Source organism: Lissotriton helveticus, chromosome 1_2, assembly GCF_964261635.1.
Source record: "Lissotriton helveticus chromosome 1_2, aLisHel1.1, whole genome shotgun sequence".
NCBI classification, from domain to species: Eukaryota; Metazoa; Chordata; class Amphibia; order Caudata; family Salamandridae; genus Lissotriton; species Lissotriton helveticus.
In genome coordinates, this window is record NC_136058.1 from 403,339,603 (window position 1) to 403,411,691 (window position 72,089).

General features: G+C 46.9%; 1 protein-coding gene across 1 annotated transcript; it reads left to right on the forward strand.

The window, feature by feature from the left end:
• The first annotated feature begins 13,298 nt into the window (after positions 1-13,298).
• Positions 13,299-38,110, forward strand: LOC144807964 (uncharacterized). The gene is made up of 2 exons (XM_078673552.1): positions 13,299-13,403; positions 35,802-38,110. Exon 2 carries the CDS (start codon positions 36,039-36,041, stop codon positions 37,005-37,007), a length of 969 nt encoding a protein of 322 aa, XP_078529678.1. The 5' UTR covers positions 13,299-13,403; positions 35,802-36,038; the 3' UTR covers positions 37,008-38,110.
• Positions 38,111-72,089: the final 33,979 nt, after the last annotated feature.

Genomic DNA, 72,089 nt, shown 5'->3' on the forward strand with positions numbered 1-72,089 from the left:
CCCTAACATGTGGGGTACACCTAGACCTCGAAGTATTACAGATGTTTCAAGTAATATGCTGACAGATTACCTAGCTTCCTTGATGTCTGCCCTACACTCTTGTCGTTCACAGGTTGCCGCCGCATTTCCAGACAATACCGAGGTGGCACCGCATGAAATCGTTCCCGGATGCATGGTTCTTGTCCGGAATTTTGATCGTTCAAGTCCGCTGGAGCCCCGCTGGAAGGAGCCCAAGCAAGTCCTCCTGGCCACCCGTACTGCCGTCAAGCTGGAAGGCAGGAAGGGCTGGGTCCACCTGTCTCATGTGAAAAAATTTTTATGGACTAAAGACTGTTTCCAAGAACATTTCCGAGGATTTTAAAAACTGCCAAAGTACTATTCTCAAGGACTGTCCCGCAAAAGACAATGATACAGATTCCTCCCTGTTAGAGAAAACTCCGCAGCAGGAGTACAAGCTAAAATTAAGGTCTAGTAAAATAAGTCAGCCAGTTTGATTGTCTAAGTCCTCCCCTAGGTGAAACGGTTAGACCGGTTTCTGACATGTATATAATAGACCCCCACAGAGAGAGAGTTAGTGAGAACTCTAAAAGTTGCACTATTATTTTATGTTTTCTGCTATATCTCAGCCTTATGATTACCTGCACAAGTTATGCATTTTATTTGTGTTTTCCAGTTTCTAATGTAAATAAGTCTTCTAATACTACAGTAGAGCATACGTTTAGTGATCTGCCTCCTCATGAACTCTCATATCGTCTTGCTATGCGTAATAATTCCTTTATCCGCATGTTACATTATTCACACCAGACCAGCAATGCCACTAATTGTTGGGTGTGTGGTCGACTCCCCCCTTTCCAGACACCGAAGGGAGTTCTGCCACTCTTTCCTTATCCATTTTCACATAATGGTTCTTGTGGAGCATGGTCCACGTTAACGTCATCCTCAAATGATATGTCCCTACTTAACAGTACATGTTTTCCAGACAAGCAAGGTCTTCCCCACAGAACAGGGTTAGATCTAGAAAATGAAGTTTATAATTTGGGTAATTATTCTTCGAATTTTATGGTCCTGAATGTTCAGTCTGATGCTACTCCAGACTTACCTGCTATGTCAGTATTACCAGTAAAAGGTGAATTATGTGTCCGAAATAATGGTTCCGTACATGTAGGCCATAGTGATTGTACGACTATTGTCAAGTATAGTGACAGTGGGAACTCTATTTTCAAAGCTTCACGTCATTCCTATTTTGTTTGTGGTCAGACCGCATATGTTCGTTTGCCCCTCGATTGGGAGGGAACCTGTTACATTGCCTTCCTACTGCCACCAGTTTTCCTAGCCCCACCTGACTATCATAGGAACTCCCACCTAGTACATACTAGACACAAGAGAGACCTCCCGATTGTCGATTATACTGAAACTGCTCTAGAACAATACATAGATATCAATAAAGGTGTCTTCCCCTATTTAGGTACTGTCGTGAATAGTAAACTGATACGTAGATTAACGAGAACACTTGAAGCAGTAGTGATTGAGACTACTTCTGCTCTAGGTAACTTAACCGAAGAGCAATCCTTTATGAGAATTGTCGTGCTCCAGAATCGTCTCGTCCTTGACGTCATACTGGCCGATAGGGGCGGGGCATGTAGAGTCATCGGATCTAGTTGCTGCATTTTCATTCCTAATAACGCACCGTCTGTTTATTCAGCTATTACCAGACTCCATAAAATTGCCCATCTGTTACACCAAAATCCAGGCACCTGGACATGGTCCGGTTGGTTCTGGAATATAATTTCCGCCTGGGGATGGAAAGTATTGTCATTTCTAGGTATTGCAGTAGCGATCATATTCAGTTGCTGCCTCTGTTTACAATGTGGCCCTGCGATTTGCGGCATTTGTGCTACCTCTTGTATTCCTAGTCCCAAGTCCCGTTCTAAATCCAGTTCCAAGAAAATTCGAGACGAGCAAATGATACTGTATGAAATGATAGATGGTATCATGAATATTGATGTTTCCTGATGGAAACGTAGTGACAAGGAGGGAATGTGGAAAAGTAAATTTTGCCATGTTCTGTGTCCCTACGTGTCCCCCATCTTATGTTATGTGTGCATGATTAATATGCATATGTATTCCCCATGTGTGAGTAAAGACGCAATTACAGTTGTGTCCATCTCTAGTATGCTAGTTTCCAGTTCTCGTGAAAACTACGAGTATTAGGCCTATGTAAAGTTGCGTTGCCACGTTTCTCAGTGTGCACGTGATTTCATTGAAAAGTCCCCGTTTCTAGGCCTCAAAAGGGCCCGGACACCAGATTCAGCTCCTGTCTCCTGAACCCTCGCTGAGGAGCGATACAGCCCCCACCTGTATCCTCGACCCTTCACTTACTTCCTGCCTCGCAGTGCCCGGCTCAGCCTGGCCCTGCCTACGAGTCTGCCAAGAGTATGTTATGATTCTAGTTATCAGTCCAGCCCTCCTTCTCTGCATTCCTAAGCTACTGAATCGCATCAATAGTTTCCGTCATTGTCTAGCCTTTACGTCTCCATGTAGGAGAAATACTGTATTAATGGTCATTTATTATTCCTCAACACGCACTACATGTAGAATAATGCATGCTCCAGTCTTAGAGTCTGTTAGCCTCTCCCCTCCTGACTCTTAGTTTATATCAACATGTCCTCTAAACATTAGATACTAGATAGGGTTTAGGTACATGTCGCCCTGACTCTCCAGACTTCAGTCTCTACTCCTAGCGCAGAGTTCATAGCCCCCAGCTTCTCCTAGTAACACGTCATTGTCAGTTTGCGCGCACCATCAGGTTAGAGGTCCCGGCTCCTTAGGTAGCCCCCTCCATGTTTCCGCCCCATTTATGACATATTCTGTTACGTCTACATCACATGTCCATGTATACGCCTCCTGTTACACCCACTTTCACCCTTATCTTTCGCGACTGCTATTGACCACACCCACTGCTCCGCCTACTGTATTCACTGTAATGCAATTGTTTTAGTATATATATGTTGTATATTGTTATTAAAGTTAGCGCGCTCATTCCCTGTCCCCCCTGCAGGGCCCTGCCATCCTGTTCCCGTGCAGGTTGTCCTGTTCCTGTCCTTTATGCTGTATTAAACCTGCAAACTCCTACTACCTCGAATCTTGACTCTTATTTATTGAGCTATCTGTTATTGCTATGTCCAGTCAAACCTAGATCCGGTATTATTTATTTATATACCACACACCCCCGATGCACACGCTAACCAGGCACTCTCACCAGTGCCTGCGGTGCACCATGACACGCACTTGACTCCCATAATCTACTTCACCCCCAGCAATCCGGGTTCCGGTCCAATCACTCAACTGAAACCGCCTTAATCGAACTGACCGATACCATCAAATCTCTACAAGATCAAAGGAAGAAGGCTATCCTAATCCTCCTTGACCTCACGGCAGCTTTCGATACCATATCCCACTCCATCCTCATCAATAGACTTATTGATATTGGCATCACCAGTTCAGCTTTATCATGGATCAGATCCTTCCTCAGCAACAGGTCCCAAACTGTCACTCTAGGCTCTTTTCAATCCAATGAGAAAAAGGTGTCGTCCGGTGTTCCCCAGGGTTCCATCCTAAGCCCCCTCCTCTTTAACATTTATCTTATCCCTCTACTTACTTTGATCGAATCATTCGGTATAACCGTAACGTCCTATGCTGATGATACTCAGCTGATCATCCCCATAGACGACAACTCCAACAAAACAGAGCTCAATCTCAAACACTGCCTAACGGCAGTCTTCCAATGGATGAAAGCTAACCATCTCCGCTGCAACTCAAACAAAACTGAGATCCTCCCCATTGGAAAGAATGCCTCGTTCTGCCCTGCCCGGTGGTGGCCTGACAACTCTGTAGCCCCCCCTAAGACGGTCACCTCGGCCAGAAATCTCGGGGTCATTTTTGATTCTGACCTCTCATTCAACCATCACGTCACGTCCGTAGCAGGTAAATGCTTCGGCATAATTAAATCCTTGAGAAAGTTCTTTGACTTTCTCCCCCTTGACTCTAGAAAGACAGTTACAGTGGCCCTCATACTCTCTCGAGTGGACTACTGTAACGGTCTTCTGGCAGGGACGAAAAAGTCCACTCTCTCGAAACTTCAAAGTGTTTTACACACTGCTGCCCGTCTTGTTCTAAAACTCCCACGCAAATCATCAATCTCCACAGCCCTCAAGACCCTGCATTGGCTCCCTTGGCACAAGAGAATACTTTTTAAGATCCTCATTGTTGCCTTTCGAGCCTTCAACAATACAGGTCCCGCTTACCTTACCAGACGTTTCCCTCACTATAATCCAAGTCGTTCCCTTCGATCCTCACAAGAAAACCTTATGACCGCCACCAAGTTCAATCTGAAGTCTAAAGGCGGTAAAACCCTTAGCACCCTGGCCATCAAAGCCTGGAATAGCATGCCAAGACATCTCAGACTTCAGACTCTTGAAAAACCTTTCAGGAAACTCCTCAAAACTTGGATTTTTAATCTCCCCGACATCCTGACGAAAGCTGCTATCTAGCTCCCCCCTCCCAGCACTCTGTGATTTGGGCGCAATGGATTCACAGCGCCATGATGCTCCTTCCGGAGCGAACGCCGCGCTTTATAAATACCCCTCCAAATACTCCAAATACTCCAAATACCCTGCACGTCTGAGTCTCACTTCTCCGATACACATGCTGACCAGGCGCTCTACTCCATCCCCTGTAGTGCACCGCGATATGCACCCAACGTGTTCAAGACTCGCTTCACCTTCGATGCACATGTTGACCAGGCGCTCTTCACCAACACCTCCTGTGCTCCACGACATGCACCCAGCGCGTTCGAATCTGGTTTCTCTGTGTGTCAAAAATCACAGAGCACACCTTCCGAGGGTCTCAAGCTGGCACAACACACACCTACCGCGTTGCTTGAAACTTCTCTGGAAACTTTTATATTCCTGTGTTTCCAAAGAGGGAGCCAGCTCACCTCGGGCCCTTGGGGTAACAATACACACCACAAAACACAGTCTTCTTCAAGCAGGGGAACCCAGCGCACAAAGCACAGTCCCAACAGCCTCTTCCTTGGTTAAAACAGCAAACTGCAGACCAGCCTCAGATCACAAAGCAGGGGTTCGTCCTTCCAGCAGTCTCTTCAGTTGTTCCCTCCTTAGCAGAGGTTCCTTTTGACCACAAAATGGGTCCAAGCCTTTTCAGTCTCAATCCATTTATATTCCAGCGTTCAGGGGTCTGAGCTCTCATAGTTATACCCATAAATGTCTTTGAAGTTCGTTGCGCTCAGGGGTCCCTGACCCCTGCCTAAATCAGTTCTGGGTGTCTCCCTCCCAGTGTCACCTTTCTCCCTTTGATACTGGGGGTCTGGATCCTTAATCACTCAGCAAGAGATGAGTCAATTGTTTTATAGCAGCAACCCAGGCCTTTTCACTTCCTGGGCTTCTCCTCCCCCTACTCCCCAGATGCAGGGCAGCTGGTGCCATATCAACCCCTCCCTGGGTCAAGACCTCTCCCAGCTCCTCTCACCTCTCAGATCCGGACAGTCAATCCACATTCAGCAGAGACACACAGAAATGCTTAAAGCACAAAACTCAGCCACTTTCTAAAGGAGTGGCTTCTGAACACACAGTGACAAAACCACTTTCATAGAAAGATGTGTTATGACACTGTAAGTTCGTACATACTAAACTTCACCTCTCCATTTTAAACCTATGGGAAACTAGGCTAACAATCACAATACCCAGCCTTCCCCATTCTGTCCTATGGGCAGGATGGCCTTTCACCAGTGAAAAATGAAATGGAGTGTTTTTCCCTGTCACGACATAGCACACACCTCAGTATATGTCCTTACTTTTACTTACACTGCACCCTGCCCCGGGGTTACCCAGACCTACCACAGGGGTGCCCACTGTGTACTCAAAAGGGAACATGCAAACTTAGCAAACTGTTCGCAGGCCCTACACTGCTGGCCTGAGTTCCCTTCTCCGCGGACCTTTGCATTAGTAGCCCTGGCACACACAGTGCGCATCACTAGGGACTTTACTAGTAAGGGAAACATACCAATCATGGCCAACCAATTACCATTACACTTTACACAGGGAACACTTGTACTTTGACACTGATCAGCATAAATTGGCAACTCTATGCAGAAAAAAAACATTTCGCTAAACTACTGTAAAATTTCAGGTACCATTTCTTTGCAGCTGCAGCATCAGTTAGTAACGTGTTAATGCCTGCTACTATTTCCCAAACTATTCATAATGGGAAATCAGTGTAACCAGTTTCAGTAAGATTATGGGTAGGCTGTCCAGAATTCGGTTAAAACCGAGTCTAACTGACAGTACCCAACAGGATGAAAATCAGCTGACCCGGTTGAAACCGAGTGTCACTGATTTTTTCACATTTGTTGCACTGCTTGGCCACTTGAGGGAGCCAAAGCAGTACAAAACATTAAAACTCCCTGCAATACATTTCAGAGACATCAGGAGTCCGTGCTTAATGGCTACTACGGAGGAGATAATATCAACCAGTCAAGTAAGGACTTTGCTATTTGACTCAGGGTAATAGGCGGGTCTTGTTGCACGTGGCAGTTTGAGGAAGAATAACATTTTTGGCTGCTTGTAAGCAATGGTACCCCCGCAGTAATGAATCCTCGGACTTGACCTCAGTGATTCCCGGGGGCCAGGGACCGCATCAGCGGGTGCCGGAGTGGTTCCTCATTCGGCAGCCCGCAGAGTACACCCCACTGTGCAGCTTAACTAGCTGAGCCTCAATCGTGCCCAGCTGGCATTACTGTAAGCTGGGAGTCTGAGCCAATGTTGCGATGGCCAGCCTCCAGGCAGGCCCGTATCGGTCGGAATTGCCACTCTCATTGCCCGCACTACTGCAAAGATAAGATAAGTGCCTAGCCTGGAGTAATGTATCATTCCTAAATTCCTGCTACTAATAAAAAAAAATGTGTGTTTAGAGTTAGCGCACCACGCGGTCATGATGTCAGCATATTCATTCTGAGCTTAAAGTTAAAAGCTGCACTGTCTGCTCACTGTACTAATTTTCAGTGTTTCTCAGTCACACTAATCTTGTTTTAAGGCCCAGGTCCAACATCAACTTTACTTGCAGTGCGCCACCGAGCCAGAGCGTTATGGAGTCAGAGTCTTGCTCTGTGACACAGGCAGGTAGCGGCATAGCTCGGGGTAATTATTTTTATTTGACTGTATGCTGCTCAACCAATCCATTCCAGGCTGTCTGGTGAGTGTTCAGTTTAAGTGGGGACAGAGGCGCAACTCGAGCCACATTTTGGGGGCGGGGCGGGCTGAATTATAAGCAATAGTCAGCGTGGAGCTGCAGGGGCTCTTAGAAAGGATGAAACAACTACAATGCCTCATTAATATGCGAATGGTCATTTAAACACATGTGAAGGGCTTGGTGCGGCTGTGTGTGTGCCCGAGACAGCTTGTCTCAGCCCGGGCTGACACACGACGGGGGAGGGAGGGCCGGGGGGTTTGGGCTGAAGCCCTTGAAGTCCAATGGGCGTTGCGCGCGTGACTGGGGAAGGAAGACCTCCCATCACTGAAAACTGTTCTCCATGACTATGGAAGTGCCTTCCCAGTGTGTTCTGGTAGTTTGAGTGTTTACCATTTATTGCAGTATTATCCTTCTACCTGTGTATGGTACCCTTTTGTTACTTGCACACATCACTTTTCTCTTGTAACACACTGTTTTGCTACCTCTCACATTTTGTTTGCTTTTGATACTTGCACAAGTGCCACCATTGCCTATGTAACGTTTGTTCTTGTGCCTCTGTGTCTAGCATATATTGCAGTATTTTACCTCTAATGGTACTTTGTTTTCTCTTGTAACCTGCACACTTGTCACTCTTTCCTCCTGTATTGCACTGATGGAGCAAGGTGAAGAACAAGATTTTGTTCAAACTTGTGAAGTTAATCTCCCATAACAGTAATTAAAGTAATAAGCATGTGGTGAGATTACTAATCAATTTAGTTTAAGAATACATTCATCAATACACGCGGGATAAAGTAATGTGCTTTATGTTGCAAACGCAAAGAAAAAAATAATAAACTAACCTTGCTATTGTCTTTGTCAGTATTAAATGCGGCTATTTAACTAATGGCATGTGCTTACTTTTTGTGCTTATGTTATGTCTTTTCTGTGATAAAAGCTCATGGGGTTCGTGCAGTTCCTAAAGGAAAAGTAATTATAATGCTGCCTGATTGTGCTTTTGCTAGGTAATATAATTACCAGGATTAATTAGTAAAGGGGGTGGGTAACAGAATGGGTCTCAATTCTTTAATTAATTGATGTCTTGTGTTTGTTTAATAATAGTTTCCTAAGTGAGGCCTAAAGGTGGTTCAGAAAACATAGCTGACAGAGCTGCAGACGCAAAAGCTTGTCCAGAGTGAAGCCTTGCACATGCGTAGCTATGAAGATTTTTACTGCACTGTCATCGTTAATTGAAAAGCAGTTCTTTGGTTGAGTTGAACGTGCTCATGAAGAAAAGGCTCAAGGACAGGAACTTAAAGAGTCTGCCCAGGCTAAGAAGTAAATGTTCGAAACTCGAGGAAAAGTAACTTTCTTGAGGAAGCTGAAAGATGTGGAAATGAAAGACAATAGCGCTTATGTAAAGCCTGGACTTGGTCAAGAAATGGAGATGACCTAATACATTTTATCATGGACTGACACAGGACAGCCAATGAAAAGCTTGGATTTGCTTAAAAGAATGTAAAATGTAGAAAGTTTAGCTAGAAAGAAAGGTATAAAACCTGACATTATGAGCAGGAAGGTGTTTCTCGCTTTCCGATTCCTGAATGACGTGACATGCTGTTGGACTTTTGGCGCACTTAAGGACAGCAGACTTTAAATGATTTATCTTTTCTAGGAGAAATGAGAAAATACACAGGGAAATAGATTTAGGGAATGGAAACTGTTATTTTGCTAATAATTTGTGTTTCTGAGCTTGCTTTGAAAATGTCAGTTTATTAATTCATTTCCTCATTAAAATGCTGCTTTCTTATTTGCTTTAAAAACAAAGATTCTAAAACGCAAATGTATTTTTCTTTATGAAAAATAAAGTTAATAAAATTAGATTTGAAGAGACAAGCTGGTCTTGTTTATTCATGGTCTAGTTTCCATCAGTTGATCCAATCGCCTTAGTGGCCTGATTAATAAATGATAAATGTTTAAACCATGGTGAAAATAGATAAACTGCAGTTGTATATAATTATGTAAATAATATGAGAGTAGTTTTAATTAATCAGACCACCTGATTCAGTTGCTCAAAAATTGTCGCATTGGTGTTATGGGCCTTTACTTGTGTTTCATGATAAATGGTGAGTATTGAGGTGATAGGTAGTGTTTTTGAGACAGTTTTTCAATCGGAGCGCTGGATCAGCACGGTTTGCTACCTCATGTATTTTGTTTGCTCACAATTGTCACTTTTACTTCATGTAACTTATCGTCTGCTTTTGTAATTTTTGTTCATTTGTAATTTTCTGCTCCTATTGTGAAGCGCTCTGACAACTTCGGGTAAAGTCTGCGCTATATAAAAACGCATAAATAAAATAAAATAAATAAAGAACCTTTTCATTTCATTTCATGTTACCCTCCCACTGGACTGGATTACAGGAGGCATGTTTTCTTTCATGGGTATTATTGTCGGAATATTACCAGTTCTGGGTAACAGGAAGTATCTGCTTTTGATTAGGGTGTCCTCTGTGCTCTTGTATGGATTCTGTTATGCAAGGATGTGCACTCAGATTGTATTGATTGCAGTTATCACTTGCTCTGATCATCAATTGCTTGTTTAGAGAGATATTTGGCTTTGAGAAGGTTATAAGATGGACTTCTGTAAATTCAGAAGGAAGCCTAAGTCTTGAAGGAGTTGGATCGTCCATGACAGATGGAGTGACACCATCTCCGGCGACTGACCTAAAATCAATATGTCGTCGAGGTAAATAATGAGGCGAACGCCCCTCTCCCTCAACCTCTGCACGATGGGCTTCATCAGCTTGGTGAAACACCATGGGGCGGATGACAGTCCAAAGGGCATGGCGGAAAACTCGAACCACCGGTCGCGCCACTGAAACTGTAGGAATCGCCTGTGTGGAGAATACACGGCCACTGCCAGGTAGGCGTCTTTTAAGTCCAGGCGCACCATCCAATCTTGCGCCAATAGGATGTCGCGCAGGAGGTGTATACCCTCCATTTTGAAATGTCGATACACAACCCAGCCATTGAACTCTCTGAGATTCAACACCAGCCGATACCCTTGGTCCTTTTTGGGAACCACAAAGACGGTGCTTACGAAGCCTAGATCGTGTAGGGTGGATCCACTATCGCCCCCTTCTGGAGCAAGGAGCATATCTCTGCGTCGATGAAACTCTGCTCTGTTTGGGAAAAATAAAGGGGAGCCGGCCTCTGCCGCTGTACTGGGGAGGCATAGAACTCTATGTGAAAACCTTGTACTGTTTGTAACACCCAAGGATCGTTCGTGAGCAGTCGCCACCTGTGGAGAAAAAGAGACAGTCTGCCTCCCACCATATGTTCTGACGGACATAGAAGGCGTACCTGAATAGGAGTAGTCTCCTGAATTATTCTGCTGTCCACGATAGGTTCCTCTCTGCCCCTTGCCTCGACCTCCTCTATCGCGGGAGGGGTAGAAATTGGAGCGTCGGTTGCCTCTGCCTCTCTGATCAGCTCCACGCGAGGTCTGTGCATAACCTCGGCCGGACCCTCGATCTCGTGGGCGTCCTGCCCCATCAAAAACACCAGTATGTAATACTCTTTTGATGTTTGACTGCGCCTTGTCCAGCGCGGAGAAGGTGGCAACGTACTTGCCCATCTCTTTAACAAATTTGTCCCCGAAAAGCATACCATTAGCCAGGGAACCTGGTTCGGAGGGGGCCATTTCCGCCAGTTGGGAATCCAGTCTCATAAGAAAGGAGCGTCTCCGCTCCGTAGACACGGCCACGTTCGCATTCCGCAGGAAGCACATGGCACGTTGTGCCCATTCTAGAACCTCCGATACATCCAGTGGCACATTTCTATCCTTTGCCTTAACTGCTGCGTCTAGAATCTTCGTGAGGGGTCCAGTGACATCCAACATTTTGTCCTGAACACCCCTCCATGCTCTATCCAGCCCCTTCTTTGGATCCTTCGCAAATTTCCTCATAAACGCCGCCATCGTGGGATCCAAGTCTGGCGTATCAGCTACCTTCCCTGTCAAGGATGGTCTGGGGCATTCAAATCTTAGTGTGGCTCTCACCCCACTGTTGAAACCTTGTCGCAGGTTGTTGCCCACATAATCAGCCACCTCTGGACACGGCACCCATTCTGTGGACCTAGGGTGCACAATGTTGTTAGGATTAAAAAGGAGATTCTTTGGCACCTGACTATCGCTTGCCTTATAGGCGTGTTTCACCTTCTTAGACCTCTTTTTAGCAGCCACCGATTCCACCTCTGAGTCAGAGGTGTCAGGCGGGGTCGGGGAAGAATCCCCCGACGTGTCGTTCACCATAGAGCCATGATCCTTCATGACATTCCTGGCCATCCGGGCCAACACCTGGGCCGAGGAGTGAGAAGAAGTATCGCCCTTGCGGGCTGATTTAAACTTTCTCTTGCCATAATTCTGAAGGGGTTTAGCAAAAGGCTTGAGGGCCTTGATCAGAGCATTATTCACCGACCCTTGGACATGGGTATCCAGGGCCTCAACCAAATTTTCCTCCAAATGTTCTTCTTGTGGCTCATACACTTCGTATTCATTATAATCTACCCATTGGTCATCCTCCTCGGCGTAGTACGCCATAGCTCTAAAGCAGGGAGGTGTGGAGGAACTTCTAGGGGGGGGGAGTAGCCCAGGGGTGCCTCTAACACACACACACACACACTGTAGAATCTAATTCCCAACACTCAATGAGGCAAAGTCCAAGGTGGAAGGAGACCCCTTAATGCACACAAAATCTCCCCTAGAGCTTAGCTCTGATCCGGGATACGCTCCGGTAAGCGTTCTATGAGACCAGAATTTATGCAGCCTAAAGACGCGCGATGTGCGAGGAGCCGGTACTGCCCAAAAACGAAAGTCGGCTCCTCGTGCATGCGCGTCGTGTGTGGGGCCGAACTCGACTGCCTCCTGAGCGCGAGAGTCTCGCGTCTGTCTCCTCCTGCTCCACCGCCCCCCTACCGAGCAAATCTCACGCTCCGACTCGCGCCCCCAAAGGTTAAATGCAATACACGCGTGGGGCATAAACAACACAACGGGAGCAATTACATTCAACAAATGCGAACGGGAGCAATTACATTCAACAAATGCAAAGGCATAAATAAAGGCATAAATAATACATCAGTAACAATAAGAGCAAGGACACGCTCAGTAGCAGTAAGATCACGGACACGCTCACGCGCCGTTACCAACCACCGCCCTTAAAACAATTAACCACAACAAAGTAGAAACGTAAAGGGCACTTAACTCGCTGCTGCAGCAGCAAAGAAAGAGGAGGTCGTATGGTTAAACATGGACAATTATATCATGGACCTGATAGTGATTGGTGCAGACTGTTGGAGGGGGTTGTCCTTCCGGGGTCATGCAAGTTTAAAGTTTTTATTGGCTGCTGTATTTGTCAGTAAAGTGAAGAGAAGCATAATCTGCGCCTCCGTGGACTGACATAGAATCAAGGCCTGCAGGCAGCAGGAGATACTCATGCATTGACGGACTGCGCTGCTATTGGTTGATGGTTGTCATGGACACGTCCCACGGACTCATGGGAGTTGTAGTGTGGCAGTGTCATTTAAACTTCTGTTTAACTTTCAAACTGCCGTTAATAAAAAGTGAATCACGTTGTGCAGAATCCTCGCCTCCGCGTTCATAACAGAAGTACAAGTTTCCTTCTCTACAGCGAGGACATTTCTTATTTCCGTAGCAGGAAGAGAGCTGAGAGTCGAGGCAGAGCGGAAGTTACGCGTCTCAAACGCACCGCGACCTTAGCCCGCGGAGTTCCTCTTCCGGGAATGCTCCAATGGCCGAGCTCTTCCTTGTGGTCAGTATCTGAGGCTCCGCGCATGCGCACGTCACTCCGCGGAGTTCCTCTTCCGGGAATGCCCTAATGGCGGGGCTCTTCCTTGTGGTCCGTATCTGCGGCTCCGCGCATGCGCACGTCAACCCGCGGAGTTCCTCTTCTGCCGAATGCTCCAATGTCGGGGCTCCTCCTGTTGGTCAGTGTCTGCGCTCCGCGCATGCGCACTGCACCCTTCTCTGACCTCCAGGCCTCTTCCCTGTGTCCGGTGTCAGCTGCAGGCGAGGCCGGAGCCCCGGTGTCGGGTCTGAGCCCCGTGAGAGCGCCTGGAGGCCGTGAGGAGCGCCGCAGACGCGGGTGAGCAGGAAGGGAGGGAGTTCCATGTGCGGGCCCTGGAGGGGGGCGGCCACTAGAAGCGGGAGAGACAGCAGGGAGAGCAGAACCCGGTGCCTGGCTCGAGCCAAAATGAACCTCTCTTTGGCTCTCTCCCGCCTTAAATTGCCTCCGTTCAATAGAAGTTAATGAGGGACAATACATTCTCCAAATCATTTTGTTTTTAAATCTCCCTCTTGCCTCTTTTACAATGCTGCCATGCATGCATTGGTGAAGTAAGAAGCAAGACCCATCACACGTCAGCCCTGTGTATGGACCCGGTCGATATCAGGCAACATTCAGGTGCATGAAATCAAAGGCAGGTTGTTATCCAGCCGGTATCCTGAACTCACGTCTTTGAAAACACTTTCATCCATAATTATGAAGTAAAAGGAGTTTTGATCAAATAACATATGTGCCTAAGATCACACAGTTTTAGCCGGGAAGCTGCGATTTATCCAGGATTTCTGAGTTCACTGTGTAAAGATCAGCCACTAAGTGCGTATTTATTTGTTTTTCCTTTTTAATGTTAGTGATTTGTTTTACCCTTTTCTGCAGTTCTTACATGTTACATGCTCAACCCAAAGTTATGTACAGGACCACTACTTACATTACACAAGGTCACATCCATTTTTTTAGGCACAGTAAGATTAAGATCATGGCAAAATTCACCTGAACATAGACTAAGGAAATTCTGATAACATTCGTACCTTTACCGGTATTCCTTATTATGACCAGGGACCAACTAGACAACCTAGTCATTGTATTCGCCATTGTCATGAATCAACGGGTCTTTCCTGTTTTCTACCCTATTGCTTTATGTTGCACAAGATGTTACGTATACGTAATTTACCTGCATTTATCTTTTGTTAATTAACCTCACTAATTGTAAAACGCTCTGATATCCACAAGGATCTTGTTCGCGATCTATAAAACTTTCAAAATAAATAAATAAGGTATTTGCCCAGAGTCACAGGATGTTGAGCTGACGCCGAGAGTCACACCTGGTTCCCAAGTTTCAGAATCACGTTCAGAGTAGAGCAAGGATGGCAGCAGAACCCCGGCTCGCTGTGGGCCTGAGGTTCCAACAGAGCCTCAAGCCGAGCCAGAGCCGGGCTCACAGTGGACGCCCACCTCTACCTTTAACTTGAAACAGCGACAGGTGCTGAAAGCTTACAGCAGAACCCCGGCTCGCTGTGGGCCTGAGGTTCCAACAGAGCCTCGAGCCGAGCCAGAGCCGGGCTCGGGCTTACAGTGGCAAGCCCACCTCTACCTTTAACTTGAAACAGTGACAGGTGCTGAAGAGTACAGCAGAACCCCGGCTCGCTGTGGGCCTGAGGTTCCAACAGAACCTCGAGCCGAGCCAGAGCCGGGCTCGGGGCAGCAGAAGCCCGGCTCGCTGTGGGCCTGAGGTTCCAACAGAAACTCGAGCTGAGCCAGAGCCGGGCTCGGGTTTACAGTGGACGCCCAGATCTGTCTTTAACTTGAAACAGTGACAGGTGCTGAAGAGTACAGCAGAACCCCGGCTCGCTGTGGGCCAACAGAACCTCGAGCCGAGCCAGAGCCGGGCTCGGGTTTACAGTGGACGCCCAGATCTGTCTTTAACTTGAAACAGTGACAGGTGCTGAAGAGTACAGCAGATGTATAGCAGATACTTGTGAGTCTAAACCAGTGCTTCTGCTTTAATTTATGTGTGGGTCAAGTGGTGTTTGCATGTTCAACACGACTATAACTTATTTGTGTGAACTGTTAAGTTTCTGACAAACCTGTAGAAATTGTTTAAAAATGATAACTCTTGTGACAGGTAGAGCAGTCTCAATTACACTTTTTCTCCTGGAACATTACTTTTTATGTACTTACAGTGCATCTCCGTCATAATCATAAAGTGCTTATTCTATTGATTTTGCCAAAATAATGCAGTACGGGAAGAACATCCAGACAAGATGTGGCCAGGTTGCTGATGACAGTAAAGGGAGACATCCTTTGAAACCTGGATTCTCCATTTGATTCAGTTGTGTGATTCTAGGCAAAATCCACTCTCTCTGATTCTCAGCGGGTGCCCAGAAGTGACAGAATTCATTTGAGCAGAGAGCATGTGCAAGAAGGACTATCCATGACGACACTTTAGAAAACTGTTAGTATTTGTTTTACACGTTAATTTTCCAAACTGAGGGGCATATTACCAACAACTAGCGATAATAATCGCAATGTTGGCTTAGCGGCAGTATTTTTATCGCCGAGCTGCGGCGATTTTGATCGCTTAGGAACCTTGCTATTATCAAGGTTTATCTCCTAATCGATAAAAATCGGCCGAAATGCATGAATATCGCTGAAAAGTCAGCGATATTCATGCATTACCGAGCTAATGCTCTTAGCCATGTTATCCACCAACCATTGGATAACATGGCTAAGAACTGCTCTGGGGCAGGTGCTAGCTTTTGGAGATATTCGCGCTTAGCGCGAATATCTCCAAATGACATGACATGCAAAGTGGGCGTGCCAAGATGTTAGCGACTGGAAACAGTCGCTAACATCGCTATCTCCTATTACCAACTTTTGGGGCTGATGGAGGATCCTTGGGGAACTCCGCAGGTGGTCAGTGTGGGATCTGAGAGGAAGGGCAGGAGCCTGACCCGCTGTGTCCTGCCGGAGAGAAATGAGTGGATCAAGCTGAGGGCATGCCCCAGATTCCTGTGTCATGTAGCCTGTGGGCTATGGTGCTTTGGGAGACTGTTGAAGGCTGCGGATACGTCCAGGAGGATGAGTGCCATAGTCTCTCTACTGTCAGAGAGGGAGCGGATGTCTGTGGCGGCGAGAAGGGTGGTTCCGGTGCTGTGGTTTTTCCTGAAGCCAGATTGGGACGTGTCAGGGATGTTTTCTTCTATGAAGGATGCGAGCTGGCTGTTGATGACTTTTTCGATGACCTTCTCTGGGTACGGGAGTTATAAGATCCGTCTGTAGTATTTGAGGTCGGTGGGGTCCGCCGTGGGTTTTTTCAGGAGAGGGTTGATCTCGACATGTTTCCAGTCGTCGGGGAAGGAGGCTGTCTCAAAGGAGCTGTTGATGATTTGACGAAGCTCGGACGATGATGTCAGCTGGTCTGTGGTAGATCTGGTGGGGGCAGGGGTCCGTGGGGGCCCGGAGTGGGTTGACTTCATAGTCTTCAGGGTGCCTTCAATGGTGACAGCGGTCCAGCTGTCTAGCGTAAGCTGCGTGGTGTATGGGGGTGGTGGGTGTAGGTTCCTAGTGTAGGTTGTTGTTGTTGAAGTTGTCATAGATGGTCTTGATTTTGTGGTGGAAGGTGCTGAGTCTGTCGCAGAGGTCTGGGGAGATGTCGATTGTCTCACTGTTGCTCTGGGCAAACTCTTTGATGCCAAAGAGTTCCTTGCTGTTGTGTGCGTGGGTGGAGATTCTGTCCTGGAATGCTTTCTTCTAGTGTATCTGATGAGGTTGTGGTGGGCGGTGGTGGCTGCATTGGCTCACATGGCCATTAAGTTGTTTGTCTAAATTACACTGTACAATATGTGCCAAGTGTGGAAAAAAGTTTCTGATTTAAGTCTGATGCCAGTACCTATCAAAAAAGTACCAAAGAATGAATGGGGATTTTTTTTTATTGCATGATTGTAAAAGGAAAAAGATCCATGGCCTCAGCCATGGGAAATTGGGGAAAAAACTTATGGAAGACAAAAAATTGATAGGCATGAATGAATATATTAGATGTTATTAACTTATGAATGATGGACTGAATGGGAGGTAAGGAAGAATAGGCTGAAGAGGATGGATTATTGTTGCGGGCGGACTTGTGATTTCTCTGGAAAGGTTGAGAAAGAGAACTCTTGACACTTATAACAGGGGGCATTTAGATATATGAAAAACAAAGGGCTAACTAAAGAATATTGTCTTGGGGGCCTAGGATAGACAAGGATGAAGGATTCCATGGAAGCATACATTCTGATAAATCACAACTCACATTCAGTCCAACTTTATTTATTCCCAGTAAACGATCCCCGTATGTCTTGGTAAAGAGTTGTGTTGAGGTGATGGGACCCATATGGGAGAATGGCCGGTAACTTAAATACATATTGGGGATCTATGGTCATTTCTGAAAATGGCCTGAACTGGAAGTTGTGATGTTTGTGGCTTGTGCATACCTCATCACACCATGTGAGGTCATGGGCTACAGTCCTTTTGTCTTGATGAAAGGGTGGCTGCCAGTTACCATGGACAACCGTGGGTGGAGGCCAAAGGCTAGACAGGTGGAATAGTCACCAGAAGAGGAGTCATTTCCATATAAATTATGGTATGATGCAAAGCACGGAGGTAAAGCTGGTGAAATTCAGTGCTGGACTTTGGATCAGGGATGGAACTGGATGAGGCAGTGAGAGTAAGTGGTCTGTAACACAGTGGTCTATGGTAGAGCTGTCTTCATCCGGGGCTGAAGGTATCCACTGGGGAAGATTTGGTAGTCTGACCAACAAGCCTAAGAAATTCGAACATTGTGTGTGTTAACTTCTGGCTTCAGGTGATACCTGTATATAGGTTGTACCTTTTTAGGGCGAGCTCTCGTGATGCACTGCGTAGCAGTACTCGCGTAGGCGAGCCGTTTTGTTGGGGTTTTCAAAATGGACCTTGAAATTCCATACAGCTCGTGCTTGTGCATTTCCAAGGTCCATTTTGATTGGGCTTTGCGTTTGTGCTGTTTTTTTAACAGAACACGCAATCGGCCATAGGCGGTCGCGTAGCTCTGCCTTTGGCCTATTGGTGTCTGTTACGCGCACCAAAGCCCATATGTTTTCAATTATCGCGCCCACACGGTGCGATAATTGAAAACATACGCTTCGCAGTGGTGCGCGTTTTTTTTTTTTACGCTTTCAGTGCTGCTTGTTTCTATTGCGTCTTCCGTTCTTTGCCTCTGACTCATTGCTAAATCCCTGCATAACTGTAGCTGGATTTATTGTGTCAGGGGCCAAGCGGGCCAAGAGTTTAATGAAGCAGTGAGCTATGCTATCCGACGAGCGCCCTCACTTTTGATCAGGGCTCGCAGGAGCGGAGTTCTCGTCTCTGCCTGAGTGTGCGTGGTTCATCGCACTCCACAAAGACCACAGAGCCGTAAAGTGTCTCTAGGCGAGCGCTTCGGTTTAGTTCGATGGCTGAGACATGTCTTGCATGAAGTAACTAAGCAGCAAAATCGTACTTTAAAAAAAAATAAATGTTTTTATTGCGAAAGTATAAAGTAGGCACAAAGTACATTGTCATCAAGACCGCTCATGCGTAAGAGATAATAACATGCTGTTGCAAGGATAATACACAGCCAAGTACGGCCCACATCCCGGAGGCTGAGCGGCGTAGGAGAAAGGCATGTAATGAGGAAAGGAAAAATGCATTTGTGCTCTAAGGATACGAAACTATCAGTACATTAGCTAATTTTCTCATTCTGAATTCTCATTGTGTGTAACATTTTAACAATAACCAAAACCCCCAAAAACAAAGGCATCAATAGTAGAAAGTCGAAGGAAGTAGGTCATAAATGTGGGGTCCAGCTAAGGCATAGACATTATAATGTAGTATGGACCTATGGGGATCACAGCTATGTACAAGCATACATATCAAGGAATACCGGCGTGGCTACTACGGGTCTTTACACCGGATCCAAGCTCCCCACATCTGCCCCCTCCCCAGCACAGTCAGACTCCGGATCAGTGGGAGTAAATAATTCAGCGCTGGTGGCATCCGAATCATCTTCTGCCAGCCCGTCCATGCACAACACTCTCCAGGCAAGCAGATCATCCTGCAGCTTCTCATCCTTGCGAGTGCGCTGCATGTGCGTCTCCTCAGCCAAGGCCCACTCTCTTGCATCCCTCAGCCAAAGGGAAAAGTCGGGTGCCCTCTGACCCATCCAAGTGATAGCCACGCGCCTCCTCACCAGAACCAACAAGAGTTGCAAGAATTTATAAGACAGCTTCTTCTTCCTGGGCTTGGGTACCAGCGCCAGGAGGCAATGGATCGGGTCCAAAAGAAGCCTGCTATGCGTGGCTCGGGCAATGTGAGCCACCACTTTCTGCCAAAAGTCCTGAACCGGAGGGCATTCCCATGCCAAATGCAGGAAGCCCGCCCTCTGCGCTCCACACCGCGGGCAAGTGTGTCGTCTATCTGCCGAGATGCGATGCAGGGAGACAGGGGTCATATAGGTTCGATGGACAGAGTTAAAATGTATAAGTTTAAAACGCGCATTGCAGGAGACCTTGTGGGTCAAGAGCCCAATCCGCTTCCTCTGGTCAGGCTCCAGTGCCACCCCTAAGTCCGTCTCCCAAGCCGCCCAAGCCGGTGCCATCGGGGGGGTTGAGTCTCGGCGCATGGCCGAGTAGAGAAGGGAGATCAGTCATTTGCCTCTTCCACAGGACAAGATGATGTCGAGAGTATGTGTGAGTGGAGGTGCCTCTGGATATTGGGGCCATGTTGCCTTGGCCACATCTTGAAGGCTTCTATAGTGGAGGTATTGCCCTCTTGCCAGCTCAAAGGACTCCATGGCATGTTCAAAGGACAGGAAGGAGTCGTCTGGATAGAGATCCGCTAGCGTCTCACATCCACCAGAGAGCCACTCCCGATAGGACATAGTCTCTTCCAACCGGAGTACCGGGGCCAAGACCCATATCGGAAGCTCCCAATGAAACGGCACCCGTCTCAACACCCTCTTGACAAACCGCTGCCAGATTTCGGCTGTGTGGCGCACCACATACGGTAGAGTGTCATCGGCGCCGCGGCCCTGCATCAAGGCCTCTCGTAGGACCCTTTCATTGACCGTACCAGCCAGCAGTGCCAGTTCCCAATTCTTCTCCTCCGCAAACCACCTTGCGGCTGGGAGGAGTTGCGCTGCATAGTAATATAGTTCGAATCTCGGGGCCTCGAGGCCTCCTTCCTCCCAACACCGCACTACTGTGCGTAAAGCTACTCTGCTGCGCCCACCCGCCCAGAGTAGGGAGGTGAGGAGCGAGTCCAACGTGCGAAACACTCGGGGAGGCAACGGACATAGGGTGTTCTGTAAGACATATAGGATCCTAGGGAGCATCACCATTTTGGCGACCGCTAACCGTCCCATGAGAGAAAGAGGAAGTGTATTCCAAAAGGTGACAGATTTGTGGAGGGCTTTAAGTACCCTGTCTACATTGTGAGTCAGTAGGGCCTCATCAGACGTGGCCACTTGAATGCCAAGATATCGGAACGCCTCCCGCTTACAACGGCGGCCCAGGTAGGGCCTATCCACGCTCGGGTCCGGGACACAGCCCGTCAGCGGGAAGACCAGGGATTTGTTAAGATTAATACGCAACCCAGAGGCCGCACCAAAGCGGTCCAGGATCCGCATCAAGACGGGAAGGGCCTCAGAGGAGGAGGTAAGATAGAAGAGTGCATCATCTGCGTAGAGGGATATCACATTAGTAGTGTCACCCACAGCTATCCCCCAGCGCTGTAGTTCAGCGCGGGCGGAGACGGCAAGGGGCTCAATCGCGAGAGCGAAGAGGAGAGGGGAGAGAAGACAACCCTGCCGGGTGCCTCTCCCCAATGACCACTCCTCTGAACGGGCCGATCCCAACCGCACCCTGGCCCGGGGCGCTCCATAGAGCACCCGGATCCAGCTGCGAAATTCAGGTATGAACCCCGTCCTCTGGAGCACCTGCATCAAATATCCCCAGTGCACCGTGTCAAAGGCTTTAGCTAAATCAATCGACACCAATACATGAGGACCCTCTCGTCCCCGTACCTCATGCAGGACATGGTTCAGGCGGCGCAAATTCATCGCCGTATTACGACCCGGGATAAATCTGCACTGGTCGGAGTGTATCAGCCGAGTCATGAGTGGGGCAAGGAGAGTGGCCAACAACTTAGTGAGGATTTTTGCGTCCGTATTAATCAAGGTGATAGGGCGGTACGCCGCGGGATCAGTACCATCACCGCCTGGCTTCAAACTCATGCACACCTCTCTCTGATTCATGGTGGGCGGAAGGGCGCCCTTATGCAGAGCCTCATTGTAGACTTGCAACAGGAGGGGGGCCAGGACGTGCCCGAAGGAATGATAGAACTCTGCCGGATAACCGTCCCCACCAGGGGCCTCAGCACGAAGGAGGGCGGCTATCGCCGCATTAATCTCACCCAGCGTCAGCTTCGTGTCCAGTTCTTTTGCCGCCGCTTCCGGCAGGGTTTGGAGGTCCATGTTCTCAAGATACGAGTGATAGGTATCCTCCGTAACCGATGGGTCAGCTTCATATACAGCCCGCAGATGGCTCCGGAGGACCTCAAGGATATCGGACTCAGAGTGGACCATAACACCATTCGAGTCGCGTAAGGCAACTATCCTTTCAGGTGCGAACTCACGGCGAAGTCTCCAGGCCAGTAGGCGGCCAGATTTATCGCCCTCACGGTGGAGACTTTGCCGGTATTGGCCCAGCGTAAATTTGTCAAGTCGGGTGAGGATGTCATGGATTGATACCAGGGCGTCCTCCTCCGCCCGTAGATCGGGACTGGGTGCGTTGAAGCGCAGCTTCTGCATCTTGTAACTCAGACAATAATTGTTTCCTGACCCCATAGGTTAGGCCCATACATGCTCCACGCACCACTGCCTTCAAGGCATCCCACTTAACAGAATAGGGCAGTCCATCACCCCCCCTCCCCCCCCCCCCCAGTTTAGGTCCAAATAGTCAGACAGTGATGTCGCTACATGATCCTTGCCCACCTGATCTTGGAGGAGGTCATCGGGCATTCTCCATGTGCGGGGACGTGCAACTCGATCAGGCCACTGCGCAACGCATGTCACAGGGGCATGGTCCGATAAATACCGGGCCTGATGGGTGACCATCAAGGTGAGAGACGGAGTGAGGTTAGCTGCAAGCACGCGGTCCAATCTGCTATGGGTACCATGTGTCGGAGTGTAACATGTGTAGAGCTTCTGAACAGGATGACAAGCTCGCCACACGTCTAACGCCCCAAGATTGTGCATCACCTCCCGTAAATGCGCCGTCATACGGGGCTTAGTGCCCGACCGGGGCGGATGATGGTCCAACTCAGGGTGCAATATGCAATTAAAATCCCCAAACCAAAGGAGGGGTGTATCCAAGCTTGGGGCCACAAGATCCTGGATCCGAGAGAAAAAGGCCGGGTCATCGGTGTTCGGGGCATAGGTGTTAAGGAGCAGGAGTTCCTTGTCATCTAACCTAAGTCTCACCAATAGATACCTACCCTCCACATCAGCGTCAATATACTGAACAGCGCAAGGAATCCCCGGTGCCACCCAGATGAGGACCCCCCTAGCATATGTAGAGAAGGAGGAATGGAAAATCTGGCCCCTCCATTTCTTGGACAGCCGCTGCGCGCCATCGTCGTCTAGATGGGTCTCCTGTAGACAAGCTACTGAGACCCCATGTCGTTTAAGGAAGGTGAGGACTCTGTGTCTCTTAGTGCAAGTACCCAAACCACGCACATTCCACGTTAAAAATTTAAAACCCATGGCCAATGATTACGCCCATTCGGGCCACAGTATAAGTACAACATGACCTGCCACCACGCGGTCCCCACAGTAGTTAGACCTAAAGGAGTAGCTCCGTCAGGGAGCCATCCACAAATTGTATTCAACATACACATGATGCCAGCAACACCTTCTGCGCAAACCCCAACCCACCCTCCAGAAACCCCAAAACACGAAACATTTGCAAAAACAGATACCCCACCCCCACCCACGAGCGAAATTATAGCAACAAAGAGAAACGCCACCCCGCCCTTCCCCTGCCAGTGCCAGGACGTACACAGCCACCCCATACAAACCACTCAACACACACTCACACACAACAAATCAACCCCACCCACCCTCCCTCCCAGCTCCCTGAAGAGCCCAATGATCTTAAGATAGTGCCTGGGCATGTCTATTCACCCCTATTAGCAGTTCGGGCAAGATGTTGCTCAAGGCGAGAGTTGGCCCCGTCCTCCCCACCCGCCCTACAGGCCAGAAGGGCGCAAGTCCTCTATCACGGTCCATTTATCCAAAACCCTTAGCAAGGAGCCGTGGTAGCTTACCAATGTGTCAATATGAGGTCCCACAAACGGTGGACATCTACACATACAGGAACATGTAACTCAAGTCAACAAGTTATTCCAACCTCGGCTCAGGGAGGGCCGTCTCCGGGACCACTGGGACCGTAGAGTCTGTGGCCAGTGGTGTTTCCTGCAGAGTGTCTGGAACCAAAACATCACCAGGGGGAGAACCCCCGGGCGATCTCTGCTCCGCTCTCAACGGCGATACCTCCATACGAATAGTTCCATCCGCTCCCACTGTAGGGCGAGTCCCAGGAGATCCCCGGGATCCAGATCGGCGTCTTCCCCTACCTCGGCGCCGCTTCTGCGGTCTGGTCCCCCAAGTTTCACGAGGGCCACCTCTCTCACCCGGGGGCAGGTCATCTCCTCTGATCTCAAGCCACTCCCACACCTCCGCTGGCGTCTCAAAGAAGTGCGCTCGGCCCTGGGAGAGCACCTTGAGTTTAGCTGGATACAACAGCATATACTGGAGTTTCATATCACAGAGTTTTTGCTTAACTCCCAGATAGGATTTCCTTTGTTCCTGCACTTGTTGGGTGCAGTCAGGGTATATTGACACGCGGCTGTTTTCAATCATGAGGGATTCCGCCTCCCTTGCAGCTCTCAAGATACAGTCACGGTCCTTATAGTTCAGGATCTTTGCGATGAGGGCTCTAGGAGCCTCGCCTGGGCGCGGAGGGAGCACAAGGGCTCTATGCGCTCGTTCCACGACGAAGACGCTGGACAGACCAGACGGGCACAGATGGGTACGGATCCAAGTTTCTAGGAAGCGTTCAGGGTTTCCCGCCTCCAATCGCTCCGGCACTCCCAGGACCCTTATGTTGCTGCGACAGGCCCTCCCCTCCGCGTCCTCAGCACGTCTCTCCAACGCACGGGTGGTAGATGTAAGTTGCGCAACTGTCTTCTGCAAAGAGGCCACCTCACCCTGTAGTTGTGTAATATTGCCCTCCGCATCCGAAACTTTGTCTGCCACTTTGTGGAGATCGGTCCGGAGTAGGTTCACATCTATAGAAACAGTCTCTATTTGTCGCTCCAGGGCCGAGTGAGAACCCTGAATAGCTTTCAAGAGTTCGGCCCTAGATGGTTCCGCAGGGCCCTCGCCCCCGTCCTCGGGGCCTGTCTGACGCGTAATCCTCTGTGATGGCAGGCGTGGGGTAGTATATTGCACAATAGTGTTAGGTTGGGAGCCCTTTGAGAACCGATCCTTGCGTGTCGCCATCCTACAAGGTAGACGCTGCACCTGTCTAGTGTGTGCCAGAGGACTCACCCTAGGCTCGCCGGCCTGAGAAGGTAAGCGCGAGGAGGCCCAGGCCAGGGGCAGGTAGCGGTGAGGCCGCGGCCAGACTCGCGTCAATCAGATTACAGACTGTGTCCAACGCAAACCAGGCGACCCCACAACAGTGGCAAAACGGTGATAGCAGGCTCCCGACCCCTGGGCAACGTGACGAGCTCCGCAGTGATCAGAGCCCCGCGCCTGCTGAAGGAGCGAACAGGGGCCGGCCGGACTGCTCATCAGTGCACCCCACTGAGATCCCCCCACCTCCAGTTGTCGGCAGGTCGGTCTCAAGGGCTCCAGGGGCACCCCTCCGGACGGGCACCCAATCGCAGGTCAAGCTGTATCAAGGAACTCCCCCCTCACATGCGTCCACAGCACCATTCAGGAGTCGCCAGGGCAAGCTGTCCAAGATGGCGGACGAGCGCGGAATGGGCGCCAGCGCTACCGCCACTCTCAAGGCGCCACGTCCCACGTCTCCCACCGGGAATTGGAGCACCATCAACGGCCAGCGGGGGTGTATAGTGCAGGCTTCCGTGCAGAAGGGGGAGGTGCGTGGCCTCAGTTCCCGTGTGTCCTGGCCAGGGGCCTAGAAGAGGTCGACCACCCAACAAGTAGGGCCCGTCAGGGGTCAGGGTCCGAGAACTTGCGGAGTTCTTCGTGCCGTGCAGGGCCCCCAAGGTCGCAGGTGTCAGTCAGCCGATCCTCTGCAGGATCAGCGCTCGGCCGGAGGCGTCACTGCAGGGGCCTCGCCCGGGACGGGCGGCGCTGCGGTCCTCTCCGTTAGGTAGGCGGATATCTCCGTGGACCCGTGGCTACCAATCGCCACCGCCAGATGCACCCCAGTGGTGTATTGCAGAGCGCTGAGGTCCGCCAGGGAGTCACTCGTGCCAGAAGCTGTCGTGCGTCTGTACCAGGCGGGCCGCTCGGCGGACGGCCCCACGTTCCAGGCCCAGACCGCGGTGTCGCGTAGTTCAAAGCGACGCCGCGTACGCCGACGGTGCCACTACCTCCGCCTACAGCCGAACCCCGAACCGCTCCGCCAGCTCGGGGGCTCCAATCGAGTTGGGGTGGATTCCGACGCTGATTTCAGGGACTTTGGCAGCCCAGGCAAGATGTTTTAGCAGGATTTTGCGGGTCTTCGGGACGGAGCTGGTGGAGCTCACGTCCTGTCTGCCATGCTGCTTGGCCACGCCCCCAGCAAAATCGTACTTAAGTGACAAAACGCACAGGCTGTGCACCCCAGCTTCTGCTCAGCGCATCTCACGTGACGGATTCAAGTGCCACGAGGAACCAGCCAATGTCACATTCAATGCAAGCAAGACAGAGCCACATTATGGAGCAAACGGGCCACTCAAGGCTGCAGCTTATTTTAGACATTATTGTTAGCGGCACATGAAGTTAGTCCACCTGCTCTCGCACGTGCCCTCTCCCCTGGAGTGAACACTGCCACCTGACACCCCGGGCGGGGCACACAAAGCCTGCTGTCCAGGAACAATCGTACCATGCACATTTCTCAAGGGCCATCAGCTGAGCACTCCACAGACCGCAACAAAGCAAAGCAGAAAATGACGATCGATGAACTGTGCACAAATAAGTCAAATTTGTTCGTCAAATTTAATTTGTGTTCAATGAGCACTCATCGGGCCATGGTGGGGGCTCGTGGGCCAGAGCCAGCACGAGGGCTGGGGCAGGGACAAGACAGTATACACTGGCATGTGGGTCACTGCAAACAATGTCCGCAGCATGTGCTGTGTGGTGGATAAGGCGCATCGAGTATCATTTAGAGGGCTTGGCTAACACAACCTAAAAATATATTCACTATACAAGTGCCAGAACACCTAGCACTACGATTGGTTGTTTGGTTTGTTCTGTGTTCTCGTGTGTGCTGCCTGGATTTACAGGATTTACGAAGTATGGTATAAAATTAACACATAAAGACGCTCTAACCAAATTAACTTGGAGGAGAAGGATAAAATATTGAATAGATAAATGTGACACTAACTATAATGGTTGGCCAAGGGGCACACAATAATGTTTAAGTTTTGGCATGATCATTTAATATTATAGCACTGTTTTTGTGAAGGCAGAATCTTTGTCAGCCTTCTGTGCAACTTGAAATATAAGTGCAATTAAGTACAGCATAATATATATGTATATATTTTTTTAAGTTTCATCTTGCATGGAAACTTTGCCCTGTCTGTTTTAACCTCCGACATTATCACTTTTCCGCCACTTTTACCCCCATCTGTCAACGAGTGCTTGTACTTTATTACACTGTCCTGTAGTTTATGTAGAGTTGGTATTACCTTACCCGGTCCGTTAATGGACTGGATAAACGCTAATGCTATTAAACTAGGCTCCCGCTCTCTCAACACAGCTGCAGCCAGACTCCTATTTCTGTGCAGGGAGCTTGACCCAGGCCTCAGCGCTGACCCAGCCCGTCCAGGGAGAAACCGGAGCAGGCAGCACAGGGGGAAGCCAGGTCTGGCACCTGAACCAGGATTTATACCCAGCTCACCCCTTTTCTTTCACATTGCTATCAGGCTGCACAAATAGCCTGCAGACTTAGTCATCTGGTGTCTGATTTACAAGTAGTCACAAGGAGACTGGTGCGCTAGTGGTGGCCTGTGGCGCAGTGCATCTGGATAGGCTGGACTGGGCGATGAAACCAAATTTAAACAAGGTTGGTGCTGGCAGAGAAGGTTGGATCTGCAGCGTGCCATCCACGTCCCCACCGTGCCAGCCTTACTACTGCAGGTGTCATTTACGATACCAACCTTGCCAGTTACCAACCAGCCTGCACATCGCACTATGCACGCCTAGTACAACCTCCCCATGCCTCACGTCCGCAGCGATCGAAGCCGGAATTAACATTCTTCCAATACCCAATTTAACGGTGCTCAATTTATCGACCTCGGAAGACTGAAAGACCAGCCTGCACATCGAACCATGCACCTCTAGTACAACCTCCCCATGCCTCACGTCCGCAGCGATCGAAGCCGGAATTAACATTCTTCTAATACCCAATTTAATGGCGCTCAATTTATCGACCTCGGAAGACTGAAAGACTGGCCCGACATCTTGCGGGACCCAACTAGAAACCGGTTGACAATTTATCACGGATGGAGTTTAACTCACTGAGCAGCATACCACAAGGGCACGTGGGGTGGACTAAAAGGCACGTGAGGAACAAACGATGACAATTCCGTGTGAAATAAATTCACCATAGTTTCCACCTTAATAGCGCACATGACTTTGCTCTTCAGATCGCCCCACAAGAAAAGGTCATGGCAAGTGTGCACAGCCCTGCTTTCTTTTAAAGGGAGTTTGAAAACGTGTGCTGATGTTTTCCATGCTTTTATTTTTATAATGTTCCTGGTGAAAACACTATTCTTCAATACCAAATTAAAGCTCACATTAATAACTTTAAAAATTGCCATTTCACCTAGATGATGCCCAGCTGACACGTGGAGGCGTGTAATCTGTTTGGAGGCAATCGCTCAATCATGGCCTGGTGGATATCTGTAGGAACAGCGCCTTTATCGTTCAGTTGTGTACAGTTCCATATTCTTGGAGCAAGACCAGAGAAGGATCGGTTGTAAGTTCTTTTTGTTGATTTTTTTAGGTTTGAATAGTAGATTATTCGAACTTCTTAGGACTCGGTTCAAACCGTGAGTCAGGCAGGATATCTTGAGATGAATCCTTGCTTCGAGAGGGAGCCACTTGAGTAAGTATTGAGTTGATGATTGGCTCCTCTAGTTGTTGCACTGACCCTCAGCGTCCCTGAGCTCATCCCCATGGTCCCTTTGGCACAGAGCAGACAGGCTCACCTAAGGGCAATACGTAAAGTATTTATGCAGCACTGAAACAGTAATAACGCTAAAATTCAAAACCATAAAAATATCAAGCCAAATTAGAAAACGAGTGTACAATTATAAAGCAAAATGACAAAAATCCATTAAGGGCACCGGTGAAATAGGAATTTTTAAAGTTTTATGTGAGAAACAAAGTGCCAATGGACGTGGTGTGCAGCACCTAGGTGTAATTAGAGGCTAACTGTGAAGGAGCACAGATGAAATACACAAACCAGGTTCGTCCTGGTCAAAGATTTTACCTACTGATTTATCCCTTTAACCCCCAACCCACCGCAGAAGTAAAAAGCTAAAGCCCCTCAGGGGTGGCACCTAGACACTCTGAGTGTCGGGCAGAGGGTCCAGTTGGCACTGGTCACCTGAGCAGTTGGAGGAAAGGCTTCTTGTAGCTTATTGAACAAGTGGTCATCCAACTGACCCTTGGAATCCACTCCTTTTTCCTGGATTTAAAAGAAAGCCGGTCCATTGCCTCAGGGTTCCTCCTAGGTTGCCAAACAGCAGCTTCAGTTATTTTCTGATCTTCATCAGGTCAGGAGTGTTCTGTAGTATATGCCTGGAGGTGTCACATTTATGCCTCTTGCATGCTAGCGGTTGGGATTGACAGCTGGGCAGCCCCTAACCAGTGAGGTTAACGTTTCTGGGGCCAACCGCCCCCAGTTTTGGCACTTCCTCATTCACCCTATATATTTTTTTTTATCTCATCTTTGGAACTTCGATGGATCGGGTGCTGGCATCTTCAATCTTCTCTCTGTGCAACAGGCCTTCGATTTGACCCGCCATGTGTTCTATACAGATTTTGTCCTGCTTTGAAGGAGAGATTCATGGACAATCTTGGACCAGAGTGGGATTATGGAAGATCTTTGAAGAGCTTGGCGGGCATTTGCCCAAGGCTTTTTAAGAAGCCGCGCAAGGGTTTTGCCGACCTGGTCACCCTCGCTGTATTGGCGAGCACGCTCCTCCCGACCTAGGAAATTCAAAACCATAAAAATATCAAGCCAAATTAGAAAACGAGTGTACAATTATAAAGCAAAATGACAAAAATCCATTAAGGGCACCGGTGAAATAGGAATTTTTAAAGTTTTATGTGAGAAACAAAGTGCCAATGGACGTGGTGTGCAGCACCTAGGTGTAATTAGAGGCTAACTGTGAAGGAGCACAGATGAAATACACAAACCAGGTTCGTCCTGGTCAAAGATTTTACCTACTGATTTATCCCTTTAATCCCCAACCCACCGCAGAAGTAAAAAGCTAAAGCCCCTCAGGGGTGGCACCTAGACACTCTGAGTGTCGGGCAGAGGGTCCAGTTGGCACTGGTCACCTGAGCAGTTGGAGGAAAGGCTTCTTGTAGCTTATTGAACAAGTGGTCATCCAACTGACCCTTGGAATCCACTCCTTTTTCCTGGATTTAAAAGAAAGCCGGTCCATTGCCTCGGGGTTCCTCCTAGGTTGCCAAACAGCAGCTTCAGTTATTTTCTGATCTTCATCAGGTCAGGAGTGTTCTGTAGTATATGCCTGGAGGTGTCACATTTATGCCTCTTGCATGCTAGCGGTTGGGATTGACAGCTGGGCAGCCCCTAACCAGTGAGGTTAACGTTTCTGGGGCCAACCGCCCCCAGTTTTGGCACTTCCTCATTCACCCTATATATTTTTTTTTATCTCATCTTTGGAACTTCGATGGATCGGGTGCTGGCATCTTCAATCTTCTCTCTGTGCAACAGGCCTTCGATTTGACCCGCCATGTGTTCTATACAGATTTTGTCCTGCTTTGAAGGAGAGATTCATGGACAATCTTGGACCAGAGTGGGATTATGGAAGATCTTTGAAGAGCTTGGCGGGCATTTGCCCAAGGCTTTTTAAGAAGCCGCGCAAGGGTTTTGCCGACCTGGTCACCCTCGCTGTATTGGCGAGCACGCTCCTCCCGACCTAGGAAATGCGTTTCTCTGTGTTCAGCATCCTCAAATTCCGCTATCTTAGCCTTGATCTGCCCAAGGGTCATGAGCTGATTGAACTTGAAGAATTCTAATTCAAGCGAGTGAATCTTTCTTTAGCCACTGCAGATCATTCCTCAGTGCACGTAGAACACCAATTTGTTTAGCAATACACTTGCCCCTAATGACTGCCGTAAACGCCTCCCATAGAGTGGACGGGGTGTCCGCAGAGCTGACTTTGGTGTCAAAGTATGGCTGATCCAATCTCCTCTCGCAACACCTGGTCCCAGAGGGCACCAGCTGGAAGCATCCAGCTGAAGGCTCTATTGGGCGCGTCTGTTAAAATAAATTCTAATAGTACTGGAGCGTTATCCGATAGGGTTCAGGCAAGATTGGCACAGTGCCTAACCCAAGTGTCAATGTCACAGGATATGAGTTGGTAGTCAATTTTAGACCACGAGGGGCACGCAGAGGAAATGCAACTCCCCTCTCGGCTGAATTGGTGTTGGCAGCGCTAGACATCTATCAGATCCTGGTCTTCCATAAGGGCCTGCTGTTGCGCCGCAGCTCAGGCGTGAGGCCGGCGAGAACGATTTGACCTGTCCTAATTGGAGTTGAGAACTACTTTAAAATCACCTCCCCATAGCACTGCCCCGGGGCCTAGGGAGTCCGCCAACCGCCGCATCTCGCTAAAAAACTGGTGCTCCTCGGTGTTGGGGCCGTATATTGATATGAGTCTCACTGGGCGACCTCCACTATCACATACCGACCCTGGGGATCGCATATTGCAGTGCGCGTATGCCAAGGGAAGCCCTTTCTGAGAACGTTGGCTGTGCCCCTGGCGTAGTTGAAGTATCCCTCTACGAACTTTTCACCCATCCTTCCCGCTCGCAGGCGCGAACACGAGGCTCCTATCAGATTCAGCTCTTGTAAAAAGCAGAGTCTGCTCCATATAAATTAAGAAACGCTGCCACTAACCGCATCTTTCTACCGCAGTTCAGGCCCTTCACATTCCAGGTTACAGCTTTTAGCGTGCTTGTCTTGTCAGCAGTTGCAGTCATCTCTGCATTATCATGCATCCACGTGCACCAAGAGAGAGAGCAGAAGCCAGCAGCTTCGGACTCGTGATAGAGAGAGGAAGGCAAAAGAAGAAGGGAGAGAAAATACAAATAGAGACAAGCAACCAGTGAGAGTTGAGCGAGAGATGCAAGCTACGCCTCCCCCAACTTTGTGAGGTATGTCCAATGTGATTAGGTTATATTCAGGGGGAACTAGAATGTCCAAAATTGGTGAGGAGGAAACATTAAGCCAAGTTTGTGGTAGGATCAGGAGGTCCAGATTTTGCAAGAATAAGAGGTCGGCTATATTCTCAGCATGCCTAACCGCTGACCTGCAATTCAAAAGCATTGCCTTGAGGTGGGATTTGGTAACCACAGCTTCTTGGGGAGATGTGGAGACTGGTGGTAAATTGTCAAGGCTTAAAGTATTGAATGTATTGTATTCCGCATTTATAGAGCGCACTGTGACCCTACGGTATCCTGGCGCTTGAACATGTGAGATCAATTAACCTTGAGTGTAATAGCGAGTACAGGGTCAAAAAGGATAAGAAAGTCACGGCCACATACTTATGCCCTGGGAAAGAGCCAGGTCTTTAACTTCTTTCTGAACGGCAGCAGATTACCCATCTGTCTAAGTGCGGCTGGGAGTTTGTTCAAAGCCGAAGCTCTTGCAATACTAAAAGCTCTTCCTCCATATCTAACTCTTCTAAACCTGGATACTCTCACCAGTTTACAAACAATTACTGTGCACACGTCAGATAAACAATTCGGTATAAATGTATAGGCACATCCCTCACGGAGCGACAGCGTAACCCTTTACCGCAGGTTACCGTCTACAGTCGTACCCGACTGTTCCCTTGAAGCAACAATTTCTCCTTTACATCTTGTACGCTGACTACCCAGTCTACAACGTTTACTCTACCTTACCCGTTTAAGACTCACCACGCCATTCACAGCCCTGATGATTCACAGGCTTCGTCCTGCTTGATGAAACACGTGTCGGCTGGTGTCTGTATATTCCCCAAAAAGAATCACATAAAGCTTTCACCAAACCAACAGCTTCATCTCTGTTTGTCCTGCAATACATTTATACCGAATTGTTTATCTGACGTGTGCACAGTAATTGTTTGTATGTTTTATAATGTTCAGGCACCTCATGCCTAAATATTAGTTAGAGGTTATAGGGTTTTCCTCTATACTGCCTGCACCGTTGTATCTCACCAACTTCCATCACCAAACCCCACCCGCACTGTTTGAGCGCCCTTCACCTGTACACACCAAACCCACAGCAGATCATACACTCTCACCAGTTTAGTTGAGGAGGAGCGAAGGTTACGCGGGGGGACATACCATTCAAACCTGCTCTGTAATGGCTTGGGCCCAATGCCATACAGAGCCTTAGAGACTATGCACATTGACTTGAACTGTACCCTCTGCATAACTGAGAGCCAGTGGAGCTCGGCCAAGGCCTGAGACGCTGAAGACTGGCGTGGTCTCATTAGTGCGAACTTGGCCGCCATCAACTGTATTCTCTGGAGTCTCCCTATCAGATATTTAGGAGACTCCAACGACAATGTTCTGAGATTGACACTGGATTCTCTAAATGGGTTGGAGGAAATAGTCTGGATCTTGGATGGTGGGAGCGAAGGTTTATTATGGGCGGTATTGTAATGAAGTAGAAAGGAGTGAATGTCAGCATCAGACATAGGGTCAGTGATCCTATGTGGCCTGGCGTGATGGTTAGCGAGGCCTAGATTTCCAGGTAAAATTTGTCTCGTTTTCCAAGATGAGTCTTGACTTTGGCAGAGTTTAGCCGTAGTGGGGAGGCATGATTGATTATTCTTGAGGGACATGTAGAGATTCCAGCGCTCCTCCATCGTTGAAGAAAAGTGTAGTAGGCTCAGAAGACCCTGCTTGATGTCTTTCAGTTTCACCTCAAGGGGGGGTGCGGGGGTATAAGGAGTGGTTAGTTGGTCTGGGGATAGGAAGGGAGTGAAGTCTCCTCGTAAAAGGAACAGTGGTAGGTAATGTAGGTTCCACATAGTCCCGGATGAAAGTATAAGTGTAGGTTTTTTGGAGGTTGGGGGCTGGTGGTTGGTGGCATGGCGGGGGTATGAAGAGTAGAGGGAAGTGGTGTTCTACAGTTTTCCTCCATGTGTCTTTTGTGCTATAGGACAGTTGAGTGCCAGGTGTTGGGAAGCACAGTGGGTGAGTGGGGTGCTCCTTGAGGTAGGAGTGATGAGAGGAGGGGCGTTTAGTAGGCTTAGTTATCTAGAGTGCTGTTATTTATTGTTATGGGGGTGAGCATATGGTGATCATATGTGAGTAGCATGAGAAGGCCAGTTCCCTCCATAGGTGAAAGGGTGGTCCTCAATGGGCTTCTTGTGTTGAGGGGCTGTAAAGACCCAATGGTTAGGGGTCTGGTGGATGGGTTGGGTTCCACCTTGGGCGAGGATGGGGAGGAAGAAGGGTAACGATTGGAACTCAGGACCCCTAAATTGCTAATGATGGAAGTTTAACCTGGATGAGGATTAGGAGCCAGTTTTGCAATGAGCTCAACCACATTTAGTTCTGTCTGCAGCAGTCGCTCCCTCACCTTATGGCGATCCAAATATTACTATCAATGAATATGGAATCCATTTATTCTTCTACCATCTGTTTCAGTTGGGTAATAGCCATCAGTATCTGGGGAGTGGACATTTCATCCGCTCCTGGAAATAGGCCTTGTCTCCTCTGCGAGTTCCATGCAGGGCCTCCTCCCACCTCTGTATATCTGTACATTTTTGGTTGTTGGCCTGTTCTAGAAGATCTATCTCGGCCCATAACTACACAGAATAGTTTTTGCCACAGGGGCGTATCCCGCTCCTTCAAATTCTATGTCTCAGCAGGTGCTCTGCTATCCCCTGGGTACCCTCTCAAAACAGCGGCCCAGCCCACTGCAGGTCAGACTGTCTTCTTCAGGTCTGTCTGCCACTTTTTACCTCCAGAACCAGAACATGAAGGAGAACCAGGCAATGTCCCCCAAGGCATGAGCAAGGACCTAGCCCTCAAGCCTCACTCTCATCCACTACCGCCCACGTTTCAAAGTTTAGTAGCTGGAAGATCCCTTCTTAGCAACCTCTTATCAGTTGGAAGCTCAGGGTTACTGGGTCGCCGCCCAACTATATGATCACGTCAATGGGGAGGGAGGAGGGGTAGCACAGGTGGCACCTGTATGTCAACTTGTATGCACTTCACAGGCCCGGCCCTCTATGCCTTCTCAGGCAGGCCTCCTGCAACTGTATACGCTCTCTGCATCAGCAGTCCGCAACGCAGGAATGGCAAGGACAGTTACCGCCTGGGGACTGTACTGACCTCATCTCCATTATCTAGCCGCTGTCATTGTGGCAACCATCCTCCAGGCTTCTAGGCTCCAACCAGCATTGCGTGCCCCAGCGATCAGTTTATTTCCAGGAAGCCATTCAGCCCCAGTGTGCCCGGCTGTGCCAGTACATCTCAGCCAAGCCACTGCAGGCGTCTGTGCGCTTCCCATCATGGTTTTGTAGGGCTCGGGAAGTGGAGTCTGTGGCCCCCTTGGTCCGCCAAGCTCAATTTGCAATTGTTGGGCTGCCACTGTATGGCACTCACCTTGGCATCTGTGCGCTCGATCATGGTAGGAAGTCAGTCTGAGCCCCCTCTACCACATGGAGGGCTCTAGGCGTGAGACCTCCTCTAGGGTCCTGACCTCTAACTCCTTTGGAGAGTACTGGATTCTGTAGGATTAGGCTGAGTGCCCAGCAGCGCAATCGTTCAAGGCTTTCATTCAGCCATCTTCCTGTGTCTGCCTTTTACAAGATTATGCAAGTTTCAAATCTAGTTTATTCATTTTGATATCATTCGACATGGCAAAACAATTTGTTTTTAATTCTTTTACGGTCTATACAAAATGTAAATAGATTTATCATTTTATGTTACTGATATGAGTGAGTGCACACTTATTGTTAACATATCAATCTGCTTTATTTTATGTTGGTTTCATTTATCCTTGCCTCAAAGCACTACCAACTCTATCCCATCAGAAAAGTACATGCATTACTTCCAGAATGCTGCCATTCACTGTTAAATAATTTCGTTAAAATTAGTTTACACCTTGAAAGATATTTCACTTTAATTCTTTTTTTTTTATATTGCAGGTGGCTTCAAGTGTGGACAGGAACAAAACTTAAGGATTCTGTCATTTGCTGCAAATAGACTACAAAGAGAGAGATGTTCCAGAGATTTTAGAAGAAACCAATTTCTAAAAGCTGGATTTGGCCAGGAAGTAACGACAATACAGAGCAGAGTCGCTGACTGATTGTAAATGCAGTTTCTGGATTCTCTCTAATTTCTTATGTTAATGAACCCTTAAGTTGGGGGCAGCAAGGACACAAATGATCGAGGAGATGGAGGGTTTTGTGACTGTAAAGCAAGAGCCAGAACAACAGCACAATTTGAATAAAAAAACAGTGTACATTATTTATAAGACTGTGCAGATTGCCGAAGTAGTGTACCCATGCACTTCACAAGAGACAAACCTAGCTTGTAATTTGAACAGGACAGTACAGAAAAAGAGGTGCACAGGAGAGATACCTTATCAATGTTCCGAATGTGAGAAAACCTTTACTCAACAATCCTACTTGACTCGACATATGAAATCGCACTCTGAACAAAAGCCTTATCAGTGCTCTGATTGTGAGAAAAGATTTAGTCAAAAACACTATCTGACACGACATGAAAGAACACATTTGGGACAAAAAATATATCAGTGCACTGAATGTCCAAAAAGTTTCAGCAAAAAAGTGAGTTTAATTCAACATGAAGGTGCACATGCAGGAGAAAAACGGTATTTGTGTTCTGAATGTGGTAAAACATACCGTCATAAAATCAGTCTCACATTACATGAAAGATCACACTTGGGACATAAACCATATCAGTGCAGTGAATGCCAGAAAAGCTTCCACGATAAAAGTACTCTTGCTAAGCATGAAAAAATTCACACCGGAGAAAAGCCAAATCAGTGCAATGAATGTCAAAAATGTTTTACTAAGAGATGTAGTCTAACTCAGCATGAAAAGACACACACCGGAGAAAAATCCTATAAGTGCACAGAATGTGAAAAAAGCTTCAGTCAGAAAATCCATCTCATACATCATGAGAGAACCCACACAGGAGAAAAGCCCTATCAGTGTGAAGAATGTCAAAAAAGCTTCAGTCAGAAAATTCATCTGACCCAGCATGAGAGAACTCACACAGGGGAAAAACCCTACTGGTGCAGTGAATGTCAGAAAGGATTCAACCACAAAATTAGCCTGACTCACCATGAGCGAACGCACGCTAGTCACGCCTCCGCTCAGGAATGATGTTCATTCACATAATTCCATGTAAACTAAAAGAAAGTACAACATATGGACATTAACCTGAACTGAACCCCTACAAGTGATGTGAAATCAGTCTTACTGATGAGATAGCATGGAATTGCCCAAAAACAGTTAGCAGTGTGCTGCAAAACCAAGCGGCTAGTCATAACAGTGTTTGAATGTATGATTAACCCAGTCTGCCTAGGCGTATGAGGGAGAAAATATCCGGTTTGCATGAGAAATAATATCTTTGAAAAGCTAAAGTGAGAATGGTAATCTGACTTAATGGGTGAGCGCAAATCTACTTTAGTTGCAAACCTGTTTAAGGTGGAACTTGTAAGGGCTTTTTTTTTAATTACAAAATCCCCCAACGCCACTGCATTCCCCCAACGCCCCCGCCTCCCCCAACGCACCCGCATCCCCGACGCACTCGAGTCCCAATGCACTCTCACCACACACCCCATTCACCCCTAATCACACCCCCCCCACCCACACACATCCCACCCCCAACACACATCCCACCCCCAACACACTCACACTGTTTTATTAACATTCCCTTGCCAAACGTTCAGCAGATTGACATAAAATAAGTTGCAGTAGTAAGAGAGCTGCTCCCTCCTGTGAGTTTGCTCTTGGAAAAGATCAAGGCGATTACATATATAAAAAAGAAAATTGTGATGAGCAAAAAAGTGGAAGCAGTTAACTGAAATGCTCTTCTCTAAATTCCTACAACAAGCTAATGAATGAAAGCCAACAGGGTAATTTAAATGTGCTGCTATTCAAAAAGCCAAAGAGACTCTAGCCTTGGCACGTTGTCATACTAGTTAAACAAATTGAAACTAGTGAAATGATTTAAGCTGATAGTTATTGAAACGTCCTGACTCTGGTGAACAGTATATTAATGTGGCAAGTTGTGTATGGACTCTAGTGTGGGAATTGTATAATATGTACCAGAGAACAATGCATGGAGATTTTTTGAAGAGTGTCAAATGTTGGAATATGCCTTTAGGGACAAAAAATTAAAAATCACAAACCATTGTGACCAAGCGTAATCGATTGCGACCAATTGTCGCCCAGTATGGCCTATTAAAACCACTTCAAAGATATTGCCTGTGAAAGTGAAAACACAATCAATTCTACGAAAGTATCTATTTTTGCACGGATGATATTGATGCTATTGTATTCTTCCTCATGGAATCTTTTGTTATGACTCCTGCTGTGTGTAAAATGAAAGCCTATTCAGAGACCTGAATCAGAAGAAAACATAAATAGTCTATCTATAAAGATGAAATCACTCAAACATCTGAAATATGGTAATATTGCCCCTGGGCACAAATTAAGAAGTGCAGGTGTTTGAAAAAGCTACTGCAAAACTGATCCTAATGTTTAATAGTGCAGAATAAAAATGGTCCGTCATTTTTCACGATAGATGCAACTTTGCCTCGGGGGTGGGGGGTCATCCAGCACCAACAACCCAAACTGACATCTGTTACCAAAACCCAGAACTGACATTAGACACCAACAACCAGTACTCACAATAAGTTAACATTTTCCAACAACCAGAGCTGACATCAGTCAACAACATCCAGCACTGACATCAATTATCAGCATTCATCAACTGATCCGTGAGTGAGACTGAGGCCCGGCTGACTGACAGTTGTTGAAGCTTAACTCACTGGAAGCTAAGGTAGAAACCATTTTGGCAGTCTGGCCGTTTCTGGCCCCAAAACATACTTTTACATATGTACAAAACATACTTTTACAGATGTACAAAACATACTTTTACACATGTACAAAACACAAGTTGTGATTCGGTAGCACATTTCTGAATTTCAATTTGTCTTTGCGATTCAGTATTTGAAAGCGGCGTGTTTAGGACGTCCCTCCCAAATACTGAATCTGAATGGGATGTATGAATGTTTTGCTACCAAATTACAGTTGCATAATTTCCAAGTTTTACTGACTCCTTTAAGGAGGTGTTAACCCATTCACAATGGGACCCCTTCCCCTTTGAGAATAAAAAAAGAATATATTTTAACAGCATGGAGTGGTCCTATGGGGACCAATGCCTAATCTAAAAAAAAAAAACAATTAAACTTCAAGGTTTTTTTTTTTGAAAATGCATCCTGTGTTCCTTTAAAGAAAATGCATTAATAAGCAATCACAGACATGGTGTTCTATAATGGCTGCTATTCCCACTGGGTCTCAAACTGCGACTTACCTCATGAATATTCATGAGATAGGGAGATTTGCAACAACCTAAGAATCGCTGAATAAAACTGAAAGAATTTCATACATTTGGGATAGCGATTTCCTAATTGTGATTCACAGAGAACCGCAATTAGGAAATCGCTATCCCTAAAATCTGTACATATGTCCCTAAGCTGCTTCTTATATCACCTGAACCTGCTGAAAATACCTGAAATACATCAATTTATGTTGTTCTTGAATCCTCGGGTGATTAAGGCCACACATCCATAAATGTTCGCTTTCATTGGTTCAGGCAAAGTGATCTACTAAATCATGGCGGACAACTTATTGGTGGTCTGCGTTTGCCTGCCCCCAGTCCCTTCTCAAAGCAGTGTTAGCGCTGCAGCCTGCTAAGTATAAGGAGTTAATTACCAGGGCCTGTTCACCCTCAGTTACAGAACTCTGCAATGTGCCGAAATAAAATTAAAATGTGTCTCTGAGGCAAAGTCTTGTCACTCATGTTCAGTTAAAAATAAAATGAAAAACTCAGGAAGCACACAAGAGCTGAGACATTCACCGGAAGGCTGTAAAACTCTACATTTGGTAACCAGACAGTATTCCGAACATCCTGGCTTCTGTGGTGTGGCTTGGAGTGACCGTCCTATAAATCTGACTCCTCCCACATACTCTGAAAAATGTTACTGATTTTGTATATCACAAACCCTGAACATGGGGATTGTTTCCACTGTAAAAATAAAATCCCACTCGTCACCCTTTACCCTGGTTTTTCCTCATAATGCCAGAAGCTGAGCAGGATACATTATCCAGTCTAACACGATGAAGGTGGTTCAACTAGGGTTTCTGCCCCCATTCTGTGTTATGTAATTTGCTCTTCCTTGTGTTCCTCCTTTGTTTTGTAAGCCTTTCTGTTGTAAAGCACAGTGTTTTCATTTCAGTCCTTCGAAACAAATAAAGCCTAGAAATTGTACTTTTTCATGTCGTGTATAGAACACAACCACACGACCACCCCTTGAAGGCAAGGTATGGATGGGAGAATTATTTCTATTGTGACACTCATTCTGTCTGCACACAAGAAGATCCCTCATTTGTGGCACCTCATCAAGATATTGTATGATCACATGCATTGGTGGCCTGGTTCCTTCAATGCTGGAGATGTTCTGGTACTGCTCACTTAACCCATTCGCTGCGTTTGTCGGCCAACAGCTGTCGCGAGCAGTACCTCGGTAGTGCTGCGCACGTATGTTGGCCGACACGGCCCCGCCCACTCCGCTAAACTGCCGCACTGTGTCGGAATTGCCGCCACAGTTAAGCAGTTAAGAAATACATTCACTGGACCTCTTTCCACTGTTTCTTTTGAGGAGAGCTCTGTATACTGTTGTCTTATAGGTGCATCTGCACAGCTGCGGGCATGCCATGATGTGGCCGGGGCACCAACTTGCCCTAGGATCAGTTAAATCACCATTGTTTGTCCCTTTCAGCTAGCTTGTAGATGCATAGCCCAGACATCCTTTTGCTCTACATACCACGGCCCTTTTAAAAACAAATGCTAACATTTTGATGCTACTAAACAAAAGATTTGCATCTCTGAAAAGCTTGGACGTGTTTTAACTCTTTACAGCTTGACTTAGAGTTACTCACCGGTGTACTCTAGTTCTCCTTTTACAAGCTCCTGCTTGGCCCGCTGGCATTTTAAGACTAGTTTGGACCCAGAAGAGGGAAGAGTCCCTGCTAGAGTCAAAAGGAGGTTGTTGCATCGAGAGGAACATTGAAAAGGGTCTCTCCCGATGTGCCTTGAATCTTTGCCTTCAGGGCTTGATTCTGATTCACAGGATTATTTCACCAGATTATGTTGCAAACACTGTCGGTTGGATGAAATTGCTTCAAGAAGCTGTGAGATGAGATGTTGTAAGGGTTTTGTAACCAAAGGAGTACAGATGATCACAGAATACCCCCGAAAGGGCTGTAGGTTTGGCAACTCCTGGAACTCTCCTGAAGAGGAGAATTATGTTAAAATGGCTTACCCATTTTAGATCAGTGACAACATGCAAGTTGAGCCACGATCCACCTCTGTGCCAACTTTGAGCCAAGCCAACAGCTTTGCTTCTTTGCCAATGAGCTGCCAGGCACCAGCAACAGTTTTAAATGATGGACTCCATCTGTGATGCAGAGGGCCATACTGAATGGTGCTCGTTCCCACCCACGTCTTCAACATCAATCAAAGGGGCGTTCAGTCCACAGGGCCAATAGCCGCTTCCACTCCTTTCACAGAGGTGCGGATACTTTTTTAAACATGTTGTTTGGCACCTTTGAGCTAAACTGCAAGCACCTATATGCTGCCTGGCTACTCTCTGCCACCCACACCCAGATTGAATACCCCCTCGTTTGGCCAAATCTTTTCCCCCAATCCACAGGACTACAGTTCGACCTGAACAACACTCCCCAGCAGAAGTGCAAATGCGCTTTACACCCATAATATGTCTGTAGGTGGTAACCCCGCGTCAGGGGTTGTTTTTATAGACATTTTTAAATTTTGAATCCTAAACATGAGCTCCAGGAGTGTTATTTTTATTCATTCATTTTTTTCTCCTGCTAAATTTTAATTTGGCCTGGAATATTACATTCTTTATTTCATCACTGTATTATTTGTGTTTGAGATAACACCTCTAACTACAAACACCCACCACTCCCGGAGGAAAGAAGAATCATAAGGTTTTTATTGTCCTAAATCTCACCATGTGGCTAGTTCTGTTCATTCTGATTTGACACTAGATAGTCACCAGATCAATCCTATTGAGACATTCCTCTCGTTGAGCTGCCAGCAACCCAAGAATCCTCAGGAACGCACAACGCGTAATATTTCCCACAAGTCACTAGTTCCGTCCTCACAGCCCTAACAACGCTACTCAAAAGGAATACTATTCTCAGAATCCACCTCTCGAGTACTTGCAAATTATAAGTGTGATTATTAGTCGGATGGTAAGTGGATATTACTGGTCAGGTCGTCTAACACTACTTCAAATCATTGCAAAGCACCACATTTCACATCTATCTGTGTGAACCTCACTGTAATATATGTAGGATTTGGCAAAGTTTTTGCGAATTCTACTTATTCCTTAATTGTGACTCGCAATTTGCGAGTCGCAAATAAGCAATGGCTTCCCATTCATTTCTATGGGCCTAGAGGCCAATAGGAATGAATTGGAATTGCATGCACAATTTGTGAGTACCCAATAGGTACTCGCAAATTGTGCATGTAATTTCAAGGGTGCCAAAAGGACACCCTGTTGCACCACTGAAATATGTGTGTATTCACATCTGGTGCACATACATGCCCTAAGAAAAATGCAAAATTGTGCATTTTTCTAAGGATTTGCAATTTATCACCAACTTTAAGTTGATGGTAAATTGTGATTCCTTAAAGCAGGGTCGCAATTTAAAAAGCGCTTCCTACATTGCATTTATGCACAAAATAAATAATCTCAAAGATTGTGATTCCCTTTTTTGCACTTGACTTTTGGGATGATACATCCCAAAAGGCATTTTCCCGTTTGTAAAAAGGGAAAAAGGGCTAATTCTGTGAATGGGTCCATTTGCGAATGGGAAAATGCTTAATACATCTGGCCCATTGTCTCTCCAGCACCTTATGCAGGCCCATGTGATATCGGCGCCATTAAACAAATAATGTATGACTTAGTCATGTGGATCAATTGAAGATAATTAGCCCTTCTCCAGTATTACATCTTTCATAGATTCACATGCTTGTATCTTCCCCGTCGTCATGGTGGGAGTCTCACGGTAACAGAATGACCAAAGCAGTATCATAGAGAAGAAAAACTGCATAGAAAATCCCATTGGGACTGTAGCATTTGGTAACCAGACCATCTCATTATTTGGTCCAAAAGTCAGCCAATCAGCATTGCTGCCCTGCCCTCACACTCCCCAGCAGAAGCTTCCTGCCTCAGATTTCCAACCGCCTTCGTGTGAGAAAGGAGTCTCCCTGAGCTCTGCTCAGTTTACTGTTCCTGAGTGAACTATTGACCTTTTGCCTCTTATATCCTGACTACTGGATTAAGGTATTGTGTGTGCCTATATTCTTCAATATGGCTGAAAGCTCTAAAAAGAGGCTGTTCAGGCCTTGCAGATCCTGTGGGAAGGCCAGGATTTACTCCGAAGACCCTCATAAGGACTGCCTATACTGTCTTCATCCTAAACATGTTCCTAAGGATTGTAAATACTGTAGAAATTTTCCTGTCAAAACACTTAGAGACAGAGAGGCTCGCTTGCTGTTATGGCTTCAGAAGAAGAAGGCCATATCAGACACAAATTCTGGGGAGGAATCTTCTAAACTGACACCTAAGAAGAGAAAGGCCTCCATTTCTGAGGAGAAAGTGGAGCCTAAAAAGAGTCAATCTAAAGAGAAGGCACTGTCATCTCTCCCTATTACTCCTCTGAAGAAGTTGTCAAATCAAAAAGGGGCAGGGTCTGCTCCGTCGACCTGTTCCCTAGCTTCTGCTTCAAAATCTGTGGAAAAGTCTTCAGCTCCGTCGACGACTGCACTGTCGACGACGACTTCGTCGACGACGATGGCTTCGTCGACGACAGGATCTAAAGCAGCGTCGACGACGACAACGTTGACGACTACAACGTCGACGAGTAAGATTATTCCGTCGACGAAGAGACCGTCGACGACGACGACATCGTCGACGAAAGGTTCGACGACGAGGATGTTGACGGGGGCCGACGGTTCCATCGACGACGGTTCCGTCGACGAAAATCATACTGACAACGGCAAAAGCTTTCAAGTCACCACAGTCGAAGACTATGATTTCTATCCGGTCTTTTCAGTCGTCCAAGGGTTCGGCGACTATCAGCAAATCTGCAGAATTCACATCATGGACGAAGATTTCACCTCTACCACCATCTTCTTTGTTGGAACAAGACTCAGATGGTGAGGAGTCCTCAGGTGCCGCCTACAGTCCTTCACAGCTCCAAATAAAGAGCCAGGACACAGCCGAAGAGGAGTTTTTTTCCTTCAAGGACAGAACTCAATCTTCTAGATATGAGTCTTTCCAAGACACATGTGAGTATAATGAGGAGGAGGACCATCAAGAAGAATCACGAGAGGAAGAGCGGCGGGAGACAGTTTACATACCTGTATCTCTTGTATCTGACCTCAGATTCATGATAAACGACTACTACCGTCGTTTCCCGGAGGCAAACGCACCTCAATCAGCTACGCCGATAGCTTCTTCGGAGCCACCACAGACAAAAGCTACCACTCAAGAGCAGGGGGTGAGATCACCGCCAGTGGTTACAATAAGAGATGATCTCTCTGAATCCGATGAGGATGAACAACCTGAAGAAGGGGAACTTGTTCATGATGCTTTGGGGCAAGAATGGAATGAATACATATTGCCATCTGCCCCGTCACCTTCCCCACTGCCATCCACCTCCCCTCCTCAAGACATCGGAGGGTTCCACGACATCATGGAAAAGGCGGCGAAGAGGTTTAAACTAGATATGGAAGTTAAAGAAACAGACTGTTCCTTGTATGATTTCAAGGACGATGCCAGGAAATCAACTCGATCGATTCCAATTATCCCTCATGTTTGGGAAGAGGGCCTAAAAATTTTAAAGACACCGGCTTCCATAGCGGTTTCCGTTCCAAGGATCAAAAAGAAGTATAGAGCACCAGAGTCTGCTTCAGCCTGTCTAATAGGACACCCCAGGCCGGAGTCAGTTGTGACGCAGGCGGCGCAGAGAAATTCAAAGAACCCGGTGGCTACTTCCTTGGTGCCACCAGACAAAGAAGGAAGGAGAATGGATGGTGCCGGTAAGAGGTTTGCTGTCATGGCAGCCTCTACTATTAAGGCAGCCAATGCTATGGCCCTTATTAGCCGTTTCAACAGACAAATGTGGTCAGATCTGGCACCCATACTGTCTGCGCTACCGGAAGATAGGAAAGAGGAAGCGGCGGCCATCCTCAAAGACGGAGCAAAGTCTGCGGCTGAATCTATTGACATCGCCATGGACGTTTCATCTATGGCTTTCAGACAGATGGCTGGGGCAGTTTCGCTTCGCAGACAAGGCTGGCTTAAGGCAACCTCATTTCGCCCGGAGGTGCAAGCGAAGATTGTGGATATGCCATTTGATGGCGAAAGTTTGTTTGGGAAACATATAGACGAGGCGCTACAAGGCATCAAATCTGACACAGATACTGCTAGAGCGCTGGGATCTCTTCAACAAGGACGGTTTCAGTCCTTTCGTAAAAGAAGTACAAGAGGCCAATTCAATCAGAGATCCCCATATCAGACCAACAGATATCAGCCGTATAACCAACAGAATTATCGGCAATACAATTCAAACACCCAGTTCAAGCCCTACAACTCCTCTTACCAGCAGCAATCTAGGGGCAAATCTGGCACCAGAGGGAAGAATCAACAGTCTAATAGACGTCAATGATTTCAGGCTGGCGCTCCCCACAATGCAGATCCCGGAAAACGACCACTATCTGTCTCAATACTTCAACAACTGGAACTCCATAACATCGGACAAATGGGTTTTAGATGTCATCAGCAGGGGTCATACCCTGGAATTTGTAGAAATGCCACCGGATTATCCCCCGGTGCTCAGACTCTCTCAACATCGTCAGGAATTGCAGAGGGAGGTACACTCGCTTCTGCAAAAGGGAGCCATAGAAGAAGTGCCACAACATCTCAGAGGGAAAGGCTTCTACTCGCATTTCTTCCTCATCAAGAAGAAACAAACCCTAAAATGGAGACAGGTATTGGATTTGAGGGATCTAAATCAATACATAAAAAAGATTCCCTTCAGAATGCTGTCATTGCAAGAGATCCTGCAAATGTTAAAAGAACAAGACTACATGGCGTCTTTGGATCTCATGGATGCGTACTTCCATATTCCAATTCATTGGAAGCACAGAAGATATTTAAGATCCACTTTCAATTCAAGGTCCTTCCATTCAGCCTCAAATCGGCCCCGAGGTTGTGAACCAAATGCATGGCCCCGGTGGCGGCCCATTTAAGATTGCAAGGGCATTACATTTATCCATATCTGGACGACTGGCTAGTGACAGGTCCATCATTCAGAGAAACAGCAAGGTCTCTCCAGTGCTGAATTCGACTGTTTCGGCGCTTGGGACAGCGGACCAACTTGGAGAAGTCCTCGTTGACTCCGGCCCAGGGCATTCACTTTTTAGGAGCGTGGATATGCACCAAGGCAGTGAAAGCTTATCCTTCCAAAGAGCGGATGAGAAAGATAATGGGTCTTGCCACGGCCCTTCAAACAAAAAGGTTCACTTCTGTGAGAATGTACAAATCCATGTTGGGGATGATATCTTCTTGCATCCCACTGGTTCCAAATTGCCGTCTTTGAATGAGACCTTTGCAGGAGCAACTGGACGAGCAGTGGGTTCAGTCCAAAGGAACCTTCGAGGATCGCATTACCATCACGAACCGTATGAAGGTGGCCATGTCATGGTGGAAAGCACAGAAGAACTTGGATCAGGGCTTAACCTTTGTGCCTCAGAATCACAATTACGTGATGACGACGGACGCCTCTTTGCAAGGATGGGGTGCACATCTTCAGGAGCTGGAGATTCAGGGCCTCTGGTCAGACTGGGAGGCACAGCTTCACATAAACATGTTAGAACTCAAAGCTGTGTTTCTGGGGCTTCAAGCCTTCCTACCCAGGATACGACGCGCATCGGTGCTTATTCAAACGGACAGCACAATGACTATGTTTTATCTGCTAAAGCAGGGTGGAACAAAATCCAAACAACTGTCGATGTTGGCGCAAAGAATCTGGAAGTGGCTGATAATGCACGGCATTTCAATTCAAGTGCAACATATACAGGGCGTCCTCAACACATGGGCAGATGCCCTGAGTCGCACACCGAATGTGACGCACGAATGGGAACTGCACGACACTCAGCTTCGCAGACTGTTTCAAAGGTGGGGCACTCCCACATTAGACTTGTTCGCAACCAGGGACAATTCAAAGTGCGTCCAGTTTGCGTCCAGATACCCTCAGCAAGATTCCAGGGGAAACGCATTCCACATGGATTGGACGGAAATGTTTGCCTACGCGTTCCCTCCGTTTCCACTGATACCGCGAATACTTCGCTAAATACGGTTGGAACCGTGTCACGTCATACTGATAGCGCCAGCCTGGCCGAGGCAGGCATGGTATTCAGAACTGCTACAGATGTCTAAGGGCAACAAACTACGATTTCCGACATTCCAGAACCTCATTTCCATGAAAGACGGTCAGATTCTGCATCCGGACCTACAATCGCTAAAATTGTCTGCATGGAACCTCATGAGCGGGAATTCCAAGACTTAAACATTCCTCAAGAATGCAGACATATTCTGTCACAAGCCAGGGCTATGTCAACCAACAAGACATATGCAGCAAAATGGACTCGTTTCTGTCACTGGTGTGACAGTCAAAACTTACACCCGTTAACAGTACACCCTGAGGGTATTCTACCTTACCTGTTGTCACTATCTAAGGCAGGTCTGTCGCATGCCTCAGTGAAGGTACACTTAGCAGCAATATCACGCTTCCGGAGAAAGCCAAACGAACCTTCTCTCTGGTCCTCCATGCTAATAAAAGAGTTCATTAAAGGACTTTTTAGAGTTTTTCCACCTATTCGGCGCCCGAAGTGCCATGGCACCTCAATACAGTCCTGTCACAACTTATGAGGCCTCCGTTCGAGCCTATCCACAACACAGACTTACAGTTCCTATCATGGAAGACAGCCCTGCTCCTTGCCTTAACATCAGCAAGGAGGGTTAGCGAAATTCAGGCCTTTTCAGTGGAAGAACCCTTTTTGCAATTTCGTCAGGACAGGGTTATATTAAGGACAAATCCTACTTTTATACCCAAAGTCCCTACGTCTTTTCACCTCAACGAGCCTGTTATTTTGCCTACCTTTTTCAGCAATCCCTCGTCTGAAGCAGAAAGAGCATTGCACTCTTTAGACATTGCTAGATGTTTGAAGTTCTACATTGAACGAACAAAGACATTTCGCAAATCCAAACAAGTATTTATTGCTTTTGAAGGCCAAAGGAGAGGCCTTCCTCTATCAAGACTAAGTATTGGAAGATGGATATCTTCTGCTATACTGAAATGTCATGAGAAAGCGGGAAAGCCGCTCTTTTCTAAAGTGAATGCACATTCCACAAGGAAGATGGCGACATCAATGGCCTTATTTGCAGGAGTGTCGCTGCCAGACATCTGCAGAGCAGCGACGTGGAAGAGTGTGCATTCTTTCACCAAGCACTACTGTCTGGACACTGCATGGAAAGAGGACACGGCAGTGGGACAAGCTGTTCTGAAACGCCTATTTCAATAAGGTATAATTTGATTATTTGCTAATTTTTCTATACAGTACTTTTGACTTATGTTTGCATGTATATTTATATCTATATATATATATCTCTGCATTCTTAGTATTTTTTTGATATGTATTGGTCTAACATTGCTTTACTGCAGAGCTTCCTTCTGGGTTCTATCCTGGAAACGCTGCAAACTTTTGTGAGCACTGCTTAATACTCTGATACAAGCATGTGAATCTATGAAAGATGTAATACTGGAGAAGGAATTAGTTACTTACCTGTACACTATAGTTCTCCAGTATTATCTTTCATAGATTCACATGCGCCCACCCACCTCCCCGTTTCGCAGGTAGAACCTGTTCTCGGTATTTATCCATGTCTCTCACTCGGGGACGGAAATCTGAGGCAGGAAGCTTCTGCTGGGGAGTGTGAGGGCAGGGCAGCAATGCTGATTGGCTGACTTTTGGACCAAATAATGAGATGGTCTGGTTACCAAATGCTACAGTCCCTATGGGATTTTCTATGCAGTTTTTCTTCTCTATGATACTGCTTTGGTCATTCTGTTACCGTGAGACTCCCACCATGACGACGGGGAAGATACAAGCATGTGAATCTATGAAAGATAATACTGGAGAACTATAGTGTACAGGTAAGTAACTAATTCCTACTCGCTCATTGATTATTACAAAATGTGTATTGTTACAACTGCTACACCTATTGTTATATACACTCTTTTATGCTTCACATGCAATTTATAATTACAGTAAGTGTGTGAATAATATCCTTCCTGACCCCAACTAACATACCAAATCCTACATCTATTCTTGTTACTGTCGCTATTCATAAAATTGGTAAACCTTCAGTTGTGGGCTAAGGCAGATTCTGTTGCATCTATTAACTCCGCGCTGATGGCAAACACAATTCAGGAGTCTCACCCATACTTTCACGGCTCTACATAAGACTGGTCCAGAATAACTCAACAATCACATCTGCTTTCACAAACCTTCCAGACACCTCTGCTCGTCCAGACTCCTACTTGTAGAAATCTCAGGCATTGTGAAAACCAGATTCAGTGGTCGAAATGTCTCGTACATAGATCCTAAAACTTGGAACAAACTGCTGCTACACAGAAAGACCTCCTCCTAAGACCCGGCTCTTCGAGTAGTCCCACTAGGCCCAAGGGATGCCTCGACTCACAACTACTCCGCGTCGGGCTACCCTGCTGGGTGATAGTGCGCTCTACAAATCTGCATACCATGACAACATTGCGCTCCTCTAACTCACAAAATGAAGTAATTGAACGCATCAGGACAATCAACAAGAACATTTTATGATAGTTGTTATCTATTATTCTAAATGTCATTAATATTTGTTCTAGGAAAATGTATTCACCATAGCTTTATTTGATCACTAAAAATATAATAAAATCATGAAAGCAATAAAACATGCAAGATATTAAATACATAAAATGCATAAAAACATCCCAAGAGAAATGTGGCCATTCGGTCATATTAGCATAAGCAAAATATTGATTATAAAGGTTGAAACATATCCCCCCCCCCACTGTGATGTATATGTTGTTTCAGGTCCTTATTTCATAAAAGAACACTTGTATTCTCTCGGGGCAGAACCTTTACCAACCCAAAGTGAACTGAAGAATTCAATCAGTTAAACCACAAAGATGTCCCTGCTTAGTGATGAGTCAGACAGAGACCAACAGCTCCTGAAGATGCTTTTCACCCGTTAGTATTAGTACAACTGCGGAGTATTGATTTAATACAGTAACTGAACAACTGACTTATTGATCTATCATTGCCTGTGATGACATTCAAGGACATATGTTCTTAAAACCTTAGATTGTTCCCAGAACATTCATGATCCCCATTTACACCTTCTGTCAGGTCCACCTTCTTAATACCATTGCCTGCATGTTATTTTTAATGTATATTTTAATATTATTATCATTAGTAGTATGTTATATTCTAGTAGCAATTCAATATGTTTTAATTAGACAATTCATGTCATAAAATCATTTTACATAGTTCCATTCGGCATATGAAGTATTACCTTTTTTTAAAGCATTACATGAATTACATACTATTTTTTCTCATATCAGAGCCAGAGCATCACAGCATTCAAAATCCGGGCACCATCCATTTTCCAATGTCCTCAAATAATGCTCCATAGTGTTGACGTAAGGCATCTATATGATACATTAGAGTAGGGCTAAAATATATTCAGTTATAAAGAATTGTATTCACCTGAGTCTCATTTATTTGTCAAAGATTTCAAAGGTGAAGCGCCAACTCTGAAGTGGAAATAGAGATTTCTTTCAAGAGGCCCAGTGATAATGTCCCAGTAGGATTTCAGGAAGGAGCGACGTTTGAAATCTAGGAACCTTCCTGTCCATGGCTCTCCACCTCTCGCTTCGCATTGCCAGATCCATAGCCAGTAATGAGATTTCTGTTGAGGGGATAGGTTTGCAGGATGGGTTTCCCCAAAGTACCCTCGTGCCTATATCTAGTAGAACTTCTATGGGGATGGAGGGGAGTTTCCCTCCATATCCAGGTGCACAGCATTATTTGCGATAATCATCAAATGTTATCAACAGTTGTTGAGTTTCAATAATAATTGTTCCTTATAATCCAGAGATTTATTGTCATCTTATTTATTTTTGTTGTTCAAATCACTTGTGCGATATGTATATTTCAACAGTTTCTCATGCCCAGATATGCCCATCCGAGCCTTTGTTTCGACACGCCATAAAACATAAAACATCCTCAGTTGCGAAATTGCTATTACCCAATGCATTTCGGGCTATAATCATTAGCCCTTCCTCAGGGGTTCACTACAAATGAAAAAACATCGCCATTAAAAAGTGGCCTCAAACCGCTATATTCGACATTACATATTATGTTACACAAACTGCAATAATATCTTCTCAGAATCATCCTTGTTCAGCACTTTCCCTCTAAACGCGGTGCGCTGTGCTACCACTATCTCGCTTAAAAAGAACGATCATTTTAACCTCCTGCCCTTCACATTAAGATGTTAACCCTTACATTCACTACAAATCCTTCAGTAAATCACCAATTCTCCCACCCTAAAATTTTCTAATCTTTTGCCCGATCTTAAACCCTCAAAACATACCTCAATTAGCTCATACCTTCGCATCCTCTATTCATATCTATCTGTTACAAATGGTTCCCTTTATGAGGCGAGGCAATGCAAACTGCCTCTAAATTAACCCGCGCAACTTAGACACTCCCTCAAGTATTAAATTACACCTATCACAGCCACCCTACACTAGTCTTATTCACGCTAATGACTACGCAGCCCACAATACACCTCTACGTTATGTCACGAAAGTGTCATCCAGTATTTTCCCTTTTCCTTTGATGCCTCGAGCGATTCAACTATACTCCGCCCACCCCGTAGTTATAAATCACTGTGCTGAAGCAAAAATAATACGTTTTAACATGAGAACGTTATACATTTGTGTGTTTTAAAACAAATGACAAGATTTGTGAAAACTATACAATGTCTATTAACTTCTGATGTTGAAAACTGGAAGCGAGTGAAACCAACAGTCCGATTGCAATGAACTTCCATTTCTGAGGCGCTTATCACACGAGTGTCATCACGTCCTTTATGGTTTGTTTGCAGTTTATTTCTCCATGGGTGCAACTTGCAGTATGGCAAATAAATGCGATGACATTCAAGGACATATGTTGTTCTTAAAACCTTAGGTTGTACCCAGAACATTCATGATTCCCATTTACACCTTCTGTCAGGTCCACCTTCTTGATACCATTTCACTTTATTTTTAATGTATATTTTAATATTATTATCATTAGTAGTATGTTATATTCTAGTAGCAATTCAATAAGTTTTATTTCGACAATTCATGTCATAAAAGTATTTTACATAGTTACATTCGGCATATGAAGTATTACTTTTTTTTAAAGCATTACATAAATTTCATACTATTTTTTCTCATATGAGAGCCAGAGCGTCGCAGCATACAAGTAGGTTAGATTCAAAATCTGGGCACCATCCATTGTCCAATGTCCACAAATAATGCTCCATATTGTTGACGTAAGGCTTTAAGATACATTAGATTAGAGTAGGGCTAAAATATGTTGAGTTATAAAGAATTGTATTCACCTGAGGCCCATTTGTTGGTAACAGATTTCAAAGGTGAAGCGCCAACTCTGAAGTGAAAATAGAGATTTCTTTCAAGAGGCACAGTGATCATGTCCCAGTAGGATTTCAGTAAGGAGCGACGTTTGAAATCTAGGAACCTTCCTGTCCATGGCTCTCCACCTCTCGCTTCGCATTGCCAGATCCATATCCAGTAATGTGATTTCTGATGAGGGGATCGGTTTGCCGGATGGGTTTCCCCAAAGTTTCCTGATACCCATAATCTAGTAGAAAGCTTTTAATTTGCTGTTGTCACTTGATTTTGTGAAACCTTTCAGCATCTATAACATCCAGCTGAGCCAAAGCTTCGTGAGCAAGTTCAGGTGTGGACCATACCCTTCTCCAGTATACTAACTGGTGTAGTTTGACTTTATTAGCCTCTTCAACGCTGATGGCCGAACCGCTCCGTCATCAGCCGCGGTGGCGCTGTGCTGATGACGGAGCAGTTCCGTCATGGCCCGCCCGATGCGCCTGCGTGGCGCTGATTTCGCGCCTGCGCGGTGCGTTCTATTGAGCGGGCGTGGCCATGACGGAACCGCTCCGTCATCAGCACAGCTCAACCGAGGCTGGTGATGGAGCGGTTCCATCACCAGTGTGTGAGCGCCGCACGGCCCCCCGCCCGCTTAGCGCTGCGGCAGAATAGCCGCCGCAGTGAAGGTGTTAACTAACCCTTTTCTGCCCAGATCAAGTATCAGAGGTGGGGGAAGGTGAGTTGCACTTTTCAGAAACTTGTTCTCAGAGAGGGTTAGAGAGGAAATGTTGGGGAACTCCCAGATTTCTGAAGCATATGGAACTGACCCCAACACTTTAGCATCATAGATTTTTAAAGTTGGACCGATTGATTTAGAAAAAGAGCGACTGTTCCTTCACTATAACTCAGATAATCTGTCTGTGCTTAGGAACCATGGCATCCACTTGTGCTTGCATGGTCGAACACAAGGAGACACCAAGATAATTAAATACATCTGCCCTCTCAAGTGGGATGTCCCCCAACATTATTCTTCCCTTGTAAGATCTATATTGTTTGAAAGACATATATTTCGTCTTGATGGCATTTGTCTCAAGACCTCGCACTCTGCAGAACTCCTCGAAATGGTGCAGGTCACGTTGCAGACATCCTGGTGTTTCCGAGATCAGCAAAGTATCTCCTGCAAACAACAATATGGGGTTTTTCATACTGGCCAGAGTAAGGGCGTCGGTAGGACAGCAAGAGAGAAAAGGAACAGTGCCATTTTGGAACAAGGAGAACAGAGTAGTGGCCAAAACACAGATTTGGCAAAGACGTTTGTCTATAGGTAGCTGATATGTAAGTTTACCCAGCCCACCCCAACGAACCTGGGCAAAATTACCTGGATGCATATAAGTTACCAGAGAAAGCAGATCTAACGTCATGCCCAAATCAAGGAGGAATGACCATAACTACTTATGGAGAACCAAATCAAATGCCGATTTGAGGTCGACGAAGGTAGCATACATGCTGCCTCTGTCGATTTTCACTACCCTCCAATATAGAAGTAAGCAACGGGAAATGTGATCGATAATGCTGATCTTCTTGCGGTAACCTGTTTGCAAGTGTGAAAGGATATCATTATCAATTATGCAATCCTGGATTTTAAACAAAACAAGTCAGGCAAAGATTTTTGGGCTGAATCAATTAACTAACCGGCCACCAGGCAGGCACCGGTCTCTTTTATAAATAGGAATTAGTGCAGCTCCCTTGGAGGAAGCAGGAATGGGGACACCACTCGAGATGGCGTTCGCCAGGATGAGTAGATACTTAGATCACTTTGCCCAATCTTGCAAAAATACATCAGCAGGAGTGCTGTCTGGGCCTGGCTCTACCAACTACATATAGGGCTTTAGCGACATCTGCAGCATCATATAGACCTCAGACTGAGGCTACAGGGAAAGATGCCAATGGATAATTTAGCTCACTCCTGGCAGCATTAGAGGAAGTGACCTCAGACTATAGATGGAAAAAATGAGCAAAGGACAAGGGCAATAGAATTATGGGGTGGGTGGGCTTGCCCGTCTACCCCACGTAACTAGGTTCCAAAATCTAACAGTCTTGGCAGAAGAAGCAGCTTGGAGGTCTTTCCATCTCCCCTCATCCCGCTCTCTTTACACCTGGGCCTGAGTTTTATAGAGTTTCCTTGCGAAGTGGACCTGCTGTATATCTTTAGCTTTTATTGCCCTGACCAATAGGGAACGATTCTACTGTGCTCCCTATTAAACCAACTTTTTGTTGTGAAAGGGGGTCTGTGAATTAATGATGCAGGATTGAAGAAGTAAGGCTATTATTAGAGCCAATAATTGCCCCTATGTCCCCAACGCTAGATAGCCTAGTGGACACCTCCTTTAAGCCGGACGCTAGGTCCTCCGTAATTGTAAGCAAAATGTCCGGGAGTCAACAACTTGGGCCCATTTAATGTGCCGCGTGTCATTTGACCAGTATCCATCCTTGAAGTGAGTTGGGCATCTTTTTTAATACAAAAAGATTCCATAGTGAGACAGCGGGGATTATGGTTCAATCTCTATTGGATACACGTATCCATAAGGAGTGACCAAAGTCTCAAGTCTAGAAACATGTAGTCCTTGACACTAGAATGAGACATATTATTGTTTGTTTTGGCCAATTTCCTGCCAGAGGAGGACTTACCATTGACTGCTCTGAGCCCCATGTTAAGACGTTGTACCATCTGGCCATGAAACACATTCCCCTGAAATTCCGGGTAAGGAAGTTGTACCTAGAGGGTCGTGCCTGCATTACGTGTGTTGTTCATATGTTAACCCTAATAAGCTTGGGTACAAGTACAACAATAAAACTTAACTTCCCCTCCCCAGACTGAGCTGGCAACAGTCAGCTGGCCAAACCGATACATAGCTGGTAGCATAAAACCGTTCAATAAACCCCCACCACTACTACTCCGTCTGCTGGGCCTTCTTGCAAGAGGTGTCTTCTCTTGCAGCTGCCACAAATTTACAGTTGCCTGGATCCATCTTAAATGTGACTACCAGCCATTGTCTCTGGCAGCATGGCAGGCCAGACCGTACCGAGTATCGATCATTGACAACCTCCTCTCAGCCAGTCGCTGGCGGTTCCCCAAAGTCAGGTTGTTTTGGGGTTGGTACGTAAGAGTCCCCATAAAGCTATACATCCTTTGCTGTCTGTAGAGTATCCGCTGGCCCACATCGCAAATATCCCAGCGTGCGCTCTCTGTTCAAGGACCAGGAGATGACTTGGAGCACTACTCACTGTCCATTTTGGTCCACTGGGCTCGAAAGATGGTCGGCACTTTGAGAGCCTCTGCTCTCGCCAGCGCTGTCTGAGATTCAGAGGGCCGAGTCGATCTCCCTGGCCTTGCTTTTCTAAGTTTTTTTTGTGCTTTGGTTGCAGCGACCTGGAGCATGTAGCAGCATCCGTCCCTGCTTTGTGCTTTTCTAGATAGGTCCAATCACTCTCTGGATTGTCACTGAACCACGTTTTCTCTTCCACTATAATTTCAGGGAAGCAAAGAAGAGCAATGCAAAGCAGATTCCTGCGTCACAGAGGGCCTTTTTGGTTGCCATAAATGACATCTGCTTCTTACTGCTGGGGGTAGATCGGGAATATGGCAATACTGACCCCAGCCGCTTCAATGTGACCACGTATGCGTGCCCTCTGCAGCACCAGGACCCTATCCCTACAGTGCAGGCGATGTGCAACCACTAGTCTCTGCTGTGCCCCTGGTGGCGGAGGGTGCACTGGGACTCTGTGGGCTTGTTACAGCACAAGGAACTTCAAGAGACCATGCTGGACCACTACTATTGTCAGCCATCTTTCCATGTGTGCAACCAGATCTGCTCCTCTGTCTTGTCAAGGAAGCCCACAATCCTGATGTTTTGCACCTGCTGCACTTCTCTACATCCTCCACTCTATGTTCCAGACTTGCCTCTCATCTGGAAAGGTGGTAGACCTGGTCTTCGAGCTCCTTTAACTGCAAATAGATCTTTCCCTAAGACGTCTGACGTGGTCCGTCATCTTGAATAGTCTTCCTGGAGAATGTTCTGGTCGAGGGCTACCTTGTCTATTTTACTTTCCAACACTGATCCAGAGGTGTGAACCATGTAGAATAGCTGGTCCAGTCTATCCTCTGGAGCCGGGGCCTTGTGTGCATCTTGCTGTTCTGCTAATGCGGGCTCTCCTGCAGCAGTGTGGCTCCCCCTGGCCCTGCTTCTGCAATCCAGATGCGTCCCTGCCATACCGAGGCCTCCCCATCATGGCCAGGACCTGGAAGTCAGTTAGGGTGTGTGAACAAAGCAAGGAGGGAGTTATTTCCAGGTCGGCAGTGCAATGTCCAACCTCCACAGAGGGGGCCACAAGGGATGGAGGCGTTAAAACATCACCAAGGACACCCCAGTCTTTACATCTGACCTCTGGGTAGGTCCCTCAATGTAAGTATAGTCCATCAAACTCTCTCTGGAGCAAAAAGTCCTTCTTGGGGGCCAGCAGAACTCTGGGGCAGTCACAAGGCAGCACCGTTCCCCGAACAACGGTCTCCGTCGGCTCCGGGCACCACCTTTTTTCAGGGCCAGCGCCGCTCTGCCTAGTCACCACTGCGCTGCTGCCTGGGCCCTGCTCCGCACTACAATGTGCCCATCAATGCTGCCAACGTTTCTCCGCCACAGGCTGCCACGCGCATCGTTGCCAGCTCCTCCTGTTTGTTGGGATGGCTGGGGATCGGTGATCGGACTAGCAGCCATCTTGAAGCACGGCCAGCCATTCCCCCCAATTAAAAAAATATACTTGAAATGAATAAATAAGCATGTTACATTTAAAGAATAAACTGTTTTAAAAAAACAAATTTCAAATCGACATTTATATTTAAAAAAACTATTGTTTCCCTTGTTTTTGTTTAAGATTCTTACAAACGATATTTTTGACAAAATATTTTTGTTGTTTACATTCAAAGTCTTGGACCACAATACTTCTACTAATGATATTTTTTTTACTGAATATTTCTGTCACTTCATATTTATAATCTCAATATCCTGCCAGGGACCTGCTCTACTGTGGGCTGGGGTTCCTACATCTGGTCATTATCTTTGCTCTTCAAGCTCCGCCTTCGATGGCAGATATTTGTTCATGAATCGGATGTAAAACCTCAGCAGACCATTTCAGACACCCAGAGCCTCTCTGCGCCCTTGTGAACCGGTCATTAACAGCCCAGTAATGTGACCTGACTGGCGCAGTCGCATCTGGTACGGGGTCCAGGACTGGTCTACGCCCACCAAAGACTGGCCGCCAGTGCATCCAGCTAGCTCTGAGGGGCATGCCAGCCAGGATTCTGGATTGGGGAGGGCCATGAAGAAGCCGGGCTGGGCCAAGGAGTTGCATGGGGGAGAATACAAAAATCAACAAAGGGTGGTGAGATGGCGGTTGTTTAGACACCAAGAACTTCTATCCAGCTCTGACATGTCTAATAAGTAAGAGTTACATATCTTCCATAATGTTGGGTCTAATGGATAAGACTGTTGTCTGTGCCCTCTGTGTATTTATCGCAGTTTGAAATTCAAGCTATTTCCAATTCATATGTTTTTCTAAACTTTCCCAGATTCACACATTTTGAGGAGCACATTTCAAAGAGCTTTCAAAAAATATATGGAAGGATGCTAATAATCGAAGATGGAAGCGACTCATATTCTGACTTGACCGCTCCCTGCGGAGCACTACATAACTCGGCCTGATTCAGATGTTGGCAGTGTTACTGCCAGTCTGCAGCGGTGCCAGTCCGCAGCAGTGCCAGTCCACAGCGGTGGCAGTCTGAAGTGGTGTCAGTCCATAGTGGTGCCAGTCCACAGCAGTGCCAGTCCACAGTGGTGCCGGTATGCAGTGGTGCCAGTCCACAGTGGTGCCAGTCTCCAGCGGTGTCAGTCCGTAGCAGTGCCAGTCTGCAGTGGTGCCAGTCTGCTGCAGTGTCAGTCCGTAGCAGTGCTAGTCTGCAGCGGTGCCAGTCTGCAGCGGTGTCAGTCCATAGCAGTGCTAGTCTTCAGCGGTGCCACTCTGCAGCGGTGTCAGTCCATAGCAGTGTCAGTCTGCAGCGGTGCCAGTCTGCAGTGGTGCCATTCTGCAGCAGTGCCAGTCTGTAGCAGTGCCAGTCTGCAGCGGTGTCAGTCCACAGTGGTGCCAGTCTGCAGCGGTGTCAGTCCGCAGTGGTGCCAGTCTGCAGCCATGCCAGTCTGCAGTAGTGCCAGTCTGCAGTAGTGCCAGTCTGCAGCGGTGCCAGTCCACAGTAGTGTCAGTCCACAGTGGTGCCAGTCCACAGCGGTGTCAGTCTGCAGCAGTGACAGTCTGCAGCAGTGCCAGTCCACAGCCAGGCCAGTCTGCAGTGGTGTCATTCCACAGCCGTGCCAGTCTGCAGTGGTGTCAGTCTGCAGCCATGCCAGTCTGCAGCGGTGCCAGTATGCAGCAGTGCCAGTCCACAGTGGGGCCAGTCCACAGTCGTGCCAGTCTGCAGTGGTGTCAGTCCGCAGTAGTGCCAGTCCACAGCAGTGCCAGTCTGCAGCAGTGCCAGTCCACAGCCATGCCAGTCTGAAGTGGTGTCAGTCCATAGTGGTGCCAGTCCACAGCAGTGCCAGTCCACAGTGGTGCCGGTATGCAGCGGTGCCAGTCTGCAGCGTTGCCAGTCCACAGCGCGTGCCAGTCGGCAGCAGTGCCAGTCCACAGCCATGCCAGTCTGCAGCAGTGCCAGTCTGCAGCTGTGCCAGTCCTTATCGGTGCCAGTCCACAGCCATGCCAGATTGCAGTGGTGCCAGTCCGCATTGCTGCCAGTCTGCATTGCTGCCAGACCACAGGCGTGCCAGTATGCAGCAGTGCCAGTCCACAGTAGTGCCAGTCTGCAGCAGTGCCAGTCCACAGTAGTGTCAGTCCACAGCGGTGCCAGTCCACAGCGGTGCAAGTCTGCAGCAGTGAAAGCCCACAGCCATGCCAGTCTGCAGCAGTGCCAGTCTGCAGCTGTGCCAGTCCTTAGCGGTGCCAGTCCACAGCCGTGCCAGTTTGCAGTGGTGCCAGTCTGAATCAATGCCAGTCCGCAGTGGTGCCAGTCTGCAGAGGTGTCAGTCCGCATCGGTGTCAGTCCGCAGTGGTGCCAGTCTGTAGCGGTGTCAGTCTGCAGCGGTGTCAGTCCGCAGTGGTGTCAGTCTGCAGCCGTGCTAGTCTGCAGCAGTGCCAGTCTGCAGCAGTGTCAGTCTGCAGCCGTGCTAGTCTGCAGTGGTATCAGTCTGTAGCAGTGCCAGTCCACAGCCGTGCCAATCTCTAGCAGTGCCAGTATGCAGCAGTGCTGAGGAAAATTGAATTTTGCCTTGTCATATGTGCCTACGTGTTCCCCATCCTATGTTATATGTGCATGATCGATATGCATATATTCCCCTATGATCGATTAAAGACACAATTATAGTTGTGTCCATCTTCAGTATGCCAGTTTCCAGTTCTCGTGAAAACAACAAGTATTAGGCCTATGTTGCCACGTTTTACAGTGTGCACGTTAATTCATTGAATTGTCCCCGTTTCTAGGCCTCAAAAGGGCCCGGACACCAGATTCAAGCTCTAGTCTCCTGAACCCTCTCCGAGGAGCGAAGCAGCCCCCACCTGCATCCCTGACCCTTCACTTACTTCCTGCCGCGCAGCGCGGTGCCCGGCCTGGCTCTGCCTGCCTGTCTGCCAAGAATATGTTATGCCTCTAGTTATCAGCTCAACCTCCTCGTCTTCACATTCCTAGGCTAGCGAACCGTGTAAACAGTTTCAGCTATAGTCTAGTCTTTCTGTCTCCATGCAAGTGAATTACTGTATTAATATTCATGGACGATTCATAACTCACGCAATACATGTAGAATATATGCATGCACCAGCCTTAGTGTCAAGTAGCCTTTGCCCTGATAACTTTTAGATTCTATCAACATGTACTCCAAACATCAGATACCAGATATGCTATAGTTACATGTCGTCCTGACACCGCAGACTTTAGTCTCCTCTTCTAGTGCAGAAGTCATTGCCCCCAGTTCTCCTCGGTAACACGTCATTGCCCGTTTGCACACACCACTAGGTTAAAGGTTCCAGCTGCTCAGGTAGCCCCCTCCATGTTTCCACCCACTTTATGACACTTCTGTGACGTTCTCATCACATGTCTACGTGCACGCCCTGTGCACGCCTTCATTTCACGCCCATGTATTCTTATCTTACGCTTGTCACTTGTTACGCCTACTGTATGTAATGTAATTGTGATGTTTTACTATATATACCTTGTACTGTTAATGAGATGTTGCAGCTGCCTCTCTAATTTATTTCAGGCTGTCCCGATCCTTTCCCTTCCCTTTTGCCTGAATAAAGCCCGTTCGACTCAGATACCCCGGATCCTGCCTCTTATTTATTGAGCTATCTGTTATTATTAATGTATTCAAAAATAGTACCAGTAATTAATTATTTATTTACCACATAAATGGCGCCCGAATAGGGACGTGCCCTTTCCCCACGCGCCGGCGATGTAACGCAGGCCCCCTGACCCTTCTACAGCCGTGACGGAACTCTACCGTGCACGTGCAGATATTTCTGCTTCAAGTCTCCCTCAGGCCCACGGAGGAGACGGAACCTGCGGTCCGGCATCCAGACGAGGCGGTGAGGAATGTGGTTCGTCCCTACCAGAGCCCAAGCCGAGAGAGCAAGGTCCGAGGTATCCGGAGGCCCACCTGTAACCGAAGCCCGAAGTCCGAAGCGCATGCGTAGTAACCAGACGTCGTAGCAGTCCAGTCCAGTCCGAGGCCTTCAGTTTCTGCTTCCCGGTGAGTACCGTTGCGGGGGAAGTATCTAGACAGGTTCATTAGTTTGTTCCTGGTCCGATGGGTTTGGGTACACAGATCCAGTCCGAAGTATTCACCTAGGTGGATACGGTATGACGTGTCTCTTTATGAGACCGGTATGTTCTGTACTGTTTTAGCAGTGCATCCAGTAATTCTAGTAAGTCCGTTCTCGAGAAATTCATGTGTTATGTTTTCGGTGTATCAGGTAGTATTTCTGTTCGAACTGTTATTAATGTATTTCTATGTTGTGGTATGAGTGATTTGTTTGCCATTTCATTACTGTGATTATTGTGTATTGTGTTCCAAGTATAACTCAGCCATGCCTCTGTTTTCGAAGTTACGTCAGATAAAAAACAGAAAAGGGTTACTCGAAGAAGCAGTTCCTGTCCCTCCTAGGGACAGTCCTGGACACTTTATGTATCACAAGCATGGCTTAGATGCCATATTATATCTAGACTTATGGGCGGATTATACGAAAGATCTTGAAGAGAAATATAGATGGCCTGTATCAGGTACATGGGATGCCGAGTGCATCATGCGAGTAGAAGAAGCATTATGGAAAAAGAAAGCCAGACAGTCCCAGAAAGATGCCATCGAGTTATGGCGCAAAGAATCTCATAAAAGAACCGAAAAAGAATTCAGAAAAACAGAATTAAGTAGAGAATCCTCAGAAAAAGCCCAAGAAAGGGAATTAATCGAAGAAGGTGAACAAGTTAGAGCAGAACAGTCAGACAGACAGAGAAATGCCCTTATTAAAGGTATGTATCCTCTTCTTGCCGAGGGCTTGCCGAAGGCAACCCCGGAAGCACCCTGTAATTTACCGCCACGATTGGTCCCGATTAAGCTACGTCATAAACCGACCGCAGCTGAAATTTTTCTTTCGTCCTACTTGGACGACACAGTCCTGGAATATGCAAATCCTATTCCGCCCGCTCACCCTCAGCATCCTGTAAATAATGTAATTCCTGTTCCTCCAGCCACTGGTCCCGGGGGCCAAGTTAATGTGCCAGTACCCCCGGACCAGTCCACAGTAAATGTACCCACTTTGCCAGTCACTCTACCCGCACGTACAGTATTAACTGACGATTCTAGTCTAGGAGCAGCGGGGGGAAGTGCTCCTATCACCCCGCCTCAAGTAAGACGACTGACGCCGCGAGAAGCAGCGTTACAGCGTACGCCAAAACTGGCTACACACGCAGATCTCAAGCGACTTCTTACTGACTGTATATATGATCCAGTTCCAGGCGAAGATCACATGGTAATATATTCATTACGTTTAAGACGGGTTGCCAACTTTTTGATCACCCTGCCCGACATGCAGGAACATATAGACAGTATATATCGTTTTATCCGTACAGGAGAGAATCCAGGAAGTATTCACGAAGCTATGGCACACAGAAAAGTCGAGACTCAACATATGATTTTACAGTTCTTGATTAACTGTTTAATAAGAGAACAAGATTATCCTGATAAAGATAAAGATGAGATGAAAGGTCTGACTAAGTGGAGTGACAATATAGCCGAGGGAAAACACAAGACACAAGGTAGTGTAGAAAGTATGTACAAGAAAATTCGTAAGGAAATTATAAGTATACACCAGAGAGAAGAAGCAAAAAGAGCAACCGAGAAAGAGAATGACTCTTCTAGTGAAGAGGTAGACAGCGAGAATCCCTCCAGAATAGCGTATGTAGGTAGAACTAGATTTTCCGACAGACATTCACGACTAGATTACAAGAAAGTTTTTCCTCCTCCAGTACCAGAACAGTGTTCTCTTGAACAAGTATTCCAGGCCACCGATCAAATTCTGAAATCACGAATAGGTTATAGCGAGCTTAGTACAATGCATGAACAAGAACTAGCCCGAACAGCAGTCCGATGGACTAGTGATTCTACCACGTTCCCAGATGAAATAGTGGCCCAAACGTTTCTGAAACTGCCCCCAGCCGAGCAGCGTCTGGTGGGTACGTATATGATCCAGCACCTCATTATACTGTATGAGGATCAACATTCTGATCCAGGTCCTTTACATGATGTACTGAACGAGTTACTCCTAAACAGATGGAAAGGTCTAGGTACCCATTTAATTAGTGTCATATTAGAACAGCGCCACAAATACCGAACGTTCCTGAATCCACATTTTGTTCCCGTTCCACCCCCAGAAAGAAAATCATTCTACGTAGACCGACAGAATCCGTTACGAGAAGTACATCCAGTTAAGGTAGAGGGGGGTGGGCTAGAACGAGTATTTGTTTACACCCCTATCACAAAAATAGAACTCTTGGAAATGAAGAAGTTAATTCCCTGTCACGATAAAGATCCAGCAGGGTTCCACCGTGAATTAAAGGACATGCTCCGTATGGGAGAATACACGTATCCTGACATCATTAAAATGTTAAAGGTCCTGTTGCCTGCGGGCACATATGAAAAACTCAAAGAAAAAGAATGGGAGGTGGGAGAGAAAAAGATAGATTGGACCGCATTAGAAACTGAAGATAACACACGAGTTCCAGGTACCGGTCTTGGGGATAAAGCTAAAGCTTTGCCCGAATTGTTAATACAAGTCTTGCCAAGATTACTAGCCACGAAAAAGGAAGATTGGGATGCCATCTCAGCCTGTAAACAGAAACAAGACGAAGATACTAGTGATTTTTATTCTAGATTTGAGAAATGTTTCATTATTAATAGTGGTCTGAAAACAAGTAGTGAATCATATCCACATCTTTTTGTTACCAAACTAGTCGAGAATTCAAGTCCACAAGTTAAAAATCGAGTACTGAAAGTCGAAAGTACCTGGCAAGCTAATACTCCGTCACAGATGCTCCAGATGCTACAGTACCACCAGAACAGAATTAGGGAAGAGCAGGAACACGAAAGGAGACGTATGAAAGACACGAAAATGAAAGTACTAGTTGCACAGTCTGTTCCACAAGACAGTCAGAAGAGGGGTACGAATCAAGCCAGTCATCCTACAGCTCCCGTTAAAGGGACCTGCAATTACTGTAAACAGCCAGGTCATTATATAAAAGAATGTGCAGTTCTGAAGCACAACATAGCTACTGGTAAAACGAAAGAGAGACCACGTCCGCCTAGACAAGAACAAGTTTCACAGAATTCCCAGCCACCGCAGAACGCACAACAGACAGTTACAGTACCGCAGCCTATAGCCGCAACACAACACGTTACACAGCAGATGTACCAGTACGCACAGTCAGAGTATCCAGATTATCAGCCATATTCATGAAACAGCCTAGAGAGGGAGGTTGGCTTGCCTCTCATCGAGATTCCTGTAGATCAAGAGGGTCCCTATGTACACAGTCAAGTATTAGGGAAAGACAGAAAGTTTCTGATTGATACAGGGGCAAGTAGGACTACCATCAGTCATGACGAGGTTCCAGGGGCTCCACTCTCAGGCTCTAGAAATGTTTCCCTTGGATTTTCAGGAAAGCCTATTGTTAATGAAATATCGAAACCAGTTACTCTAGAAGTTGGTCCATTGTCCCGAACTACAGATTTGTTACTCACGAAATCGTGTCCAGAAAATTTATTAGGCATTAGGACTCTAAAAGAATTAGGAGCAGTTATATGTTGCTCCCCAGAAGGGGTACGACTGTTTTTGAGAGATTTTAAAGGTCATTATGTATTACGTGATTTTGATCCAAGATTATTGAATGTACCACAGCATTTATGGGCGCAAGGTCCAACTGATGTAGATTGTATGCATATCACACCCCATCGTGTCACTCTGAAGAGAGGTGTTGTATTACCACGAATCCGACAGTACAAATTGCCACCTGAGGCTGTAGCAGCCTTATCCAAAATTATTGACGAGCTCATTGCTCAAGGAGTGGTTGTAGAAACTGACTCCAATGTATGTAATTCTCCTATCATTCCGATTCTGAAACGTACTGATCCAAATGCACCTCCAGTTTATCGATTAGTGATTGACCTTCGAGAACTTAATAAATGTATCATACCCCAGTACCCAGTGGTTCCAGATATTTCTTCCCTATTGACTGCCATTGATTCTGAAGCTACGTTCTTCACTGTTATCGATCTCAAGAACGCTTTCTTTAGTGTCCCCATTCATCCAGACAGACAATTCCTTTTCGGATTCTGTTTAAATGGAAGGAGCTATAAATTCACACGAGCTCCTCAAGGTTTCACAGAAAGCCCTAGCATTTACAGTCAAGCACTGAAAAGACAACTAGACAATATTCACATGCCAACTGACACTGCTCTGCTCCAGTATGTCGATGATCTATTGATCACAGCCCGTTCTGAACGTGACTGCGAACGTGCGTCACTCACAGTCTTGTATTTCCTGGCCGAGATGGGGCACAAGGTGTCCCCTTCCAAATTGCAATTCTTTGTCCAGCAAGTGGTCTACCTTGGACACTTACTGTTCAAGAGGGGTAGGCAGTTGACACCTGACCGTATCCAGTTAATAGCACATCTTCCACAGCCCAAGACTCAGAAGGAGGTACGAGCTTTTATCGGCCTCACTTCTTACTGCAGACAATGGATTCCTCAGTATGCATTTCTAGCCAAGCCACTGATACAGTTAACGACACAGGAGGCAGCCGTATCAACTGTCCTCCCTTGGACCCAGGAACATACACTTGTTTTTAATGAGTTAAAGAAAGCTCTATGCCAAGCACCTGTTCTAGCAACACCGAACTACAGTAAGCCTTTTACACTTTTTGTTACTGAACGTGATGGTACTGCATTATCTGTTCTCACACAAGATCAAGCAGGACAATACAAGCCCTGTGCTTATTTTTCTAGCACATTAGATCCAGTGGCCCAGGCTCTGCCTGCGTGCCTCAAGTCAGTTGCAGCCACAGCTCTAGCTATCAGACAAAGTGATTCCATAGTGTTAGGACATTCCCTGACAGTACAAGTTCCACACTCTGTGGAAGTTCTTTTAAACAGAACACAGACACAGCACTTGACAATTGCACGTTTAACAGGTTATGAACTGACACTGTTCCAGCCACACATAGAAATCAGACGCTGCAACATTTTAAATCCCGCTACACTGTTCCCGTCAGTTACCTCAAATCCTGCCACACATGACTGTGTGGAAGTTGTTAACACCATGACAAAGCCAAGACAAGACTTGACAGACATTGCAATACCTGATCCCGACCTGACACTTTATGTGGATGGTTCATGTATGAGAACAAGTACAGGAGAACTAGTAGCCGCGTATGCAGTGACTACTGAAACTGACGTTATAGAAACACATCGTATTGACACCCTGTCTGCTCAAGCAGCAGAGCTCGTCGCTCTGACCCAAGCCTGCATACGAGCTAAGAACCTGAAAGTAAACATATACACAGATTCACGTTATGCATTCGGAGTCGTACACGACTTTGGAGTGCTCTGGCAAGAAAGAGGTTTTATGACTTCTCATGGAACCAAGATTCAGCATGGCCCCCTCATTCAAGCTCTGTTAGATGCAATACATTTACCGACAGCTATCGCTATCATGAAGTGCAAGGCACATACGAAAGTCACTGACATCATTTCCCAGGGTAACGATCTAGCAGATCGAACGGCCAAGCTCACAGCTCAGACTCCAGACATTCCAGTTAACCCGACACAGACAGACATTCCAGATCAGACTATTTGTATGACAGTTAAGGACCCTACACAAGACGTAATAGATATACAGTCACATGCTACTCCCGAAGAAATCAAGAAATGGTCTGAACAAGGAGGGGTCCTGACAGATCAAGGATGGTTGACGAAGGGAAAAGCCACATGGTTTCTCCCCGACTCTATGGTTCAAGTCATTATTAACACCGCACATAGTCCAGCACATTTAGGAGAAAAAGCCATGCTAGACAGTATTCAGAACCTTTGGTTTAACAAGCATTTACGAGCAGCAGCCAAGCAGAAAGTGCGTACCTGCATGATCTGTTGTCAGTTCAATCCAGGTAAAGGTGTCCCGGTGGAACAAGGTGGATTCCATCCTCCTGACCACCCTTTTGAAGTCCTCCAGATGGATTATATTCAGATGGAGCGATGTCGAGGTTTCAAGTATGTCCTCGTAGTTGTATGCGCTTTGTCCAGGTGGACAGAAGCATATCCAGTTCCAGATTACACTGCTGCGACCACTGCCAGGCAGTTGGTTCGTGAGTATTTTCCCCGCTATGGATTGCCTAGGGTCGTGTACTCAGATAACGGCCAGCCATTCTCATCCGAACTCATGAAACAAGTATCCCTTCTGTTAGGGTACCAGTGGAAGTTCCACTGTGTACGACATCCTGAAGCAGCCGGTCTCGTAGAGAGACATAATCAGACTCTGAAAATCCGCATTGCCAAAGTATGCGCAGAGAAAGGCGTGGATTGGATAATAGCACTGCCAGTTGCCCTTTTCTATATGAGAATGGTCGCTCACTCCCGTTCAGGTCTATCTCCTTATGAGGTAGTGTTCGGTCGTCCCCCAAACATGTGGGGTACACCTAGACCACGTACAATTACAGATGTTGACAGTAATATGCTGACAGATTACTTGGCCTCCTTGATGTCTGCACTACAATCTTGTCGTTCACAGGTTGCCGCTGCTTTTCCAGACAACACCGAAGTGAAACCGCATGAGGTCATACCAGGCGACCTAGTACTTGTGAGGAATTTTGATCGTTCAAGTCCGCTGGAGCCCCGCTGGAAGGAGCCCAGACTTGTACTACTAACAACCAGGACTGCTGTGAAGATCGAAGGAAGGAAGGGGTGGTTGCACTCCAGTCATGTAAAGAGATTCCATGGACTTCGGCCAAAGACATTTTTCAAAGACTGCCCCGTTCTCAAGGACTGCCCAGACACTGAATCTAAACTTCCCCTGTTAGAGAAAACTCCGCAGCAGGAGTATAAAGATAAGCTTCGGTCTAGTAAGTCAGCCAGTTTAATTGTCTAAGTCCCTCTCGGGTGAAACGGTTAGACAGGTTCCTGACATGTATGAGATAGACCCACACAGTGAGAGAGTTAGTCAAAACTCTAAGAGAATACGTTATCAAAAGAATCTTCGAAGTAGATGTATTATTACTCTGTTGTTTCTGCTATTACTGAGTCTTATGGTTACCTGCATAAGTTATGCCTTACATTTATGTTTTCTCCCATTAATTCACATGTACATATGTTTTCTAATGTTACAGTAGAGCACACTTTTAGTGACCTGCCTCCTCACGAGTTATCCTATCGTCTTGCTATGCGTAATAATACTTTTATCCGAATGTTACACTATTCACACCAGACCAGCAATGCCACTAATTGTTGGGTGTGTGGTCGACTCCCCCCTTTCCAGACACCGAAGGGAGTTCTGCCACTGTTTCCTTATCCGTTTTCACACAATGGTTCATGTGGAGCATGGTCCACGTTAACGTCATCCTCAAATGATATGTCCCTTCTGAATAGAACATGTTTCCCAGACAAGGAAGGACTTTCCCATAGAACAGGGTTAGATCTAGAAAATGAAGTATATGATCTAGGTAATTATTCTTCGAATTTCATGGTTTTGAATGTTCAGTCCGAGACTACTCCAGATCTGCCTGCTATTTCAGTTCTACCCGTGAAAGGCAAATTATGTGTCAGAAAGAATGGTTCCGCACATGTAGGACATAGTGATTGTACTACTGTGGTCGAGTATAGTGACAGTGGGAAATCTATTTTCAAAGCCTCACGTCATTCTTATTTTGTGTGTGGTCAGACCGCATATGTTCGTCTGCCCCTAGATTGGGATGGAACATGTTACATTGCCTTCCTACTGCCACCAGTTTTCCTAGCCCCTTCCGATTATCACAGAAACACACATCTAGTACACATTAGACATAGAAGGGAGGTCGAGTCCCCAATTGTCGATCAGACTGAAACTGCCTTAGAACAATATCAAGACTTCAATAAAGGTTTCTTTTTCTTCATAGGTCCTGTCCAGAATAGTAAGTTAATACGTAGGCTAACCAGAACCCTTGAAGCAGTAGTGAATGAGACTACTTCCGCTCTAGGTAACTTAACTGAAGAGCAATCTGCTATGAGATTTGTCGTGCTCCAAAATCGTCTCGTCCTTGACGTCATACTGGCCGATAGGGGAGGAGCTTGTAGAGTCATCGGATCTAGTTGCTGCATTTTCATTCCTAATAGCGCACCGTCTGTTTATTCAGCTATAACCAGACTTCATAAAATAGCCCATCAGTTGCACCAGAATCCAGGCACCTGGACATGGTCCGGTTGGCTCTGGAGTATAATATCTGCCTGGGGATGGAAAGTATTGTCATTCCTGGGTATAGCAGTAATGATCATATTCAGTTGCTGTCTCTGTTTACAATGTGGCCCTGCGATTTGCGGCTTGTGTGCTACCTCTTGTATTCCTAGTCCTAAGTCCCGTTCCAAGACAATTCGAGACGAGCAAATGATGCTATATGAACAGATAGATGGTATCATGAATATTGATGTTTCCTGATGGAAACGTAGGGCACAAGGAGGGAATGAGGAAAATTGAATTTTGCCTTGTCATATGTGCCTACGTGTTCCCCATCCTATGTTATATGTGCATGATCGATATGCATATATTCCCCTATGATCGATTAAAGACACAATTATAGTTGTGTCCATCTTCAGTATGCCAGTTTCCAGTTCTCGTGAAAACAACAAGTATTAGGCCTATGTTGCCACGTTTTACAGTGTGCACGTTAATTCATTGAATTGTCCCCATTTCTAGGCCTCAAAAGGGCCCGGACACCAGATTCAAGTTCTAGTCTCCTGAACCCTCTCCGAGGAGCGAAGCAGCCCCCACCTGCATCCCTGACCCTTCACTTACTTCCTGCCGCGCAGCGCGGTGCCCAGCCTGGCTCTGCCTGCCTGTCTGCCAAGAATATGTTATGCCTCTAGTTATCAGCTCAGCTCCTCGTCTTCACATTCCTAGGCTAGCGAACCGTGTAAACAGTTTCAGCTATAGTCTAGTCTTTCTGTCTCCATGCAAGTGAATTACTGTATTAATATTCATGGACGATTCATAACTCACGCAATACATGTAGAATATATGCATGCACCAGCCTTAGTGTCAAGTAGCCTTTGCCCTGATAACTTTTAGATTCTATCAACATGTACTCTAAACATCAGATACCAGATATGCTATAGTTACATGTCGTCCTGACACCTTAGACTTTAGTCTCCTCTTCTAGTGCAGAAGTCATAGCCCCCAGTTCTCCTCGGTAACACGTCATTGCCCGTTTGCACGCACCACTAGGTTAAAGGTTCCAGCTGCTCAGGTAGCCCCCTCCATGTTTCCACCCACTTTATGACACTTCTGTGATGTTCTCATCACATGTCTACGTGCACGCCCTGTGCACGCCTTCATTTCACGCCCATGTATTCTTATCTTACGCTTGTCACTTGTTACGCCTACTGTATGTAATGTAATTGTGATGTTTTACTATATATACCTTGTACTGTTAATGAGATGTTGCAGCTGCCTCTCTAATTTATTTCAGACTGTCCCGATCCTGTCCCTTCTCTTTTGCCTGAATAAAGCCCGTTCGACTCAGATACCCCGGATCCTGCCTCTTATTTATTGAGCTATCTGTTATTATTAATGTATTCAAAAATAGTACCGGTAATTAATTATTTATTTACCACAGTGCCAGTCCACAGTGGTGCCAGTCCACAGCCATGCCAGTCGGCAGTAGTGCCAGTCTGCAGCAGTGCCTGTCCACAGCCATGCCAGTCTGCAGCGGTGTCAGTCTGCAGCTGTGCCAGTCCATAGTGGTGCCAGTCCACAGCCGTGCCAGTTTGCAGTGGTGTCAGTCTGCAGTGGTGTCAGTCTGCAGTGGTGTCAGTCTGTAGCGGTGCCAGTCTGCAGCTGTGCCAGTCCACAGCTGTGCCAGTCTGCAGCTGTGCCAGTCTGCAGTGGTGTCAGTCTGTAGCGGTGCCAGTCCACAGTAGTGCGAGTCTGCAGCAGTGCCAGTCTGTAGCGGTGCCAGTCTGCAGCGGTGCCAGTCCACAGTGGTGCCAGTCTGCAGCGGTGTCAGTCCGCAGCAGTGCCAGTCTGCAGCAGTGCCAGTCTGTAGCAGTGCCAGTCTGCAGCAGTGCCAGTCCAGTGGTGCCAGTCTGCAGCAGTGCCAGTCTGCAGCGGTGTCAGTCCATAGCGATGCCAGTCCGCAGCGGTGTCAGTCCGTAGCAGTGCCAGTCTGCAACGGTGCCAGTCTGCAGCAGTGTCAGTCTGTAGCAGTGCCAATCTGCAGTGGTGTCAGCCCGTAGCGGTGCCAGTCACAGCCGTGCCAGTCTGCAGCGGTGTCAGTCCACAGCAATGCCAGTCTGCAGTGGTGTCAGTCTGCAGTGGTGCCTGTCACAATGGTGTCAGTCTGCAGCAATGCCAGTCTGCAGCGGTGCCAGTCTGCAGTGGTGCCAGTCCACAGCGGTGCCAGTCTGCAGCGGTGCCAGTCCACAGCCATGCCAGTCTGCAGTAGTGCCAGTCTGCAGC

Bases quoted from the DNA above. Each gene is read 5' to 3' on its own strand.
- LOC144807964 (XM_078673552.1), top strand. From the start codon at position 36,039: ATGATCGAGGAGATGGAGGGTTTTGTGACTGTAAAGCAAGAGCCAGAA.